Source organism: Ranitomeya variabilis, chromosome 3 (genome assembly GCF_051348905.1).
Source record: "Ranitomeya variabilis isolate aRanVar5 chromosome 3, aRanVar5.hap1, whole genome shotgun sequence".
Classification (NCBI taxonomy): domain Eukaryota; kingdom Metazoa; phylum Chordata; class Amphibia; order Anura; family Dendrobatidae; genus Ranitomeya; species Ranitomeya variabilis.
Window position 1 is genome coordinate 761,226,208 of NC_135234.1, and position 72,089 is coordinate 761,298,296.

Consider the following 72,089-nt stretch of genomic DNA (forward strand, 5'->3'; position numbering starts at 1 on the left):
TTTTCAAGATATATATAGAGAGAGAGATTATGGAGCCAAAAAGTCGCATTATGAGCTATTAAACTACAGCTTTTTTTACTTGAGATGATGTGCTGCTTACGATTTTTTTCAATATATATATATATATATAGAGAGAGAGAGATACTAGATGTAAACAGAAATAGATACAAATAGATATTTATAAATATGTGAGTGAGATATATAATCAGTGCTTTGTGTAGCTTACGCGACATGTTTTTTTTAGTAAACAAGTTCCTTTAGGGAAAAAAAAGACATGGGATGTGGGATCCGCATACATTTTATTAACCAGCAAAGGTAAAGCAGACAGCTAGGGGCAGATCTATGTAGCCTTGGAAGGGGGTAATACCCATGGAGTATCCCAGGCTATTAATATCACCTCATAGCTATATACTTATCCTTTTGGTTATTAAAATGGAGGGACCCCCCCAAAAAATTATGTAGGGTCCCTCTATAAGAAACAGCAAAGGCTAGGCAGACAGCAGCGGGCTGATATTAATAGCCTAGGAAGGGGCCATAGATATTGACCCCCTCCCAGAATAAAAACATCAGCTCTCAGCCACCCCAGAAATGGCGCATCCATAAGATGCACCAATTCTGGCACTTAGCCTTGCTCTTCCCACTTGCCTTGTAGCAGTAGCAAGTGGGGTGATGGTATTGGGGTTGATGTCTAACCCCATAGAAATATTGAATAAAAATACACACACTTAGAATAAAGTCCTTTATTTGAAAGAATCACATACATTTTTTTAATGGACCTAAATTAACCAAAAACACATATACTCAAGTTAACACCCCATTCACTGAAGCCAATGTCTCCTGTATGATAATTAAAATAATAAACAATGATATTCCTCACCTGTCTGATGATAAGATAATAATCCAATTGTCCCACGACACGTCTAGCTCTGTTCCATCTAGATGGCAGGCTGCATTGTTGCATGATGTGACTATACATCCTGCCATCCAGCAGAGACACTGAGCTGCATGCTTGTTTAGGAGCGCCGCTTGACTTTTTCAATGCAAAATTGGCTGGAATTGAGATCAGACGCCATGTCGCGTTTGGAAAGCCCCTGAAGTGCCTAAACAGTGGAAACCCCCACAAGTGACATCATTTTGGAAACTAGACCCCCTAAGGAACTTATCTAGATGTGTGGTGAGCACTTTGAACCCCCAAGTGCTTCACAGAAGTTTATAACGTAGAGCCGTGAAAATAAAAAATCTAATTTTTTCTCCAAAAATAATCTTTTCGCCCCCAATTTTTTATTTTCCCAAAGGTAACAGGAGAAATTGTACCTCAAAAGTTGTTCTGAAATTTGTCCTGAGTACGCTGATTCCCCATATGTGGGGGTAAACCACTGTTTGGGCGCATGGCAGAGCTCGGAAGGGAAGGAGCCCCTGATGTGCCTAAACAGTGGAAACACCCCAATTCTAACTCCAACCCTAACCCCAACAAACCCCTAACCCTAATCTCAATCCTAACCATAACCCTAACCACAAACCTAACTCTAACACATCCCTAACCCTAATACCAACCCTAACCCTAACCCTAATCCAAACCCTAGCCCCAACTCTAGCCCCAACCCTAACCCCATCCCTAACTGTAGCCCCAACCTTAACTAACTTTAGCCCCAACCCTAACCCTAACTCTAACCCCAATCCTAACGCTAACTTTAGCCCCCAACCCTAATGGGAAAATTGAGATAAATACATATTTTAATTTTATTATTTTTCCCTGACTAAGAGGGTAATAAAGGAGGGCTTGATTTACTATTTTATAGTGGGTTTTTTAGCAGATTTTTATGATTGGCAGCTGTCACACACTAAAAGATGCTTTTTATTGCTAAAAATAGTTCTTGCAACACCACATTTTGAGAGCTATAATTTTTCCATATTTTGGCCCACAAAATCATGTGAGATCTTGTTTTTTGCGGGAGGAGTTGACATTTTTACTGGTACCATTTTCGGGAACATGACATTTTTTGATTGCTTTTTATTCTGATTTTTGGGAGACAGAATGAGCAAAAACCAGCAATTAATGAATTTCTTTTGGGGGGCGTTTATACCGTTTTGCATGTGGTAAAATTGATAAGGCAGCTTTATTCTTCAGGTTAGTACGATTACAGCGATACTTCATTTACATAATTTTTTGTATGTTTTGGCGCTTTTATATAATAAAAACTATTTTATAGAAAAAATCATTGTTCTTGGATCACTTTATTCTGACAGCTATAACTTTTTAATTTTTTGCTGATGATGCTGTATGGTGGCTCTTTTTTGTGGGACAAGATGACGTTTTCAGCGGTACCATGTTTATTGATATCCGTCTTTTTGATCGCGTGTTATTATTTGTTCGGTGATATGATGATAAAGCGTTGTTTTTTGCCTTGTTTTTTAATGGGGTTCAGTAAATGGGTTAACTAGTAGGACAATTTTATAGATCGGGTAGTTACAGACAAGGTGATACCAAATATGTGTACTTTCATTGTTTAGAGATTTTTTTCATTCAAATATTTATTTAGTGATCAAATAAATATTGATTTTTTAATTATTTTTTTTAAATATTTTTACAATTATTACATTTTTTAATAGTAGCTGCTGCTCCTATTACACCAACCTGAGAGACTTCCTGGTCATCACATGACCTACTATCCCGTCCATGGGCATACGGGCCCAAGGCACATGGACGGGATAGTACGTCTAATGTCAGAAAGGGGTTAAGACAGAATTTTTAAAAAAATGAATTTATTTATACCAGCAAATAAAATAATTAAATGCATATTATACATGTGATCATGGTGCAGTGCAGGCACCACTGCCAGTGCCTGCCTGCTGAAGGTGATTTTTTTTCTCAATATATATAATATTCGATATGCAAAATAGGGGGCAGGTCAGCGAGGGATCAGTGACCTGTCAGAAGCCATACAGATGAATAGCTGATCAGAGCACCACATGAAGATGGTTAATGGTGTTGCAGCCTCTGTGGTCTTTCAGAAAAGGTAAAGTGTATATACTGACAGACATGTGACACACTCCCTGACAGAAGTTATGCCGCTTATCCGCGTTATGTAAATAAAAGCTTATAACCTGACGTTAAATTCATCCATTGGTTGTATAAAATATTCTTTTGAAAGCTGAAACCCTCCGAAATGTGGTTTAGGTTAAGAAAATAAATTGCCATCAATGCAGAAATATTGATCCGTTAATGGACACAGAATGGTCAGATTTTGGCAAGACAAAAGTTTTGTTGCCCACAGAAAGTAATGTGATATTCAAACAAATAATTAACTTAAAATACAAATATATGTTGCATAACATTGGTGGATGAAGTTGTGGCGCTATTAGAGTCATACTAAATATTTTGTGTGACTTCCATGAGCTTGAAGGACTGCATCCATACGGTTCAACAATGATTCATACAATTTATTAATGAAGTCATCAGGAATAGCACAGAATGCAGTCTTACATGTCTCCCAGAGTTCATCTAGATTCTTTGGTTTTGTCTTCCAAGCTTCCTCTTTCATCCTACCCCAAACATGCTCAATGATGGTCATGTCTGGTGACTGGGCTGGCCAGTCCTTGAGCACCTTGATCTTTTTTGCCTGGAGGAACTTTGTTGTAGAGATGGATGTATGAGATGGAGCACCATCCTGCTGCAGAATTTGACCCCTTTTATGATTTGGAATATAAGAGGTAGCTAATACTTCTTGATATTTTAGGCTATTGATATTGCCTTCCACCTTGCAAATGTTTCGCACACACCAATACTGAATGTAACCCCAGAACATGATCTTTCCACCACCAAATGTAACTGTTCCTGGGTGTATTTTGGATCCATACGGGCTCCAGTAGGTCTCCTGCAGTATTTGCGGTGGCTGTGGTATAATTCTACTGAAGATTCATCAGAGAAATCCACCTTCTGCCACTTTTCCAGCGTCCATCTGTTTAGCAGGCTGTGGGACTTTACAAATGCCACACGGTTTCTAATTTGCCTTTTGTTTAGTGCTGGCTTCTGGGCACTGATTTGACCATGGAGGCCATTTCGAGACCGAATCCTACAAACTGTTCTAGTTGACACCGGGACTTGAGGTGACCAGGCCTGTTGGAGCACTGATGCAGTGGAAGAGGGGCTTGCTTTGGATTTTCTAACCAACACACGGTCCTCCTGAGCAGTTGTCTTGTGGGGTCTGCTGGACCTGGGCTTGTCAAACACATCTCCAGTCTCTTCAAATCTTTTTTTAACTCTTTGTACTTGACACTGAGACACATTAAAGGTGCCAGCCACCTCTGCAGTGGATCTGGTCTCCAGCCTCTTGATAATCCAGGCTTTGGTCGCAGGGTGGATTTTTGGAATGTTGTCTGAGCTCAAGTTGCAGTTCAAGTGAAGGTCTGCAGTGCTGGGTTTCTTGTTATACACACACATTAACTGATCATTTACTGAGCACAGGTGAGGATGTAAACTAGGATTGGGTGCATTATATGACAAGCTGACAAAACTTTTGTCTTGCCAAAATCTGACCATTCTGTGTCCATTAACTGATCAATATTTCTGCATTGATGCCAATTTATTTTATTAACCTAAACCACATTTCGGAGGGTTTCAGCTTTCAAAATAATAATTTATGCAACCAATTGATGAATTTAACGTCAGGTTATAAACTTTTATTTACCTAACATGGATAAGCGACATAACTTCTGCCAGGGAGTGTAGATTAGATTGCACACATTCTGTCACTAAGCATGTTATTTATGAAGGGAATTGCTTGCAGGTTTGCTGTGGTACCATGTTCATTCCATTTGATGATAATGGATTTGATGGTGCTCTGGGGAATCATCAGAGACTGGGATATCTCCTTGGTCTTCATGGTGTTGTTTCGAGATCTCTTTGGTCTTCAGGGTGTTATTTGGAGACCTCCATGGTCTTCATTGTGTTGTTTGGAGATCTCCTTGGTTTTCGTGGTGTTGTTTCGAGACCTGTTTGGTTTTCATGGTGTTGTTTGGAGATCTCCTTGGTCTTCCTGGTGTCGTTTGGAGATCTCATTGGTCTTCATGATGTTGTTTGGAGATCTCTTTGGTCTTCCTGGTGTTGTTTGGAGATCTCCTTGGTCGTCTTGATGTTGTTTAGCGATCTCCTTGGTCTGCATGGTGTTGTTCGGAGATCTCCTTGGTCTTCATGGTATTTGGATAATGGTGCCTCTTGTTAATGGTGTTGCAGCCTTTGTGGCCTTTCAGAAAAGGTAAAGTGTATATACTGACAGACATATGACACTTAGATTGCACACAGGGGGACGTCCTGTCACTAAGCATGTGTCTTATGAAGGGAATTGCTTGCACCAGAAACTTTTAGGGGGTTCATAGCAAAATGGGTAAATACATATGCACATGACAATCTATATCTTATCCAATAAATGTAATTTTTGCTTATATTTCTCTCACTTCACCAACTTAGACTATTTAATGCTGATGCATCACATACAAACCTGATTTAAAAAATATTTAAACACAGGCTGCAATGTAATAAAATAGGTGAAAAGTCAAGGGGGTAAATAATTTTTAAAGCCTAGATAGATAGAAACATAGATAATAGAAAGATAGATAGATAGATTGATAGACAGAATTCAATGTGCAGCATTCTTACATGTTATTGATAAATAAGACTGCTGCTGTAGATATAAAATGTATGTACTATTTATGTACTATTTAGCATTGATATAAATTTAGAGATCCTTAAACAGCAGAGGGCAGCAGTGAGATATGCAGTCTATAGCTTGAGTTTTATAGGATCAAACCATAATGTTGGTCCAGGACGCATCATAGTTATAGTTAGACCAAATGTCAGTAACTCATTAAGTAGCAGAATAGTGAGTGCAGCTCTGTAGTATAATACAGGTAATAATACAGGTAATACAGGATGTAACTCAGGATCAGTACAAGATCAGTAATGTAATGTATGTACACAGTGACTGCACAGCAGGAAGAGGTGGAGCCTGCTTGCCGTGTGCTCTGTGTGCTGCCTAGAGAGCTCCTGGGAAGGGAGGTAAACTTTTTCATCCAGGACTTTTTGTCTGCCCCCTTCCCAGGAAAGAAGGCTCATTTTGGGACTGGCCTCCGGGGCTGGGCCCCCGGCTCCCACCTCCCGGTCCAAGCCGGCGGGGGGGGTGGGAGGACTCCAACTCCGGCTAGGGCTACAAGATCTGGCCAAGAATCAGGCAAGGGATCCAGCATGAAGACCCGTAGGACCCCTGAGGCCGCGGCGGCTCCTTCCCCCGGAGGTAGGCCGAGTACGAGCAGGGGTGCTGCAGCGGTGCCCCTTGGTTGGGGTACCAAGGCGGCTCGTGAATCCGCCGTGGTCTATGGTTCACGCATCCATGCGCACCTCTGCGAGTATGAGGACGCCTCAAGGAAGCTAAAATCCCTCTGGGGGGAGTTGAGGGTAGCTAAGGAGAGGTCTGACAGGGCCTCCGGCAATAAGAAGGCCGAGCTATCCGCCGCGGTCAAGAAGATCAAAAAATCCATACAAGACCTGGAAAGCCGGAGGTGTGAGATCCTGGATGGCAGCGGGCCCTTCCGTGAAAAGCTGGAGATCGACGACCGGTTCAGAGCCATGACCGGTGGGGCTCCGGAGGGGTCACGGAGCTCCGGCCAGGTGGTGGAGGAGGATGATGAGGAATGCGAGGAGGAGGTCGCGCCCTACCCACCGCCTGGTGGCCTGGTAAGAGATCTCCAGGCGTTGCATAGCGGGACAGCCCCCGAGCAGGTGGCTCTCCCGTCAGATTCTGGCCCTTCAGGGGACAGCGGGAGCGAGGGGGAGGATGAGGATGGTGGTAGTAGCAGTGAGGGGGGCTGCCTCGTCATGCAGCAGATCCGGCAGATCGAGTCCCCGGTCCGTTTTAACCAGCTGAAGTTCAGGGATGAGATCTGTGAGGACGAGGCAACCAGGAGGGGGATGAAGAGGAAGGTTAAGAAAAGTAAGAAGAAAACATCTACTGTGGAGAAGTATGTGTATGTCCCCCTCTCTGGGGCCCCCCGGTCCCGCTGTGCGGCACCCGCTGCCCACCCCGGCTCGGACTCTGTTGTGGGTCCGCAGCGAGGGAGCGGGGAGATTACAGGCCATGACACACAGGGCGCTGCCTCTGTTTGTGGTAACGGAGGGGGTAGTGATGTGTCTGATATGGAGCATGGTGTGGAAGGTGGCCCAGAGGTGGGCAAGAGAGTGGCAGCCGGGACCGCATCTCCGGCGGTGAGCGCTGGGGTGTCCGGGTCCCCCACTTACGGATCCGATAAAGCTGGATCGCTTCTGGGGGCCCGGGCACCTAGTAAAGTAAAGGGGGAGGGGCCTGCGGCTCCGGCAGAACCGGCTCATAAAAAGAAAATGGTGGGGGCTCCCCTGGCGGGGTCTGCGGTGAAGTCGGGGTCTCCTGCATTGGGGGCACCGCCGCTGGTGGATGCTGAGGGGGAGTGGCCTAGCCTGGGGCCGGCTGCTGGAGCTGCTGTGGCCAGGCTGTTTGTGGCCCAGGGTGTGGTGGTGGGGGGCGCTGTGCCTCAGGGGACTGGTACCGCCAGGGGGATTCCTGGGGGTGGATCCAGCTCTGGGTCGGCTCTGGGGGTCCCGCTGCGGCCGGTCTCAGGGGGCGTGGCCTCCTCGGCACCCGCTGCCCATGTAGGAGCAGCTTTGCATAGCTGTGCTGTGCGGCTGGAGGCTGGGGGCGTGGCTTCCCAAGGAAAAGAAAAAAAAATGGTCTTAGCTGTGGTCTGCAATGGAGCAGGGACTGCAGCAGATAGCAGCAAGGGCGCCTGCCTGGCGGGGTCCCCTGAGTCTGGGGGCTTACCTGCGGTGGGGGCTCCGGTGACAAGGCAGGATGGAGCTGGAGGCGGGTCTGCACCTGGCTTCCTACCTGCCAGTGAGGGAGGAGACTCTGTGCCTGCTGTGGTGGACAGTCAGGCTGTGCTGCTTAAGTCCCATGGCAGCAGGACTCTTAAAGGGACACAAGCGCTGTGTGTGCCAAACCCCCCAGCAGGGAAGATGCCACCAGTAGGTGGCGGTAGCAGTGAACCTGGTAATACCCAAAAGGTGAGGCAAAATAAAACTGACCCCAGTGTGCATGTGAGTGAGAGCGGGGTGACTGATGGAGTGGATGAGGAGGGTGCGGGTATGGAAGTGTCTATGGTTGAGGATGCGAGTGGCAGTGCGTCTAAGGTGGCAAGTGTGAGTACGGTGTCTGATGGTAGTGGGAGAAGGGGGGAGGGGGTCGGTCCATCTGCCCCCCCAGCCACAGGTTCTCGGAGTTATTCGGGGGTGGTGGCTGGAGCCCCGGGGTCTAGTCAGGGGGTTTCCTCGCCTCTGGACCTCAGGGATAGCGTTTTGCGGCGCCGCTTCCTGGAGGCCCTCAAAAAGGGAGAACGGACGATCGAAGTAGAGGGAAGAGTGGTGGACTTGGCCTTTTGGCTGGATAGACACGGCCAGGCTGTCTTCCAAGATAAAAGGGAAGGGGAAACGGTTTGGTCCCTCCCGACAGCCGGGCAGGGGGTGGCCAGGCGGAATGTGGTCCGTCTTCGGTGGAGGGGCAGTGAAGCGTGCCCGCCAAGGGCGAGGGTTGTGGAGCTCCTTCTGAAGATGGACTTCAGGGCGACGGACATCTTTGCCCTGATTCATCCGTTTGGCACCTCCTTCTTCGATGTCAGTTTTGTTCGGCCAGAGGGCTTGGAGCTTTTCTGGTCGAATTTCGAACTGGCAAAGGGGGAGCCCGGCTGGCGAGACTTTGCCGTGCAGGCGGTGTCTCGCCAAAATAGTGTAAAGAGGGTGACCGTTCTGACAAGTAACGAGTCACTCTCTGGGGTCGACATAATGACGTGGCTTTCCCGTTATGGGGAAGTCACCGAGGTCCCTAAAAAAAATAGGGACGAGTTTGGCATTTGGTCAGGGGGCTGGACCTTCATGGTAAAGTTGAAGGTTTCAGGAGGTACGGTCACCCACATCCCTTCCTCAGCATTTCTGGGGAGGGACAGAATCCAGATCTTCTACCAGGGGCAACCGAAGGTCTGCCACAGGTGCGGTGATCCCCGCCACTTCAGCGCAGGCTGCAAGGTACAGAAATGTGCCTTGTGTGGCGGGGTAGGCCATCTTGCCGCGGCCTGTGGTGACATTAGGTGTCACCTGTGTGGTGACCTAGGTCACCCGTATAGCCGCTGCCCCCATTCCTTTTCCAGCACCATCTCTGGCCTGGCAGGGGGGAGCCAAGGGGGGGTCCCCGGTGGTGCAACTTCTGCTGTGGCTGAGGGTGGAGGCATGAGGGGAGCTGAGGGGTCGGTGAGGAAAGGCGAGGCTGGTACATCTGCCCACCAGTGGCAACAGGTGAGGAGCCGTAAGGGCAGGGGGCAGGATAAGCCTCAGGCAACTGGGGTGATGACTGCCCCCACCCTGGAGACGGCAGCCGAAGCCTCTGAGGCCCTGGGGGAGAAGGCGGTGAGCGAGGAGATCCGGAGGATGGAGAGGGAGGAGTTGGCTGCTTCTGATAACTCTTCCCAGTATGAAAGTCTGGATGAAGAGGTGGTGGAGCAGCCTAAAAAAATGGGTGACAATCGTACCGGTAAGAGTCGGAAGAAGAGGAAGAACAAGGCTAAAAAATCTAAGCCCCCCCCCCTGGCCACTGGGGTGCCTACGGAAGGGCTCGCTGACTCCCCTCTGATCCCCCTCTCCAATCGGTTCCAAGCCCTCGATGACTCTGCTGTGTCGGAGGTCGGGGGTGAGGGGCCGGTCGCAACATCTGGGGTGCCTTCGGGGAGTGGTGAGGTCTGTCCTCCGGGGGATTCACACTCCTCTGGAGGGGGGACCACCTCGGGGTCCAGGGGCAAGGAATCTATTTCTGGGAAATCCAGTGCTATAAAGGAGGATATGGACACCTCGGTATCTTTAAAGAGGAGGGGTGAGTCGGGCTCCTCCTCAGAAGGGGAGAGGAAATCAGGGGGTACGGTTAAAAAACAGGCCATCTAACTCAATCACCCATGATGGCGGAACCTACCCCGTTGACTCTGGCGTCGATTAATGTCGCCAGCATAAAGTCAGATACGGCTAGATTTACGGCCTTTGATTTTTTCACCCGGGTTGAGGCTGATATTTTATTTTTGCAGGAGACCAGACTAACGGACCTGGGGTCCATCTACAAAGCAAAGAGGGAATGGAGGAGTGGGCCCTCATACTGGTCTCTTGCGGCCGAGCCGTATAGCGGGGTAGCGGTCCTTTTTAAGACCGTGGAGGTGGAATGCAGACGGGTGATCGAGGTAGAAATGGGGAGATGTTTGGTCCTTGACGTCTTCATGAGGGGACAGGAGCTTCGGCTCATCAATATCTATGGCCCACAATCCAAGTGGGACCGTAAATGTCTCTTCCTGAGGATCAAGCCCTATCTTTTTACGAGCCGGCAGGTGGTCTTCGGTGGGGATTTTAATACTGTAACCAGACTCCGTGATAGGGGAGGCCCCGGAGACCGGCTGGCTTATGATAGCGTAGCCTTGAATAGCATAGTAAGCGAAGCTCGCCTGGTGGATGTCCACATCCGGCACACCCCAGGTCACGGGGGTTTCACCTTTTTTAGGGGAAGCAGTAGGTCTAGGATAGATAGGTTTTTTTTTTAAAGGAGGAAGCCGTCTCTTCTGCAGTGTCCGCTGTTGAGGTGGAGTTCTCCGATCACTGTTTCATTTTCTTTACTTTGAATGTTACAGAGACCCCCCGGATGGGGAGAGGCCTATGGAAGCTGAATTCGTCCCTTCTGGAAGAGGCGGAAGTAAGACAGTCCTTTGAGGAATTTCTTCAGAGCCAGGTACCTCTCTTGGGTCTTTGTAGCAGTAAGTCTGAGTGGTGGGAGATCTTCAAAAGAAGGGTCGCAGGGTTCTTCCGTCAGCTCTCGAGTCTCAGAGGCCTGAACAGGTACCGCCTGTATCGGGAGCTGGGGAGGAAACTCGAGCAGCTCGTCTCGACTGGAGGGGACCGAGAGGAAATCTCCAGGGTGAAGACCTTGCTCAAGGGGTGCCAGTATGATAGGCACACATCCTTGGTTTTTGAGAGGGATTTCGGGAGGTACCGCTCGCCCGACCCTTACAGAAACTGCAGGTTGTCAGTGAATTGTAAGATGGTGAGAGGACTGATTGACAGTACGGGGTCCCTGAACAGATCCAAATCAGTGATCCTGGAGGTGGTCAGATCCTTCTACTTGCACCTCTTGGGGAGGAGGGATCCTGATCGGGATGAGATGTCGGCTTTCCTGACTGAAACCATTCCTGAGCCAGGGGATGACCCCTCTCTTCATGTTTTGGCAGAAGCAATCAGGGAAGAGGAAGTGAGACGGGCGATTGATGGGCTCCGGCCCAAAAAGTCGCCCGGTCCGGATGGCTTAACATCCGAGTTCTACAAGACTTTTAGGGACTCTTTGGTCCCCCTCTTGACTGAGGTTTTTAATGAGTGCCTCTCCTCGGACATTCTACCCAGTTCAATGAGGAAGTCAGCCCTGATTATCCTGTCAAAGGGTAAAGACTCGTCCCGTATTGAGAATTGGCGTCCCATAGCGCTTCTCAATACGGACCGAAAGGTTCTGGCAAAGGTGCTTTTTAATCGGTTGGTGCAGTTTGCGCCCCGGCTCCTTTCGGGGGCCCAGCACTGCTCTGTTCCAGGCCGCAGTACATTTAGTGCTGTGCTCGGTGTCCGGGAGGCAGTGGAGCAAGGCAGGGCAGGTCACTGGAAGGGGTACTTGCTGTCCTTAGACCAGGCGAAGGCCTTTGACTGGGTTAACCATGAGTACCTCTGGTCCGTCCTTCTGAGGTATGGTCTGCCTGGGAGGTTTGTTGATTGGTTGAGAGTTTTATACAATGGGGCAGAGACTTTTCCGCTCGTGAACGGTTGGGTCGGACACCCTTTTGAGGTGAGGTCTGGTGTCCGCCAGGGCTGTCCTCTGAGCCCGCTGTTATACGTGTTTGCGATCGACCCCCTTTTAAGGAGGGTGGAGCGTGGACCGTTGGTGGGAGTCAGGATGGACCAGGCGGAGCCAGAGGCCGCCTTGAGGGTAGTGGCGTACGCTGATGATGTTTCCCTTTTTGTATCCTCGAGAGAGGAGGCAGATTGGGTGATGTCTGAGGTTGAACGCTACTCGGTGGCATCCGGTTCCATGATCAACCGAGACAAGTGTGAGAGTCTCTGGCTGGGAGGGGGAGATCCAAGTTTTGATCTCCCGGACACCCTTCCAGGGCCTCAGGCCACAGCAAAAATATTAGGCATCAGTTTCGGCCCGGGGGACTATCCCCAGCAAAACTGGGAGGGCAGACTTAAGATTGCCGCCCAGAAGGTGGATCAGTGGAAGGGTTGGTCTTTGACCCTAAGGGAAAGGGTTAGTCTTGCCAAGGGCTATTTGCTTCCTTTGCTAATATATTTGGGCAGCGTCTGCATCTTGCCAGAGCCTCTTTGGACACGGGTCTACAGCCTGTTTTTCCAATTGTTATGGGGAAATAGGCTGAACCTAATCAAGAGGGAGGTCACGTACCGCACGAGGAGACTAGGAGGGTTGGGTATGGTCAACCCAGTGGTGTTTCTAGTAAACACCTTTCTTAAGGCAAACATCGCCAACCTCTGGTCAGAGAGGGCTCCTCTGTGGGTATTCTCCTGTAGGGGGTGGTTTCGGCCTTTCTTCCAGGAATGGGAGACAGGAGGGCAGGTAAAGGACCTTCGAACACCTCATGGGCATCTTCCGGCTTATGCTACCCCGGTTCTGAAGGTGATCCGTCGGTGGGGTCTGGGAGTGTGGGAGATCAGGACCATGTCGAGAAGGTTACTTGACAATAGGGTCCTGTTGACCCACTTTCAGAAGCCCCTGGCGCTCAGGGATTGCCCAAGCTGGGATCTGGAGGTGGGGCTCGGGTTATTGAACTCTAAGCGGATCCCCTTGAAGTTTTGGGACTTGGCTTGGCGCTGCTTCCATGGGAAGCTGTATGTGAGGGACAACCTGAAGTGCAGATGCTCTGATGACCGGGATTGTCCCCGCGAAGAGTGTGGCGGTATGCTTGAAAGCATGGAGCATTTCCTGCTTCGGTGTCCCTTTAATACAGAGGTCTACAGCAGGGTGGGTGCTTCCATTGGCTGGCCTAGGCTGGCAGGCCTTTCCTATGCGGAGTGGGCCTATGGGGCATTCAGGTCCCTTGGTGGCCGAGATCGGGGCACTGTTTTCTTAGTTAGTTTAGTAACTAGGTTCCACACGTGGAATGCACGGTGTCTAGTGTCTACTCAGCGGAAAGTCCTCCCCAGGGAAGAGGTGATTAGGAACATCCTGGGTGACCTGGCAAAAGTGCGCTTGCTGGAGTTTGAGAGGCTGGGTGCAGGGAGGGCCTCTCTTCTTTGGAGGGGTTTCTCCTTTAATGTCCCCTAGGGAGAGTTAGGTTCTGTGTGCCTGTGATAGGGTTGAGTTAGTCTTTTTTATCTTTTTATCTTTATTTTGTAGGGTCAGATAGATGTGTAGGGACAGGGAGGGACAGATAGGGACAGTCTTTAGGGACAGGTAGTTAAGGTACCGTCACATTAAGCGACGCTGCAGCGATAGCGACAGGGATGCCGATCGCTGCAGCGTCGCTGTTGGGTCGCTGGAGAGCTGTCACACAGACCGCTCTCCAGCGACCAACGATGCCGAGGTCCCCGGGTAACCAGGGTAAGCATCGGGTTGCTAAGCGCAGGGCCGCGCTTAGTAACCCGATGTTTACCCTGGTTACCAGCGTAAAAGTTAAAAAAACAAACAGTACATACTCACCAGCGCGTCCCCCAGCCTCTGCTTCCTGACACTGACTGAGCTCCGGCCCTAACAGCACAGCGGTGACGTCACCGCTGTGCTTTCACTTTCAGTTTAGGGCCGGCGCTCAGTCAGTGTCAGGAAGCAGAGGCTGGGGGACGCGCTGGTGAGTATGTGCTGTTTGTTTTTTTAACTTTTACGCTGGTAACCAGGGTAAACATCGGGTTACTAAGCGCGGCCCTGCGCTTAGTAACCCGATGTTTACCCTGGTTACCAGTGTAAAATATCGCTGGTATCCTTGCTTTTGCTGTCAAACACGGCGATACACGGCGACCTAGCGACCAAATAAAGTGCAGACCTTCTAGCAGCGACCAGCAATTTCACAGCGGGATCCAGATCGCTGCTGCGTGTCAAATACAGCGATATCGCTATCCAGGTCCCTGCAACGTCACGGATCGCTGGCGATATCGCCTAGTGTGACGGTACCTTTAGTATTAGGTTGGTAGTGAGGGTCAGTGAGGGACAGGTAGGGGCAGGTAGGGAGAGATTGGTAGGGCTATAGGGACAGGATTTTCTCTTTTGTGTTGTTAGGGAGGGTCAGGGTGATGTGCGGTAGATTAGGGTGAGAGCCTCTATGGTCTCCAGTTCCTGGTGGTGGGCTGTAACCCTCACTTATAGATTTTTGTTTTGTAATTGGTAACCCGGGTATAGGGCTTGCAAGCATTGAACTTGAGCCTGTTCTTTGGTCATGATTATGGTGTGTACTGGTTATTATTATGTTATTGATTATATGTTATTATAAGGTTGTATATATGTTACATGTGTACTATGATGCGTGTAGGGGGGATTTAGTTTAGGTGGGGTGGGGGGTTTCTTGGGGGGTGGGGGGATGGGTTTTGGAGAATGGACGTCCGGCGGGATGCCAAGAAGAGGAAAAAAGGGCCATAAACTTCTGTGGACCTTGTTGTATAGTGAAGGCCACAAACTTTCGTGGGACCTTGTGTGATAGGCCACAAACTCTCGTGGGACCTGGTGTGATAGGCCACAAACTTTCGTGGGACCTTTGGGGGAATGGTGGTGGTTTAGTTTAGGAGGTAAAAAAAAAATAAAAATATATATATATATATAAAAAATAAATATAAAAAATATATGATTAAGTTTTGGCCAGGTGGCCTATTTGCTTTCTTTAGGGCAGTTGGCCGACTTTTGTTTATTTTTCTAGGGATGAATGCATGGGTATGTGTGTATGAGGGAAAAAGGTACAAGGGGAGAGGAAAAAGGATATAGGTTGAGGTCTCTTCCCTTGCTGGGGGGCATTAATGAAATGGAGGACCATTTTGTTTGTATAAATATGCTGGACATTGGACTTTTGGGGACTGTGAATAATTTGTTTTGTTATTGAGTTTGTCTGTAAGCTTTGCCTGTAAGTTTTGTTTTGTACTTTTATAATAAAAAAGAGATACAGGATGTAACTCAGGATCAGTAATGTAATGTATGTACACAGGGACTGCACCAGCAGAATAGTGAGTGCAGCTCTGGGGTATAATACAGGATGTAACTCAGGATCAGTAATGTAATGTATGTACACAGGGACTGCACCAGCAGAATAGTGAGTGCAGCTCTGGGGTATAATACAGGATGTAACTCAGGATCAGTATTGTAATGTATGTATACCGTGACTGCACCAGCAGAATAGTGAGTGCAGCTCTGGAGTATAATACAGCATGTTACTCAGGATCAGTAATGTAATGTATGTACACAGTGACTGCACCAGCAGAATAGTGAGTGCAGCTCTGGGGTATAATACAGGATGTAACTCAGGATCAGTAATGTATGTACACAGTGACTGCACCAGCAGAATAGTGAGTGCAGCTCTGGGGTATAATACAGGATGTAACTCAGGATCAGTAATGTATGTACACAGTGACTGCACCAGCAGAATAGTGAGTGCAGCTCTGGGGTATAATAATTCAGGATGTAACTCGGGATCAGTAATGTTATGTATGTACACAGTGACTGCACCAGCAGAATAGTGAGTGCAGCTCTGGGGTATAATACAGGAGGTAACTCAGAGTCAGGATCAGTAATGTAATGTATGTACACAGTGACTGCACCAGCAGAATAGTGAGTACAGCTCTGGTGTATAATACAGGCTGTAACTCAGGAGCAGTACAGTATCAGTAATGTATGTACACAGTGACTGCACCAGCAGAATGGTGAGTTCAGCTCTGCTCAGCTGTTGCTCACTGTAGTAATTGGAAGTGTGGTCCCTACTAAGCCTGCTGTCTGCGCCAGAGCTCAGAGAACCATCACTTCTCCACCTGGTGACCTGCTCTCTCTCTCCTACTCAGGGAGGGAGTGGGTTTCCTGGCATGACCGATGGAGCCAAGTCCCAGGCTTCTGTCCCCCAAACCAGGCCTGCAGGGGCAGGAGAAACCAACAACCAGCCTGCACATCAGAGGACTTGGGGTGAGACGCTCAACTAGGAGTTGCAGCAATATGGCTCCTACTCCGTCCTGGTCTGCGGAGACTCAGAGAAGCCGCAAAGCTTCCAACATGGTGGTAAGCCTGCCAGCGTAATATTGATTCTTCTGGAGGAAAGCTGAGTGCTCACAGAGGTGAGGCCAACCTCACTGAGGAAGGTGGTAGACTGCAGAGTCTTTGACTACCTATGGCTCCCAGGTCATGAGCCACCTCCGTGAGTATGAAGAGGCGAGTAAGACCATCAGTATACTCTGGGAAGTGCTGCGTTGCACAAGCGCCAAAGCTGCAGGTGCCTCCAAACCAAGGAATACACAACTCCAGGCAGAGGTAAAGAAACTGAAAATTGAAATCAATGAGCTGCAAGTGTGGAAAGCATTTACTAGAAAGAAAAGTGGACCATTTAAAGAAAAACTAATGAATGAGGACAGTTTTAGAGAAATGGTTGATAACAGAGAACAATGGCAGATGGAGCTGCACCATGAGAGCCAGCTGGATGATGGAAGTGATGATGACCAGCAGAAGGCCCCACCTGGCAGCCGTCAAAGTTACCCGCAGGCCACATGCAGCGAGCGCCCTGCAGGACAGGTGATATTGACATCCGGTCGCAGTTCTGCCGTTTCTGGGGAGGACAGGGAGGAGCGCTAATGGCAGAGATAAAGCTCCTGGAGTCCCCAGTGTGCCTTCAGAACTTCCATCTTGTTCACCATTTACCAGAGGATGCACCTGGAGGCGAGAAGAAATCGACAAAGAAGACCACCAAGCCAAAGCTGCATGAAGCGGTAAGCTACGTGTATACACCCCTCCCTATACCCCTGAGTTGGCTGAAGCATCAGCTCACTGTATAAGACCCGTTGCCCAGTCCGGGTATTGCTATGGAACCAGTGCAAAGGCACGGGAAGATTACAAAGCGAGGTAGTGAGGTGCAGAGATCTGTCTCTGCTTGTAGTAGCGGGGACGTAGCAGGAGGTACATCAGCTGAGCGTCTGGATAATGAGGGCTTACGGTCAGGCCACAATACTGTGGTACACTCCTCAGTGGGAGGTGGAAGCGGCCCAGTGTCGGGGGCAACTCTGTTAGCCATGGCACTCTTGATGCTGATCACTTAGTTGAGAAGCAGAGGCAGTGTGAGGGGGCTGCCAAGGCTGGAAGTTCCTGTCTTCCCAAAGTCCTATTCTGTGTTGGTGCCTCTGGTCAGCAAGATCCTGATACTAAAGATCAGTGACACCTCACAGCAAAGGATCAGTGGCACCTATTGGTAACGGTGAAGCAACAGAAATTATCAACTGATGATGTGGAGGGCACACATAAGACCAGGGGTGAGTTCACCTCCAGTTTTGTGAGGGTGGCTAAGCCCCTTGTGCCTGATGATGTGGATGTCAAAATGTCACCCCCTCTTGCTATTGGTCCAGCAAGAGTGAAAGTGGTGGTGAGTGTGAATGAGGAAAATTTTTTCTCTAGTGGTGTGATTGCTGGTTTGGTGGAGGGTGAGGGGGTTATGGAGGAGGGTAATAGTAATACTGTTGGAGTTGATGTGTTCACTGGTCCGGTTGCACCCCGGTGGTGGCAGCGCCCATCAGGAGTTATGCCACTGTCGGTCTGGGGGAGCTAGGGCGTCCTCTACGTTTCTGGCTCTGGGGACGGCATGTCGCAGCGGCGTCTCCTGGGGGCTGTAAAGAAGAGGAAGAGATCACTAATGGTAGAGGGTTGAGAAGTTGATCTATCCTTCTGGATAGAGAGGCATGGCTTCAGTGCCTTCCGGGAGCAAATAGGGGGGCCTAGTGTGGTCCCTCTCAAAAGCTGGGTCGGGCAGTGTGAGTAGGAATGTGGTCCATCTTATCTGAAAGGGCAATGATGCATGTCCTCCAAGGTCTAAAGTTGTGGTGCTCCATCTGAGGTTGGGCTTCAAGGCGATTGACATCTACGCCTTGATACATCCCTATTCCATGCCTGAGTTTGATGTCAGCTTTGTTCGGCCAGAGGGGCATGAGCTTTTCTGTTCAAATTATGAGTAGGCAAAAAATTAGCCCGGCTGGCGAGACCTTGCTATTCAGGCGGTGTCTCGCCAAAACAAGTCAAGAAAGTGACCGTGATGACTTGTAACGATTTGCTTTCTTGTTATGACATCATGACATGCCTTGGCCAGTATGGAGAGGTGGTAGAGGTGCCAAAGAAAAACTGTGACAAGTTTGGTATCCGGCCAGGGGCCTGGATTTTTATGGTAAAACTTAAGCGTTCAGGTGGTACGGTTGACCACATTCCATCATCTGCCTTCCAGGGAAGGGATTATATCCTGGTCTTCTACCAAGGGCAACCGAAGCTGTCACAGCTGTGATGACCCCATACACTTCAGTGCAAACTGCACTGTGCAGAAGTGTGCATTGTGTGGGGATATTGGCCATATTGCTGCATCTTGTGTGGAGATTAGGTGCCACCTGTGTGGTGAGTTAGATCACCCAGCTGTTGTCCTCGCTCCTTTGCTAATACAGTCTTGACCCCAGTGGGAGAAAGCCAGTGAGGCAGAGGAAGGGACTAGCAGGGGTGAGGGAGTTGAGGAGCCAGGGGGGAAAAGCAATAAATAGACACCTGCCCATCTGAAACATCTAGACAAGCGCTAACAGGAGAGGGAGCTGGGCAGCCTCTGTCCTGGATGCCAGTCTTGCCACTGAGGCTACGAGGGATGATGAGTTGGATGAGGTCAGGTGGATCCACAGGGAGGAAAGCACCACTTCCTCAGAGTCCTCCCATTATGAAAGTATGGATGAGTATAATAAGTAGAGGCTAGAGGACAGTCATAAGCTCTGCAAAAATAGAAGAGAAAGAAGGGAGATAAAACATCTTCTCCTGCTCTGACCAAGGTACCTAAGGAAAGAAAAACTAACTCCCGTCTGGTAGGTTTTTCTAGCCAGTTCCAAGGCCTTAAAGGGAACCTGTCACCCCGTTTTTTCCGTATGAGATAAAAATACGGTTAAATAGGGCCTGAGCTGTGCATTACAATAGTGTATTTTGTGGACCCCGATTCCCCACCTATGCTGCCGAAATACGTTACCAAAGTAGTCGTTTTCGCCTGTCAATCAGGCTGGTCTGGTCAGATGGGCGTGGTGTCTTCCCCCAGATCTTGCTTAGTTTTCCGTTGGTGGCGTAGTGGTGTGCGCATGCCCAAGGTCCCAAATCCACTGCACAGGGGAGTGAAAAGAGCGCGATGTGCGCGATTTCCCTGGTGATCGGTGGGGGAGGCCATCTTCCTTTGGCCGCGCGTGCACAGAAGCGGCGCTCTGCTGGCCGCGGCTTCAGGAAAATGGCCGCGGGATGCCGCGCGTGCGCAGATGGAGATCGCGGCGGCCATTTTCCTGAAGCAGAGTTCGCATCTCGGTGGATTCGGGACCTTGGGCATGCACACAACACTACGCCACCAACGGAAAACTAAGCAAGATCTGGGGGAAGACACCACGCCCATCTGACCAGACCAGCCTGATTGACAGGCGAAAACGACTACTTTGGTAAAGTATTTCGGCAGCATAGGTGGGGAATCGGGGTGCACAAAATACACTATTGCAATGCACAGCTCAGGCCCTATTTAACAGTATTTTTATCTCATACGGAAAAAACGGGGTGACAGGTTCCCTTTAAGAACATCTGTTCCGCTAGAGAGGTAGCTGAGGGTGAGGTTCCTGCTTTGGCGGGGCTTACAGGGGGTGCCGAGTCTTGTTCTTCTTGGGATGTAAGGTCTTAGAGTGAGGGACTGACCCAGAGTCTAGAGATGAGGATGATAAAAAGAAAAAAATGTGGCAATGAACACCAATGTGTTATTAAAGAGAGGGAAGGATTCCTCCTCTGAGACAGAGGATGAGGGAAGTGGGAGGAAGAAAGCCATCTAACTCAGTCACCAGTGATGGCGGTACCCACTCCATTTACGCTGGCATCCATTAATGTCACCAACATAAAGTCAAATACAGCCAGATTTGCGGCCTTGATTTTTTGTCAGCCGGGTTGAAGCTGACATTTTCTTTTTGCAAGAGACCATGCTGCCAAATATGGCAGATGTGTTTAAGGCTAAAGGTAGTGGAAACTCAGGAACTCCTGTTGGTCTTTTGCAGCCCAGCCATATAGCGGAGTGGTGGTCCTTTTTACTGCACCGGTTGAATGCTGAAGGGTTATTTAGTTAGAAATGGGAAGGTGCTTGATGTTGGATGTCCTCATGAAGGGACAAGATCTTTGGCTTATTAACATATATGGTCCACATTCTAAGTGGGACTGGAAGTGTCTCTTTATGAGGATCAAGCCCTACCTTTTCACAAGTTGGCCAGTTGTCTTTGGAGAGGACTTCAACACTGTCATGAAGCCTCAAGAAGAGGAGGTTCCAGAGACAAGCTGACTTATGATAGCGTCTCCCTTAATAGTATAGCTAGTTAGGCTCACCTGGTGGATATCCACATTTGGCACACCTCAGGCCACGAGAGGATTTTCTTCAGAGCCAGGTACCCTTACTGGATCTTTGTAGTAGTAAGTCAGAGTGGTGGGACATGTTTAAGGAAAGGGTGGCGAGATTCTTCCGCCAGCTCCTGAGCCTCAGGAGTCTGAGCAGGTATTGCATGTGATGCGCCCACCAGGGCTGTGGGGTACTTGGTACCGGGTCCGGTACTTAAAGGGATGTGTCGCGGCAGCAACCCGGTCCGTGGCCCTGGGCGCCCATGTTAAAGGGACGTCTTTAAAGAGTTTTTTTGAAATAAAGGAATGTTCGTGACGCCACCTGTGGTATTCGGTCAGGGGTGTCCGACGCTGCTTAAAGGGGTCCTCTGGGGTGATGTTATGGCAGCCAAATGGTATAACTTCCCACAGGTGAAGTAGGTCCCCAGGGCTCCCGTGTGTAGATGGAGATGGTGTAATAAGAAACAGAGGACACAAGGTTGCAGTCTCTTTACCTCTTAAGCAATTCAGGCAGCCACAGTCCAGGGTACCGGATCACAGGCTCTGGTGGTGGTCCGGCTGGCTTGGAAGCAAGTTGGGATTTCCGCCTTACCAGGTGGAGTTAGAAGCCTTCCCTTTAGCGCTGTGGTATAGTTCCTTGCTGCCTATAGCTGTCCAACAAGGTCCTAACGAGTTTTTGTCCTTTGTGTAAGTGGGACACTAACCTATATGACAGGTGGCTCGAGCCCTTTCACAGGGTCTCTATCACGACCCGGGCCCTATTCGCCACTGTGTCTTCGGGTGTTAGGGCGGGCAAGTGACCTGTAGTTCAGTTGTCCTGCCAGTTTCTGCTGTGAGTCTTAGAGTCCCTCACAACCTCGGTTTTCCGGCCACCGGTGTCTGTACTCTGTCAAGAGGTAGCTAATTTGCATCTGTTCTCCTCTGATCTTAACTTCACATTTGCCTCTTTTCCTTTTCAGTCTCTTTATCAGTTGCTCTGTTCTGTCTTTCCTTCCCAGGAGCTGCACGGCTCCAGCTTTCCTTCCTCACACGTCACTCTCCTCTCACCAACTACTAACTCTTCCTAACTGCCTAGCAACGGCCAGAGCGAGCAGCTCCCCCGAAGTTGGGTGTAGAGCTCCCTCTTCTGGCCTGAAGTCAGAATGGTGTTGTATGTGCTGATTACCTGTTAAATGGATCCTTCCCTGCTTCCAAGCGTGACATCACTCTCCCAGTGAGGAAAGCAATGCCACTGTAACAACAGGTTACCTGGGGTGTTACACCTGTATCAGGGACTGAGGAGGAAACTCGAGTATCTTGTCTCACCTGGAGGTAGACGCGAGGAGATCTCCAGAGTGAAATCTTTGCTTATGAGGTGTCAGTAGACACGCATCTTTGGTTTTTGAGAGGGATTATGGGAAGTACCATAAGTAGTTCACAGTGCTAGCGGAGATGTCACCGAGGTCACGGCAGTTTAGCCCGGCTGGGAACGGAGCCTCAGTGACCGTAGGTAACCTCGATGATGTCACCTCCAGTCACCGAGGCTGCGCTCACAGCAGTTCAGTCACCAGTGGTTCTCAGCCTGGACGGTCGCATCTTGGCACCATCCAGGTTGAAAACTGTTTTCAATACAGACATGGATTATGGCTTGGGACAGAACGACAGACAGATATGGTATATTGTTGTTTTTTTATTTTAGTTTTACTACAGGAGATTGAGGGCTTCGGAGGAATTAGGTGAGGTCGTAAGTATTGTTTAATTGAGATTATTAAAGGAGTCTGTCATTTTATCAATTAAAGGACTTTATTCTTGGTGTATGTTTAATACAGTTTGGCTATGGGGTTAGTAATGGGGGTGTCTTAATGATGCCTCTCCATTACTAACCTTGGGGCTTGATGTCACCGGACAATACAAAGGTGACATCAACCACCCAACTATCACCTCATTTGCCACTGCTACAGGGCAAGTGGGAAGAGCAAAGCGCCAGAATTGGTGAATCTATTGTGCCTTTTCTGGGTGGCTGCGGGCTGTTATCTTTAGGCTGGGGGGGCCAATATCCATGGCCCCTTACCAGCCTGAGAATACAAACCCCAGCTGTCTGCTTTAGCAAGGCTGGTTGTCAAAAATGGGGGAGACTCTACTATTTATTTACAGTGCAGGAGCGGCAGATGAATACCCCATCTGCCACTCCTGCTCTCGCTGTTATTGGGGCAGCAGGTGTCGGATGATGGCAGCAGTTGTCCCATCAACTAACACCAATGACCGGAGGTAAACTTTATACCCCTGATCACAGCTGAGAGCTCCCACTGTCTTTTGACAGCGTGGGAACCGTGGCTCTCTGACCGGCGGGGATGGCTTCACCGCCAATCAGAAGCGGTGTTCGCCGTGCTGTCATGCACATTATGGCACGGCAAACACTGGATGTTCAGGCCCCCATTCAAGTGAATGGGGTTCGAGTTCAGGTTCAGGTCCAGGTAATGCTCTGGTACCCGAACCCAAATTTTTTGTAACTGTATGGCCGCACATGCCGTCCCGAACATCCAGGTGTCCACCCATCTCTATTAAAGATTTGTCTGAGAGCCAGATGCGGCCATCAAAAGAGCCACATCTGGCTCGCGAGCCATAGGTTCCCGACCCCTGATACAGGATGTAACTCAGGATTAGTAATGTAATGTATGTACACAGTGACTGCACCAGCAGAATAGTGAGTGCAGCTCTGGGGTATAATACAGGATGTAACTCAGGATCAGTAATGTAATGTATGTACACAGTGACTGCACCAGCAGAATAGTGAGTGCAGCTCTGGGGTATAATACAGGATGTAACTCAGGATCAGTAATGTAATGTATGTACACAGTGACTGCACCAGCAGAATAGTGAGTGCAGCTCTGGAGTATAATACAGGATGTAACTCAGGATCAGTAATGTAATGTATGTACACAGTGACTGCACCAGCAGAATAGTGAGTGCAGCTCTGGAGTATAATACAGGATGTAACTCAGGATCAGTAATGTAATGTATGTACACAGTGACTGCACCAGCAGAATAGTGAGTGCAGCTCTGGGGTATAATACAGGATGTAACTCAGGATCAGTAATGTAATGTATGTACACAGTGACTGCACCAGCAGAATAGTGAGTGCAGCTCTGGGGTATAATACAGGAGGTAACTCAGGATCAGTAATGTAATGTATGTACACAGTGACTGCACCAGCAGAATAGTGAGTGCAGCTCTGGGGTATAATACAGGATGTAACTCAGGATCAGTAATGTAATGTATGTACACAGTGACTGCACCAGCAGAATAGTGAGTGCAGCTCTGGGGTATAATACAGGAGGTAACTCAGGATCAGTAATGTAATGTATGTACACAGTGACTGCACCAGCAGAATAGTGAGTTCAGCTCTGGCATATATGGGGTATAATAGAGGATGTAGCTCAGCATCAGTGCAGGATAATACAGTAATACATATGCAATACTTCTGTGTTCCTGAATTCATTTCTTTGGACAGCCCCCTGACAGAAGGATATGAACTATAATACTGATATAACAGATGAGATAGTCGCTCTCGCTATCACTTTTATGATAACACTACCAGCACTAAGACCTGATTCCGCCGTTCGCTGCTCAGTCCCATATAAGGATCGCAGGATATTTCCCTGAAAATGTCTTTAGTTCATGTTCAGTTTTGCAAAGTTTCCAGAGACGCTTCCACATAGGAACAGCAAGGCACAGGGATGAATGACTTCAAGGAACTGGCAAAAGCCTTTTTTCTTAGAAAGCCGAGGAATCCAATCATCTCTCACTTCATATAAGGTAACAGAAGCAATATGGGAGAAAAAAAGAGAAATGTACAGAGCTGATTTTGTCACACTGTTCTGACAGTTTTGTTGCACTACAAGTAAACTACTAGTAAGTTCTCAGGGTGCAGAAAACTCACCAGGTCAGCTCTGCTGCATCTGTGCCATAGACTCTGCTGTCTTCAGTGGGTGTAATATCTTATTATCACAGCTCGTCCTCGTCATTTGGGTTGATTATTATTTTACCATTAGTATGAACCATGATTATTCACAATCGCCTTCACTTAATTACTGAGATGTCCCGAGACTTTACAAATGTTTCTAAGGTTTCTGTTAGTAACTACAGATACAGATGTAGCAGAGCCGAATGTGTCCTGTATGGTCTATACAAGAGGAAAAGTGATAGAATAGTGCGAGCAAACTGAGCTCTGCTGCATCTCCTGTGCATGCTGACAACTCTGAGATAGATAGATAGATAATAGATAGATAATAGATGATAGATAATAGATAGATAATAGATAGATAATAGATAGATAGATAGATAGATAGATAGATAGATAGATAGATGATAGATAGATAGATAGATAGATAATAATAGATACATAGATAATAGATAGATATAGATAGATAATAGATAGATAATAGATAGATAATGGATAGATAGATAAGAGATAGATAATACATGATAGATAGATAGATAAGAGATAGATAATAGATAGATGATAGATGATAGATAGATAGATAGATGATATATAGATAGATATATAATAGATAGATATGAATTAATCTAGTTATACAAGTTCTGTAATATCTTCCATTCCATCACACAGTGTATCTTGCTGCTACTTGTAGTTCTTCTGTAGCAGTGGCCTTGCTGGTGGCTCTGGTAGTCGTTGTCCTGTAGCAGTAACGATGTGTCAGTGTCAGCTGAGATACCAATCCCCAGCAGGACACATGTAGCAGTGTACAGTGCAGAGAAGGATCAGAGAGCTATCAGGTTACAGCAGCCATCACTGCCCCGTGTCACCCAGGGTATATACTGTATACAGCCAGCACTCAGGGTATATACTGTATACAGCCAGCACCCAGGGTATATACTGTATACAGCCAGCACCCAGGGTATATACTGTATACAGCCAGCACCCAGGGTATATACTGTATACAGCCAGCACCCAGGGTATATACTGTATACAGCCAGCCTCGGGTCCAGCAGGACAGGACATCGTGGAGCTTCTCTCCAGCTGCTGCCTGTGACCCTGATGTGACCGCTCCGCACACATTGGCCATTTATTGGTAGATTTCTCCAATTTAGTTGATCGTCTGTAAATGTAACATCAGCAGAAATATCAGATCCCAGCACAGATGAGGGAAAGGCAGAAAAGGAGGAAGACAGATGTGCTGGGGCCGAGACCACCACCACCACCAGCAGCAGCAGCAGCAGCAGCTCTCCTCCTCCTCCTCCTCCTCCTCCTCTCTGACTGTCAATGCATCAACTTTACACAGCATTATGTAACATTTGGAAAATTGGAGCCAAACCCCAAGACACCCAACAAATTACCATGTATCCAGCCTGCGGAGCCCTAGTGAGGATATACAGAGGAATCACCAAGTGTCAATGCAGCTGAACTATTACAAATGTCTTGAAAAAGCCTCTAATAAATAATTATCTACCTATCTATTATTTATTATTTATCTATTATCTATCTATTATCTATCTATCTATCTATCTATCTATCTATCTATCTATCTATCTATCTATCTATCTATTATCTATCTATGTATCTATCTATTATCTATCTATCTATTATCTATTGTGTAATATATGCTGAATATGAGATCTGTGTGTCTCTCCCAGTAATATAGTCTGGATGTGAGGTCTGTGTGTCCCTCCCAGTAATATAGGCTGGATGTGAAGTCTGCTGTCTCTCCCAGTAATATAGGCTGGATGTGAGGTCTGTGTGTCTCTCCCAGTAATATAGGTTGGATGTGAGGTCTGTGTGTCTCTCCCAGTAATATAGGCTGGATGTGAGCTCTGTGTGTCTCTCCCAGTAATATAGTCTGGATGTGAGGTCTGTGTGTCTCTCCCAGTAATATAGGTTGGATGTGAGGTCTGTGTGTCTCTCCCAGTAATATAGACTGGATGTCAGGTCTGTGTTTCTCCCAGTAATATAGGCTGGATGTGAGGTCTGTGTGTTTCTCCCAGTAATATAGGCTGGATGTGAGTGAGGTCTGTGTGTTCCTCCCAGTAATATAGGCTGAATGTGAGCTCTGTGTGTCTCTCCCAGTAATATAGGCTGGATGTGAGGTCTGTGTGTCTCTCCCAGTAATATAGGCTGGATGTGAGGTCTGTGTGTCTCTCCCAGTAATATAGGATGGATGTGAGCTCTGTGTGTCTCTCCCAGTAATATAGGCTGGATGTGAGCTCTGTGTGTCTCTCCCAGTAATATAGGCTGGATGTGAGCTCTGTGTGTCTCTCCCAATAATATAGGCTGGATGTGAGGTCTGTGTGTCTCTCCCAGTACTATAGGCTGGATGTGAGGTCTGTGTGTCCCTCCCAGTAATGTAGGCTGGATGTGAGGTCTGTGGGTCTCTCCCAGTAATATAGGCTGGATGTGAGGTCTGTGTCTCTCCCAGTCATATAGGCTGGATGTGAGGTCTGCTGTCTCTCCCAGTAATATAGGCTGGATGTGAGGTCTGTGTCTCTCCCAGTAATATAGGCTGGATGTGAGGTCTGTGTCTCTCCCAGTAATATAGGCTGGATGTGAGGTCTGTGTGTCTCTCCCAGTAATATAGGCTGGATGTGAGCTCTGTGTGTCCCTCCCAGTAATATGGGATGGATGTGAGGTCTGTGGGTCTCTCCCAGTAATATAGGCTGGATGTGAGGTCTGTGTGTCCCTCCCAGTAATATAGGCTGGATGTGAAGTCTGCTGTCTCTCCCAGTAATATAGTCTGGATGTGAGGTCTGTGTGTCTCTCCCAGTAATATAGGCTGGATGTGAGGTCTGTGTGTCCCTCCCAGTAATATTGGCTGGATGTGAGGTCTGTGTGTCCCTCCCAGTAATATAGGCTGGATGTGAGGTCTGTGTGTCTCCCAGTAATATAGGCTGGATGTGAGGTCTGTGTGTCTCCCAGTAATATAGGCTGGATGTGAGCTCTGTGTGTCTCTCCCAGTAATATAGGCTAGATGTGAGATGTGTGGGTCTCTCCCAGTAATATAGGCTGGATGTGAGCTCTGTGTGTCCCTCCCAGTAATATAGGCTGGATGGGAGATATGTGTGTTTCTCCCAGTAATATGGGCTGGATGTGAGGTCTGTATGTCTCTCCCAGTAATATAGGCTGGATGTGAGGTCTGTGTGTCCCTCCCAGTAATATAGGCTGGATGTGAGCTCTGTGTGTTTCTTCCAGTAATATAGGCTGGATGTGAGGTCTTTGTGTCTCTCCCAGTAATATAAGCTGGATGTGAGCTCTGTGTGTCTCTCCCAGTAATATAGGCTGGATGTGAGGTCTGTGTGTCTCTCCCATTAATATAGGCTGGATGTGAGCTCTGTGTGTCTCTCCCAGTAATATAGGCTGGATGTGAGGTCTGTGTGTCTCTCCCAGTAATATAGGCTGGATGTGAGGTCTGTGTTCTCCCCAGTAATATAGGCTGGATGTGAGCTCTGTGTGTCTCCCAGTAATATAGGCTGGATGTGAGGTCTGTGTTCCCCCCAGTAATATAGGCTGGATGTGAGCTCTGTGTGTCCCTTCCAGTAATATAGGCTGGATGTGAGGTCTGTGTCTCTCCCAGTAATATAGGCTGGATGTGAGCTCTGTGTGTCTCCCAGTAATATAGGCTGGATGTGAGGTCTGTGTTCCCCCCAGTAATATAGGCTGGATGTGAGCTCTGTGTGTCTCTCCCAGTAATATAGGCTGGATGTCAGTTCAGTTTTTATCTAGAGTACTGTTATTTTCACTGCTCAAATATCAGCACAGCTCTAAGGCTATGTGCACACGTTGCAGATTTCTGCGGATTTTTCCGCTCAGTTTTTTATAAATCTGCAGGTAAAACGCACTGTATTTTACCTGCGAATTACCCGCAGATTTACCGTGGATTTCCTGCGGTTTTTATGCGGATTTCACCTGCGTTTTACCACCTGCGTATTCCTATAAAGGAAGGGTAAAACAAGGGTAAAACGCTGCGGAATCTGCACAAAGAATGAACATGCTGCGGATAGTACAACGCAGGGTTTCCGTGCAGTTTTCCGCACCATGTGCACTGCGGATTTGATTTTCCATAGGTTTACATGGTACTGTAAACCTGATGGAAAACTGCTGCGAATTCGCAACGTATGCACATAGCGTAATACTCTGCTTAATTCCTTTGTATCTGCTTTCTCCTTATCTACAGCCTGATTTTTCTGCCCTCTCTGATACTGTAGATACTTTTCCCTCTTCCCACTTTATGAAGATCTGTGTACAAAAGCCGTATCTCCATGATCTATTGCCACTAAACAGGGTTTGTGCAAAACAGAGATCCCTACCTGCAGACCACTATGGCTGAAATCATCAAACATTTTTTTATCAGTGATGATTTCAATGAAAGCCGCCTTTCTTTACATAATGTAGGGATAGTTAGGGATTCAGCTCTATTCCCTGACTATAGCTCTCGGGGATTTTACTGAAAATTATTGATCTTTCCATGTCTGGGGAAAGGAACTAAAATCCATCACATCTTTACCTATCCGTCCTCTCTATAGGGATGTGGACTCTTTGTCCACCACCTTTGAGTGTTTGATGAAAACTTGACCCCAAACCTGAATGTTTTTCTCAAAAAGCCTAAAAGACATTGTACAAAGTTTTCTTCTAATGTAGAAGATACTCACAGCTCAGATTTTTGAATGTTGTTCTGGATCTGCTGGAGGACACCACCCTCCATGTTTCTATTAGAATAAGATGGGAATGATCACACGCCATGTATTGGGAGATGTTGGGACACAGTTTAGCACCCCCTCCTCTCTTCCCATCGACGTGGTCACTTTTGTGACTCCTGAGCTGATAGAGTGTCTTCCCATGTTGATCCTCACCTGTTGGAATTGAGAGCGGTTACAAAGAGCATCTCTCATTTTGGAGGACAAGAACAAGGACATCAGATTCTTATAAATTGACGATGTGTAATACTTCATTTCTCCTTTGGGGGCACTGCAGGGAAATTGAACACTTACTGGGATCCTTCTTGTAATTAGTGATTCTGGAGAAATGTCCTGTAGAACACAACTTAGGGTCAATCTAAAACTTATTGGATACATTTGTCTGCGTCGTATCTTAGGGATAAAAAAAGATGTAACATACTAAGAAGATGAGGATGGAAAACACCTTGAAAAAAAAGGCTTCAGAGAAGGGAAAGAGTGAATTGAAACCGATAACGAAGGTTCAGCAGAACTGTGCTGAGATATTTCCCGTAAATGTAGCAAGAGGCGAACGCGCGTCGGTGTGTAATTCTATAATTACACCATAGGAGGCTGCAGATAACATAACAGCTTCGGCCTGATGTTACTTGGTGCTAATTAAATGAGATTACAGCTTCACATGGGACACAGAAAACACCTAATTCATTCAGGCGTTATGACTCCATTTAAAGGGAAATCCCAGCAATGTAGGTCGAAGTGTCAGATTGTATCTGGTTCTGCTGTGGAATATTATAGGGACCAGAACTCAGAGAGATGAAAGCCAGGGGTCAGAGAGATGAATACCAGAGGTCAAAGATAAGTAGTTCCAGATGTCAAAGAAGTCATAGTGAGCAAACGTTTTAGGCGGGAGTGAATAAGCCGTAAGAATGCTTTAAAAAAATAAGTCTCAATAGTCGATTTTCATCAACTAATAAAATGCAAAAGGAATAAAAGAGAAATCTAAATCCCATCAGTTTTTGCTGTAAGCGCACTTTTCCTTCATCAATTCTTCGTGGTACGATTCACTTACACAAAGTCAGGGATTTTGTAGGATTATTGTCAGCAACAGATTTTTCCAATCAAGTGATAATGATCATCATTTTCATGTGTAACTGAAACAGAAAGAGCCCTCTAGTAGGCTTAAAACTGGGTGAGGAACAGCCTAGCTCTGCTACAATGGTGAGGCTGTGGAAGACAGTTTCGTGTCACAAGTCATGCACCATGGTAAGACTGAGCGCACAAGGTAGTTATACTTAATCAGCAAGGTCTCTCCCAGGCAAATATTTCACAGACTGGGGTTCCAAGATGATCAAGGTCTTCTGAAGAAGCACCAATAATCGGGCAACATTGAGGACTTTAGTGTTTAGACAAGAAAACTTAATGCAGCAGATGACAGTCACATCATCTTTTTACTTCCCTTCGAAGTCGGAAGATGTCCAGCAGTGCCAGCAGTTCAGAACTGGCACCAACTTCTGGGACCCAGTTATACCCATCTACCGCTCAGAAGTCTGGCCAGAAGTGGTAGAATTGGGGTCAAAAGCCCTTATCTTCAACATGGAAACAAGGCCAAGGGACTCAACTAAGCGCAAAAATATAGCAAATGGGGTGTCAAAACAATCACAGCGGGTGCTTTGGACTGACGACTGAAATATTCTGCTGTAAGAGAAGGCAGTTTTTCATGAAGGGCTGGAGAGAGGCACAATAATGGGGTCTGCAGGAGCAGGGTGGAGGGTGGAGGGTCCTCCAGATTTGGGATTTCAATTCAGCAAATGGAGATGGGGTTTTGCCAGGATTAATGGTCTTTGGCCGGCCTTCTCCCTTCCGGCAGGTCTGCATCTGATTCCAGCTGTTGTCTCTGCCTTGTTCCTTCAGATAAGTGTTCATCACGTTATGGGAAACCTTTCCGTCCTCCAGTGCCAGGGGAGGCCTCCACCTACAGCTATTAGAGGGGCTCCTCCATCTGAGAACAACACCTGTCCTTCTGTACCCTGGGAGCAGCCCGAGTACAAACCCTAACCCATAAAACCAGCAATAACCTCCTCGCTTGTGCGACACAATATGTGGAGAAGCCTCATCGTCTCCGTCTCTGCAGGTAGAGGCGAGGACGTGAGAAGAAACATGGCTGCAATAACAAGGTGACGCTGCGAAACACTGATGTCATTGTCACAAATCATCATCAGTAGAGAAATGCTGTAATATGGAGACTATTCCCATCTTCAGATTTCCGGAAAAACAAGTTTCTTTATTTCCCGACTGTTGGCAATTTCTCGTTTTCATCAAGATGTTTATTTTTTTAAGGAGTGATTGTGGTGTCCTGCGTTCCTCATGGATGTCAACTGCTGTAAATCGGTTACAGGTGTCTGGTCATGTTCCTCCCCCAAAAAAACATGCACAATGCATATTAGTGGGGTATTTACCTTGGGAAAGGATTCGCTTCTGTCACCTGATCTTGGGAAATTAGAGCACAAAGGGTTGGAATATTGCCCTGAGAGGGAGGAACATGGCCTACAACTATGATCTAGAGCAGAGAGTGTCTCTGTCTGGAGGACTAATCAATCCTTGATTTCAATGGATATCATGTAATGCTTCATTTCTCCTGTGGGGGCACTGCAGGGAAGGAAATCACCTGCAGCTTACAGTTGATCACTGGGGATCCCAGCGGAACACTCTATGCTTTGCTCATTTTAAAGAAATCTCATCAAAAAGAAGTTATCATGAAAGGACAAGATCGATACACACTTACGAAATTGGCAGCTTTGGACAACTTTTCTCTAAATTGTATCGGGACCCTAAAACACGTCAATCACTCTGCTACGAATACTCCCAGTGCCGTCCTCCATCAATCAAAATCCTGCAGATGCAAAGCTCAGTCCCCACTGACAAACTGGCCACGAGAAGTCCTACTGTTTGCTATGTGGCCCAATTTTCTTTAGCCCCTGTAAGTATTTTCTACACTTCTCACATCTGAGACAATGTCCACGCCGGGATCTCTTCTTGGTGAGGAAGCGGAGATGCATACTTGTGGCTGACTTTTTTTCAGTCTATAGAAGTTGTTGCTTTGGAGATTCAACATGTACCATAAATTTTAGTGCGGACCGTGGCCCCCGGATACAAAATTTAAACCTGGGCCCTCATATGTATGTTGGACAGATGTATTGGCCTTTGTATCGTTCTAGATCCTATAAAGACATACATGTTCGTCTCATATAGAAACGTCCCCCATCCTGGCCCCATCCTATAATAATGTCCCCATCCTGTAAAATTGTCCCCATCCTGGCCCCATCCTATAATAATGTTCCCCATCCTGTAATAATGTCCCTCATCCTCTAATAATGTTGCCAATCCTGTAATAATGCATCCCATCATGGACTTCTTCCTGATATATTGTTGCCCATCCTGACCCCATCTTATAATAATGTCCCCATCCTGTAAAAATGTCCCCATACTGTAATTATGTCATCCATCCTGTAATAATGTCCCCTATCATTTGGCTCCTTCCTGGTGTATTGTTCCCCTTCCTGTAATAATGTCCCCCATCATGGGCTCCTTCTTGGTGTAATGTTCCCCATCTTGGCCTTATCCTAAAATAATGTCCCTCATGCAGTAAAAATGTCCCCATCCTGGCCCCTTCCTGTACTAATGTCCCCCACAATTGGCCCTTTCCTGGTATAATGTCCCTCATCCTGAGCCCCTATAGAAGGGGTCAGATTGGGTTTCAGAAGTGGTACGAGGATGCCCGGTGCTTTATATTCTTCAGAACTAGCTGTAAGTCCCGCAGTAGATGTGAACGGTCCCTGTTGTTTTCTGCACAACGTGCAGTCACCATATAAAGAATATAATAATAATAATAATATGACACTATAATAAATGTATATAATGCATGCAATCTTCGGAGCTATGAATACAGGACATGAGTCACTTGTGACTTTCCTGGTGACTTGGTAACAAATACCGTGACTTTATAATTAACCTGACATTTAATGTCACCTGGAAATCACCTGAAATGTTCGGGAAGTCATCTGCGAAATATGATCGTGTCACACGGGAACGGTGAGAGGGCACATGGGCATCATAGAGGGAACAATAGCGTGCCTCGTGAGCAGCGGAGGGAGCACCAGGGGTGCAGAAGATACATCTGTGCCGGGGCCCCTGTATCCTGGGGGCGCACTGGTCCGATGCCAAATAAAACAACAGCATCAAAGAAACAATGACTTATTATTATTATTATTCCCCAGGCTGCAAGTTACAGTCATTTTAGGAAATTCACATGTATTTATATTGGGGGGTATAAAAATCCTTTTATCTGGAAATAGAATCCAATTTTCACATATTCTGGATTATTAGATGATCAAAGAAAAGAATGTGGCGTTGAATGTTGTCATTGTATCTGTCGGATTCCGGTCTCGGAAAATGACTTATATTACAATGTAGAGATGATCAGAAATCTCCCTGCGGATTATTCGACAGGAGGGCAGAGAAAACGCTCTTTACAAGATTACATTTGTTATGCAGTGGATGTAAAAAAAAGTCTACACGCCCCTGTTAAAATGCCAAAAAATCATCCCAAGAAGATTCATTTCAGAATTGTTTTCCACCTTTAATGTCACCTATATAAATCTTTTTGAGCTGTAAAAGAAAAATACAGAACTAATATAATGAGGTTGTAAAACTCTGCACACCTTTAAACTAATACTTTGTTTGAGTCACCTTTGAATTCATGGCAGAATTCAGCGTTTTTGGGTCGGAGTCTATCCCCATCCCGTACAAAGTAAAATGCCTCCATTGTGACCTCTAGATGGTGAAATTGCCCCCTAGAAAATATTAGTGACCAGAAAACAATGCCCACATATTGCTCTGTGTGCACCTTTGACTGTCACAATGCCCTGAGTGCCCCTGGAACAATAATGCTTATGTGCCCACTTACCATAAAATAATGTCCCGAGTCCCCCACATACAGCAACAGTGTCCCCCGAGTCCCCCACGTACAGTAATAATGCCCCCTGATTCCCCCCACGTACAGTAATAATGTCCCCTTAGTCCCCCATGTACAGTAATAGTGTCCCCTGAGTCCCCCCACATACAGTAATAATGTCCCCTGAGACCCCCACATACAGTAATAATGTCCCCTGAGACCCTCCACATACAGCAACAGTGTCCCAAGTCCCCCCACATACAGTAATAATGTCCCCTGAGACCCCCACATACAGTAATAATGTCCCCCGAGACCCCCACATACAGTAATAATGTCCCCTGAGTCTCCCCACATACAGTAATAATGTCCCCTGCTACCCCCACATACAGTAATAATGTCCCCTGAGACCCCCACATACAGTAATAGTGTCCCCTGAGTCCCCCACATACAGTAATAGTGTCCCCTGAGTCCCCCCACATACAGTAATAATGTCCCCTTAGTCCCCCACATACAGTAATAGTGTCCCCTGAGTCCCCCACATACAGTAATAGTGTCCCCTGAGTCCCCCCACATACAGTAATAATGTCCCCTTAGTCCCCCACATACACTAATAATGTCTCCTGAGTCCCCCCACATACAGTAATAATGTCCCCTGAGTCTCCACACTTAAAGTAATAATGTCTTCTGAGTCCCCCCACATACAGCAATAGTGTCCCCTGAGTCTCCCCACATACAGTAATAATGTCCCCTTAGTCCCCCATGTACAGTAATTTTGTCATCTGAGTTCCCAAATGTACAGTTCCACTATACACAGTGTGAGGCCCCCATAACTCCCCTATACACAGTATAATGCCTCTCACAATGTATCATGGCCCCATAGTAAGCTCCACACTGTATGATGCCCCCCCACAGTCATACTTGCACTGTATTATGGCCCCCACAGTAGATGTCACTCTATATGATGACCCCCATAGTAGTCCCCACATAGAATGATGTCCCCACAGTCACCCTTACCATGTTGTATGGCCCCCACAGTAGTCTTCACTCTGTATGATGACCCCCGCAGTAGTCCCCACACTGTATGATGTCCCCACAGTCATACTTTCACTGTATTATGGCCCCCACAGTAGACGACACTATATAATAACCCCCACAGTAGTCCCCACGCAGTATGATGTCCCCACAGTCAGCCTTACAATGTGATATGGCCTCCACAGTAGACGTCACTCTGTATGATGACCCCCGTAGTAGTCCCCATGCTGTATGATGTCCCCACAGTCATACTTGCACTGTATTATGGCCCCCACAGTAGATGTCACTCTATATGATGACCCCCATAGTAGTCCCCACATAGTATGATGTCCCCACAGTCACCCTTACTATGTCGTATGGCCTCCACAGTTGTCTTCACTCTGTATGATGACCCCTGCAGTAGTCCCCACACTGTATGATGTCCCCACAGTAATACTTACACTGTATTATGGCCCCCACAGAAGATGACATTCTATATAATAACCCCCACAGTAGTCCCCACGCAGTATGATGTCCCCACAATCAGCCTTACTATGTGATATGGCCCCCACAGTAGACGTCACTCTGTATGATGACCCCCACAGTAGTCCTCACATTGTATGATGTCCCCACAGTCACCCTTACCATGTCGTATGGCCCCCACAGTAGTCTTGACTCTGTATGATGACCCCCGCAGTAGTCCCCTCAGTCATCCTTTCACTGAATTTTAGCCCTGACAGTAGTCCCCACACTGTATTATGGCCCCCACAATAGTACCCAGTCTAGATTATGGTCCTCACAGTAGTCAACAATGGTGTGATGACCCACACAGTAGTTCCCACATTGCATTATGGCCCCCACATTAGTCCCCACTGCATGATGCCCTCACAGTTTCCCCTACAAATCCATTAAAATAAGAAAAACTTCATATACTCACCTAATCCTGGTTTCTGGATAGTCCAACGTCAGGCAGCGGCAAGTCACAAACAAACCAAAAAGGTGGGGTCATTGCGCTGTGGTACGCATAAGGCTTCCAAGTCATGTACAGTGATATTATCACATCACTCCGCCACTGCCCAGGACTCACAACATTTTGTTAACCACAGGCTTAAAGCCATCTGCACCCTACAGAATGGAGAGAGGTAGTACAGCGAGGCCATTTCTCCCTCCTGTACTGCAGAGTTTAACTGATAAGAATGGTGTTCTCTACAGGTGGGCCCCAATGAGTGAGAGCCCTGGGATGATCGCCCCCTCTGACCCTCTGGTAGCTACACTGCTAGGCCATTCTAAAACTTTGATCTTTTTCTGAGGCAGTCGTTCTCTTGTTGACTTGGAATTATGCTTGGGGTTGTTTCTATACTGAAAGGTGAACTTTTTCTTCTTTTATTTTTTATTTTTATTGCAGAATTAACTAATATATGGAACTGTTTTTAAGTAAAGCCCAGTTTCCAGCTGCCAAAAAACAGCCTTAAAACACAAAGTTGTCTCCACCAAGCTTCACTGTGGGTATGGTGTTCTTTTGGTGTCGCACAGCATTGGGTTTACGCCAAACAGATTTTTTTGGAATTATGGTCACAAACAGTATTTTTCTTTGTAAGAAAAGTCTTTCATCTTGCCAGCCTACCCCAAAGGCCAGATATATGAACAATATGGTAGACTGTTTTCACATGCAGTATAAAATCAGTTCTTGCCAAAAATTCTTGCATCTCCTTCAATGTTTCTGTAGGCCTTTTGGCATCTCCTCTTACCAATTTTCTTTTTGTCTTTTCATCGATTTTTGAGGGACGTCCAGTTCTAGGTAATTTCAACATTATGCCAAATTTATGCCACTTCTCCATGGCAAATCTATTGCCTTTGAATTTTTTTTCTGCCTGTCTCTTGATTGATAACTTTCCACAATGAGTTCCCTTTGCTGTGTTGTCAACTGTTTACAAACCATGGCTTTTGCTTAAAATGCATGTACTGACTACTATGTAGCATGAGCGTAAATGTTATTGGAGTGCTCTGAACACAACCACATCTCCAGTTCTAAGAGAATGTTCAGACTCATGCAACCACATTATTTTAGTTTTAGTTTTATTTGCACCTGAAAATGATTTGTTTCTTTCTCAGTGCATATGTACAGACTATGCATGATATTAAAGGTGGAAAAATATCTGAAATTATTCCTCTTAGTGTGATTTTTTTTTACATGAGAAAACTTGACAATTTAGCAGGGGTGTGTAGACTTTTTATTCACTGTAGTTCTTTTGTTATTGATAGCTGTAGCTGAAGAAAGCATCATTAAGCTTCCTTCCAAAACTTTAGCACCATGACTACAGGATATAGTATGCAGGATAGATATATAAATGTCTGGTCTATGGAATATTGTGGTCATAGGAGAACATATAGGGCGGATCCTGTTAACTAGGTGCAATCTCCAGTTCTATTTAGATGTCACATGCTGTAAATTAACTCATTTCATCTCAGGGGTCAGCAGAGACCCCATTGCGGTACCCTGTATCCAGTGCATAAAGAAATGATAGGACGTGCCCTGTTATGAAAAGCAAATTCAAGATGTAGCTTTATTAAAGATTTGTAAGATTTGGAGAGTGATAAACTATGAATTTCCCTTTTTTTTCTTTTTGACTGAGCAAAAGAAACTAAGAACAATTTCAAAACAGGAAACTTCCTTGGTTTAGCTGAATAAGAAAGCAAACATCCAGAATGTCTTTTGTTGGAATGTTTGAGGAAATTACTGTCCTTTTTGGCTTAGTTGGTGTGAATCGTCCATAAACACATTTCACTACTAGTCCAGGGGTTTCTTGACTCTGCTCTCTGGAAGATCGGAAGGGCGGGCATGTTCATAGGACATATAATGAAAACCGCTAGGTAGATATATAGATAGATAATAGATAGATAATAAATGATAGATAGATAATAGATAGATATATAGATTACATATAGATAATAGATAGATAGATAGATAATAGATAGATAGATAATAAAAAGATAATAGATAAATAATAGATAATAGAGAGATAATAGATAGTCTCAGTAGTGCATACAGATGGTTGCTGTATGTTCTCTCCATGTTTCACTGTGGAATTTACTGCCGCATTCTAAGCAAAAAACAAACAATGAAACTTCCTTCTCACAGGACGTCTGTATAAAAGATTCCGGAGGATAAACGCTTCCTGACTTACTCCTAGGGACGGCATACATGCTTCTATGTCAATGATTTGTGGCTGAGGAACTATAACTCCCAGAATCTCCAACCTTAATGTTTTCTCTCTTTTTAACAGAGCCATGCTCCTATATCTTCCACTACTACTGATAATGCTGAAAGAAGGGAGTTCCACCTACCGCGCCGATGAGAAGCCGCCTTGTGTGATATCGGTATGAGCTGAGATTGTTGGTACATAAATTTTGTGTATAAAATCATTCCAGTGTTTTTTCAGATCTCTTCTTGTAGTCACTGAACGGGAATTGTTTTCTTGCTGATGTGATGCTCACAAGGTGTACTGTGATCACGGCAAGGACAGGTGTGTGTCCCAGGGAAGTTTCCATTCACTGACTATAAGCAGACTTCTTGATATCACATATTGAATGAAATTTGTTCAAATTGTAAGAGCCCTTTAAGTTGTTAATCTGAACATATTTGTCTTGTACTATTGGTGCATATACAGCATTGCTCAAAAGTTTACATAGAATTTTTGCTTTCTTGGCCTTTTTTCAGAGAATGTGAATGATAGCACCAAACCTTTTTCTCCACTCGTGGTTAGTGGTTGGGTGAAGCCATTTATTGTCAGACTACTGTGTTTTCTCATTTTAAATCATAATGACAACCCAAAGCATCCAAATGACCCTGATCCAAAGTTCCCATACCCTATTTCTTAATACCGTGTATTGCCCCCTCTAACATCAATGACAGGTTGAAGTCTTTTGTGGTAGTTGTGGATGAGGTTCTTTATTTTCTCAGATGGTAAAGCTGCCCACTCTTCTTGGCAAAAAGGCTCCAGTTCCTGTAAATTCCTGGCCCGTCTAGCATGAACTGCGCACTTGAGATCTCCCCATAGTGGCTCAACGATATTGAGGTCAGGAGACTGAGATGGCCACTCCAGATCCTTCACTTTGTTCTGCTGCAGTCAATGACAGGTCGACTCGGCCTTGTGTTTTGTATCATTGTCATGTTGAAACGTCCAAGTATGTCCCATACGCAGTTTCTGGGCTGATGATTGCAAATTTGTTTCCAGTATTTGCTGATAACGTGCTGCATTCATTTTTCCTTCAACTTTGACCAAGTTTCCTGTGCCTTTGTAGCTCATACATCCCCAAAACATCAGCGATCCACCTCCATGCTTTACCGTAGGAGTGGTGTTTCTTTCATCATATGCCTTGTTGACCTCTCTCCAAACGTTTATGGTTGTGGCCAAAAAGTTCAATTTTGGTCTCATTCATGTCTGTGCTCTTTTGCACATTGTAGGTGAGATACTTTGTGCCATGTGCGCAGTAATGGTTTTCTTCTGGTGACTTGACCATGCAGACCATTTTTCTTCAAGTGCCTCCTTATTGTGCTTCGTGAAATATCCACACTGCTAGTTTTCAGAGAGTCCAGTATTTCAGCTGATGTTATTTGTGGGTTTTTCTTTGCATCCCGAACAGTTTTCCTGCCAGTTGTGGATGACATTTTTGTTGATCTACCTGACCGTGGTTTTGTTTTTACAGAGCCCCTGATTTTCCATTTGTTAATCACAGTGTGAATGCTGCTGACTGGCATTATCAATTCCTTGGATATCTTTTTGTATCCCCTTCTTGTTTTATACAGTTCAACTACCTTTTTCCCGTAGATCCGTTGACAATTCTTTTGCTTTCCCCATGACTCACAATCCAGAAACGTCAGTGGCTGGATGAAAGATGCAAGAGTCTGTCTGGATCCCAGAAACTCACTCAGCTTTTATGCACACACTGATTACAAGCAAACAGGTCACAGGTGAGGATGTTACCTTTAGTAGCCATTCACACCCATTTGTGTCAACTTCTGCGCCTGTTATCAGGCCAAAATCACCAGGGTGTGTGAACTTTTGATCAGGGTCATTTGGATGTTTTGGGTTGTCATTATGATGTAAAAAGAGAAAACACAGTAGTCTGGCAATAAATGGCTTCACCCAACCACTAACCATGAGTGGAGAAAAAGTTTTGGTGTTATCATTCATATTCTCTGAAAAAAGGCCAAGAAAGCAAAAATTCTGCCGGGGTATGTAAAATTTTGAGCACAATTGCACATACAGATCCATGCCAGAAGAAGCAGAAAAGTCACTGGCTAATATAGTGGAGAGATCAGGGGCGCACATATCATTGGCCTTCTGTATGCAGCTGCAGAGTGGCCCAAGCCATAAAGGGGCCCTTTTTAATTTTCAAATCAGCAAGCAGGTCCTGTCACAAAATGGGCCCACGTACCGTTCTGTCTGTGACCGCCCCTGTCAGAGATGATGCCCTTCTGACCATAGGGAGGAAAATTGTGACATTAGGAATTCCTCCATGATCATGTAATGACTGGGTCGAGAGAATATTTATCTCCCTCATTACTATCGATACTTACTATCCATTCTTTCTTTCTTTCTTTCTTTCTTTCTTTCTTGTATTGTTCTTTAATAAGATGTACTTACAAAAAAATGAAGGTACTTAGCACATAAATTGGCCAATCCTGTGTGCCCATCAACCACGGCAAGGCGACACTTCTCCGATGGGTCCGATCCTACTGCACATGCCTCTCTCATGCTAAAATAGCATAGGATAAGACCATCAGATAAGTGTCACCTTGCCGTGGTTGATGGGCACACAGGATTGGCCAATTTATGTGCTAAGAACCTTCATTTTTTTGTAAGTACATCTTACTGAATAATAGCACAGCTTAGATTTAATGCTTCCAGGGTTTCAGGCATCTTGGCTCTTACAGACTGCTGTACTTTCTTTTTATCTGTTTATCTATCTATTATCTATCAATCTATCTATTATCTATCTATCTACTATCTATCTATTATCTATCTATTATCTATCATTTTTCAGATGTCAGTATAAACAAAGTCAAAGATCACAATGGAAGGAAATACCTGCATTGTGGAGCTGGAGTCACAGTGCGGCCTCCATTGACTATAGGTGACAAGCACAGCTCCCCTCCTCCTCTCCTCCCTCTCACGTCACTTTTCCATAGAAGTCAAAAACTATCTTTCTGAGTTGCTGCTAAACAATTTTGCATTTCAGAAGTTCTCTCCCGCTTTCTTGTGCCTATACAGCCTGCCCTGTGCTGTGGTCAGTGATGGACTCCTGCCTGTCTAGTCTCCAGCAGACACCAGTGTCATTCAGATGTAACCACTTTCAAATAGTTTTCAATCTCCTGATCATTGCCTGTGATGGCGCCCTCTAATGTTCATTATGAGAACAGCAATATATATATATATATATATATATATATATATATATATATATATATATATATATATATATGTTTATTTATTTATTTTTTTATTTATTTTTTTTTTCCAAGAAAACAGGACAAAAATTATTTTAAAAACATATTGAAACTATTAACATTCACACAAAATGACTGTGGATGATGGTCTTCTGAGAGAGGCGGGGGTCGGATTGATCTTTTTGGAAAGATTTTAGTGTATGTCCTATAAAAGAATGCATGACGAGAAATGAAACACGAAACGATGCCACCTAGCGTAAAAATATTAGTAGAAAGAGAATTTACAGATAGTTTTTCAGATAATATCTGAATACTTGAGTCTTATCTCATGGAAGTAAATATTTCCCAGCATACTGAATGCATTATTAACTCCATTTACAACAACACAGTTCTTCTAAGACCACAAGGGAACACATTAACCCTCCGCACACACCGGGCATTGTGCGCTTCGGTTCCTCTCTACAGTGCTACGTTGTATTTTCTATATCACCGGAGGAAATATTTTTCAGTGGAAACTGATTAATAAGTGATCCATGACAACAGGATTATGCAAACCGTAAAAATGAATTAAGGCCAAACACCGAACGTCCTATAAGAAGAAGAACGAAGCAGATTCATAAATTACTATGAAAAATTCTACATAAACAACATCTGTTGCTGATTTTATGCGCTGCTGCGAGTTATGGGCCGACCATTACCAAACATTGCTCAATAGTTTACTGTGCAAATCTACATGGAAAATAAATCCTGTACTGACCTCAAGTTACATTCTCACCTCTCACATGATAATCACAACTATCAAACGCCCCGAGCGCAACCCTGAATCCTAAACAGCATTGTCACCTTCTATACTCACTATAACCTCAGCTGAAAAGTCTTACTGCAACAGCGTTAACCTTCACTAATAAAACCACCTATATATAGGAAGGTGTACTAAATTACTGCTACGTGCAAAAATATACCATATACCATGTTAGATCAGCCTATATACAGCAATGTAACTACAATAATACTGCCCCTATGTACAAGAATATAACTACTATAATACTGCTCCTATGTACAAGAATATAACTACTATAATACTGCCCCCTATGTACAAGAATATAACTACTATAATACTGCTCCTATGTACAAGAATATAACTACTATAATACTGCCCCTATGTACAAGAATATAACTACTATAATACTGCTCCTATGTACAAGAATATAACTACTATAATACTGCCCCTATGTACAGGAATATAACTACTATAATACTGCGCCTATGTACAAGAATATAACTACTATAATACTGCCCCTATGTACAAGAATATAACTACTGTAACACTGCTCCTATGTACAAGAATATAACTACTATAATACTGCCCCCTATGTACAGGAATATAACTACTATAATACTGCTCCTATGTACAAGAATATAACTACTATAATACTGCTCCTATGTACAAGAATATAACTACTATAATACTGCTCCTATGTACAAGAATATAACTACTATAATACTGCCCCCTATGCACAAGAATATAACTACTATAATACTGCTCCTATGTACAAGAATATAACTACTATAATACTGCTCCTATGTACAAGAATATAACTATTATAATACTGCCCCCTATGTACAAGAATATAACTACTATAATACTGCTCCTATGTACAAGAATATAACTACTATAATACTGCTCCTATGTACAAGAATATAACTACTATAATACTGCCTCTATGTACAAGAATATAACTACTATAATACTGCTCCTATGTACAAGAATATAACTACTATAATACTGCTCCTATGTACAAGAATATAACTACTATAATACTGCTCCTATGTACAAGAGTATAACTACTATAATACTGCCCCTATGTACAAGAATATAACTACTATATTACTGCCCCCTATGTACAAGAATATAACTACTATAATACTGCTCCTATGTACAAGAATATAACTACTATAATACTGCTCCTATACAAGAATAAAACTAATATAATACCGCTCCTATATACAAGAATATAGCTACTATAATACTGCCCCTATGTACAAGAATACAACTACTATAATACTGCCCCTATGTACAAGAATATAACTACTATAATACTGCTCCTATATACAAGAATATAGCTACTATAATACTGCCCCTATGTACAATAATATAACTACTATAATAATGCTCCTATGTACAAGAAAATAACTACTATAATACTGCTCCTATATACAAGAATATAACTACTATAACACTACTCCTATGTACAAGAATATAACTACTATATTACTGCCCCCTATGTACAAGAATATAACTACTATAATACTGCTCCTATGTACAAGAATATAACTACTATAATACTGCCTCTATGTACAAGAATATAACTACTATAATACTGCTCCTATGTACAAGAATATAACTACTATAATACTGCCCCTATGTACAAGAATATAACTACTATATTACTGCCCCCTATGTACAAGAATATAACTACTATAATACTGCTCCTATGTACAAGAATATAACTACTATAATACTGCTCCTATGTACAAGAATATAACTACTATAATACTGCTCCTATGTACAAGAGTATAACTACTATAATACTGCCCCTATGTACAAGAATATAACTACTATATTACTGCCCCCTATGTACAAGAATATAACTACTATAATACTGCCCCTATGTACAAGAATATAACTACTATAATACTGCCCCTATGTACAGGAATATAACTACTATAATACTGCTCCTATGTACAAGAATATAACTACTATAATACTGCCCCTATGTACAAGAATATAACTACTACAATACTGCCCCTATGTACAAGAATATAACTACTATAATACTGCTCCTATGTACAAGAATATAACTACTATAATACTGCCCCTATGTACAGGAATATAACTACTATAATACTGCGCCTATGTACAAGAATATAACTACTATAATACTGCCCCTATGTACAAGAATATAACTACTGTAATACTGCTCCTATGTACAAGAATATAACTACTATAATACTGCCCCCTATGTACAGGAATATAACTACTATAATACTGCTCCTATGTACAAGAATATAACTACTATAATACTGCTCCTATGTACAAGAATATAACTACTATAATACTGCTCCTATGTACAAGAATATAACTACTATAATACTGCCCCCTATGCACAAGAATATAACTACTATAATACTGCTCCTATGTACAAGAATATAACTACTATAATACTGCTCCTATGTACAAGAATATAACTATTATAATACTGCCCCCTATGTACAAGAATATAACTACTATAATACTGCTCCTATGTACAAGAATATAACTACTATAATACTGCTCCTATGTACAAGAATATAACTACTATAATACTGCTCCTATGTACAAGAATATAACTACTATAATACTGCTCCTATGTACAAGAATATAACTACTATAATACTGCTCCTATGTACAAGAATATAACTACTATAATACTGCCCCCTATGCACAAGAATATAACTACTATAATACTGCTCCTATGTACAAGAATATAACTACTATAATACTGCTCCTATGTACAAGAATATAACTATTATAATACTGCCCCCTATGTACAAGAATATAACTACTATAATACTGCTCCTATGTACAAGAATATAACTACTATAATACTGCTCCTATGTACAAGAATATAACTACTATAATACTGCCTCTATGTACAAGAATATAACTACTATAATACTGCTCCTATGTACAAGAATATAACTACTATAATACTGCTCCTATGTACAAGAATATAACTACTATAATACTGCTCCTATGTACAAGAGTATAACTACTATAATACTGCCCCTATGTACAAGAATATAACTACTATATTACTGCCCCCTATGTACAAGAATATAACTACTATAATACTGCTCCTATGTACAAGAATATAACTACTATAATACCGCTCCTATATACAAGAATATAGCTACTATAATACTGCCCCTATGTACAAGAATACAACTACTATAATACTGCCCCTATGTACAAGAATATAACTACTATAATACTGCTCCTATATACAAGAATATAGCTACTATAATACTGCCCCTATGTACAATAATATAACTACTATAATAATGCTCCTATGTACAAGAAAATAACTACTATAATACTGCTCCTATATACAAGAATATAACTACTATAACACTACTCCTATGTACAAGAATATAACTACTATATTACTGCCCCCTATGTACAAGAATATAACTACTATAATACTGCTCCTATGTACAAGAATATAACTACTATAATACTGCCTCTATGTACAAGAATATAACTACTATAATACTGCTCCTATGTACAAGAATATAACTACTATAATACTGCCCCTATGTACAAGAATATAACTACTATATTACTGCCCCCTATGTACAAGAATATAACTACTATAATACTGCTCCTATGTACAAGAATATAACTACTATAATACTGCTCCTATGTACAAGAATATAACTACTATAATACTGCTCCTATGTACAAGAGTATAACTACTATAATACTGCCCCTATGTACAAGAATATAACTACTATATTACTGCCCCCTATGTACAAGAATATAACTACTATAATACTGCCCCTATGTACAAGAATATAACTACTATAATACTGCCCCATGTACAAGAATATAACTACTATAATACTGCTCTTATGTACAAGAATATAACTACTATAATACTGCTCCTATGTACAAGAATATAACTACTATAATACTGCTCCTATGTACAAGAATATAATTACTATAATACTGCTGCTATGTACAAGAATATAACTACTATAATACTGCCCCCTATGTACAAGAATATAACTACTATAATACTGCCCCTATGTACAAGAATATAACTACTATAATACTGCCCCTATGTACAAGAATATAACTACTATAATACTGCCCCTATGTACAAGAATATAACTACTATAATACTGCTCCTATGTACAAGAATATAACTACTATAATACTGTCCCCTATGTACAAAAATATAACTACTATAATACTGCCCTATGTACAAGAATATAACCACTATAATACTGCTCCTATGTACATAAATATAACTACTATGATCCTTGCACTTTTATGTGGGACTGGAAATTCTTTGTACAGTTCTCTGTGTACAGCCTCCTCTGCTCTTATGTTGGCACTGTATATACGGTATATACTTGAGCGCTTGTGTCATTTTCCGTGCTCTGCTATTCTGGAGATATAACAATATACAGATCTGAGCCAAATTCCTGTAAGAAAAGGAATCTGTATAGAAGAGATGGGAGTATTTCCTCTGGGAAGCTTTCGTTCCCTCTTTGCTTCTGCAGATTTCTGGGCCGTTCGTAGTGAGGAAATGTCCAGCGGGACCTGAGATGCATTCAGCCAGATTTTCAGAAAAAAGAAATAATCTCCAAGAATCTGTCATGTTTCCACCGCCTGAAATTGTGCAGAATGGAGCCGACATCCTGAGTTCTAGGAAATCTCCGCAGCTGAAGAGATACAATGTCACGTGAAAAGAACCAAGTTGTTACATTGTTGCCATCGTTTGCAGTGATGTGGTCACTGATGTGCGGTACTATGTGCTATGTAACACCAGGGAGCTATATAGGGTAAACTGCCCCTTTAAATGTTTCCAGATTCACAAGAGAGAATAGTCCTATATTTCGGCATTACACTTGGCACTACATGGCGGTATTTCGTGCGCTTACCATAGGCGTAATGTGAACTTCCTGCGTAATGTGTGACAAGCTCCCTGGTGCCATCTGCATTTTATAATAATGGTGACATCTTTTGCAGTAGTGGGTCAGAGAACTCGACTACCCACCTGACCCCCTATTAGTCCAAATTATTATGCCAGTCCATGCAGAATTTGGGGAATTTGCAGACTATTGGGCCATTATAGGGATAGAAAAATATTGTTACTTTCTTTCAAGAACAGTGCCACACCTGACCACAGGTTATTTTTCATATTAGAACTTTCATAGAAATGATGCAATACCACATACAACCTGTGCATCGGCGTGGCGCTGTTTTTGGAAGAGAGCAGCCATGTTAAGCTACTTTAACTCCAAAATGCCCCTTTGGAAGTGTGCACAGTCATGTACAGTAAAACTAGTGGTGTGATCTTTTGCCCATTGGGTCCAGTATGACATAACTGCTACATCTTGGCCAAGAAATCTTACATTCCCAGTGACATGAGGCAGCGGTGGTCTCTGGAGAGTACTTAGGAAGTGTTGCTCTTGGAAAGTAAACTCCATCTTCAATGGAAATATTTACCATTCTTTAACTGCCGGCATCTGTTCTCGGACTATAACCTCCACCGGAGAACATCAAAGTGTCCTCTACGCAAACATCAGCTGCAAGAATGTGCTTCATGTCCTGCTGGAGGATTGTAGAGCTGGTGAAATCCAGAAAATAGCAATTAATATATCGCATGAGCCATAAATCCACCTACCCCATGAATGTGTCCATTATGTTCCAATACTATTTCCTGGGAGGACCATGCATTGTAATGCCTCTTATGTCCTGCGGAGGTGCTGCAGGAAAACGTCTCTCACAGATCACAGTGGATCACAGGGTTCCCAACAGCGAACAAACTATGATTACTTTATTTTCTGGAGATTAGTGAAAAAAATAGGCTGTGACATCATACATCAGATCAGAGCCGCCGATATTTCCAGTGCTGTCATGCCCAAAGTTCAGGGGGCCGAACCCAAACAGTGACACAGACTTCCTGGAGGAGTCAGTATTCGGGATCTGTGCCCGAATGTCAAATTTCAACTTCAGGTTGGTAAAGGGACCCACCCCCAGGATTGTCCTTCATGCTGTGACTTCCCCTTTAAATCTCATAGCCATCCATGCCATAGTCACCAGCATGTATACATGATGAGAACATCGCCCAGTGAGAGGCGCACCATTGTGTTGTACAGCCCCATCTGGCTCCGCGGCGCGAGGTTTGCAGGACTCATGTGAAGCAGATGTCTTTGCACAGCTACAGCAATTAGCTCAGACTCCCACGGCTCCGGTCACGGGGATATTTCTTCCATCCTTTGGTGGATTTGCCAAATGGACGATGTATTGAAAAGGGGGCTGTGATAGATTAACCGAGCCGAGCTCAGTATCTGGAGAATGAGACGCTCCGGGGGCAACATTGTTAATAAACACATTTAGAGAAAACATGAAGCAGAAGTATAATGAAGAGCAGCGCTCGTTACACTAAACTCCTGTAAACTGTGGATAAGGGTGAAGGTTTTGGCTGCGCCGTCCGTTTAAAGGTGCAAAAAATTAGGCTAAAGCCAATTAACCATAAAGGCGGTTTCTATGGGGTCCTTAGAGAGTGGCCCCCACTCCATTGATGGAGGTTCCAGCTTTGGCACCCCAATACTAACATACTAGGGTTGAGGGAACCCACCTAGGGGTCAGTGCACCCTACCTTCATCGCAATTTTGGAAAAGACAGTGGAAGAACTTCATTTGGTCATGGACTTAAAGGGGGGGCAATCACGAGGTTCTTCTTAATATGGTCGTGCGCGACCACACTATGTTCACTTCCATGGGTCTATGTGAATGGTAAAGCGCATGTGTGTCCATAGCCAGTGAATGGAGTGGTGGTCCTAACGTTTAGTTAAAACAGAGGATACGGGACCCCATGACCAATTGCCGTCTGATGATACATTTAGCTTCTATCCTGATGATATGTTGTTTGTGGGGTAACCCCTTTAAAGAGATTGTGTCATCTATGCACCCCCTGTGCACACACCCTGTTACTATTTGTGGATGTCATATTTGTAGGGTCCCAGCTTAGGGAAGGGAGAAAAGCCCCCATTTGTAGATTGTGAGCCCTCGCGGGCAGGGTCCTCTCTCCTCCTGTACCAGTTATGACTTGTATTGTTCAAGATTATTGTACTTGTTTTTATTATGTATACGCCTCCTCACATTTAAAGCGCCATTGAATAAATGGCGCTATTACAGTAAATAATAATAATAATGACCTTTATTAACCAGATATAGAGCCTATCATCAGGGAAAATGTACAATAACAAATTCCATATTACAATAGATTCACATTCTTTCGTGAAAAAAAATTCAATTTTTTGCTTGTAACTCCTCCTTTTCTCCATGGAGAAGCATTCAAGTAGTAAAATATTAATAAACACTTTTTGCAAACTTATTTCATTAACAAAGACTTGCACCTTACAGGATCTTTGTTTCCCTGCACAATGTCGGCTGCGGAATATTAACTTGAGTTGACTGAGCTCGTTCTGATGGAGAGTTTATAACTCTTCTGTCTTTTTTCTGAACTCCTCTGTACTGATTTATGACCACAGACCACATCAAAGTTGATCGGAAATTTGATGTGGTCATAAAACAGCAGAAGAGAGCTCAGATAAAAAAAGAACTCTGAACTCAATTTTAGACCAAGCTCACTAACGGATTCTCAACTTGCAATATGCAGGAAAACAAAGAGACTGTAAAAGCCAAAAGGAGAAACATTTTTAATGAAACCCAAATGCAGAAGTAATTTATAGTCCAAAATACATGGATTTAATTAAGAAAAATAACTGCTCCTCAAAGGTGTCAAAATCCTTTTGAGCTTCAGAGCGTTGACCTTCAACATAAAGTCAAAAAGCCTAAATTCTGTTGAAATGAGTTCAATAAAACTCGTTGCTCCTATTAATATTTTTCTGTTTTCTTTTCTCCGACAGATAAACATGGTGGCACATTGTCAGAACAAATCTTTTCAAGAGATTCCACTAGGACTTCCCAGGAACATTAACATTCTCTATATGTCTAAGAATGACCTCCGCAACCTCACCAAGACCCCACTGGCTCTGTATTCCTTTATAGAGACCCTTGATCTAAGCAGCAACAAGATACAATATATCCAGCCCGGTACCTTTGAGGACATGGTCAATTTGAAGGAAATCAATCTTTCTGATAACTATCTGGACAGATTTGCGAGCTATGGGTTACCAAGCATAGGTCAATTACCCAACGTCCAAAAGTTGGACTTGTCTAGAAATAGCTTGTACACAGATATGATCGAATACTTTTTAGAATATGCTCCTCTCCTTCGATACCTTTCTCTTTCAGAAAACAGCATCACAATTATTTCTCCAGAAATGTTTTCGGGAGCGCCGTCTCTAGAAGAACTCGACCTTCATAACAATATCATCATGGACATCGAAGAAGGTTCTTTTGAGCACCTTGTTCATCTAAAAAAAATTAACCTTGCCATGAACTCCATCACCTGCATCTCCCAATTTAACCTCCGACAGCTCGAAAGTCTAAATCTCAGCAAAAACAGTCTACAATCATTTTACACCTTCGAGTCCAACGAAGAATATCAGTTGAGATACGTTGACCTCAGCGACAACAAATTAGTACGTTTTCCGGTTTTCCCAAATGTCAACCATATCATTTTCTTAAACCTATCCATGAACTTCATCCGGTTCCGAGAAGAGACATCTCAGAAGGAATACAGCTGGTTGGATGAGGATGGTGGAAGGAATGCAAGTATGGTTCATTTACTAAAGCTTACTCATCTAGACTTGAGTTACAATAACATCCAGTCCATCACCGAAGACATCTTTACCACCATGCCAATGCTGAAATTTGTCAACCTCAGCCGAAATTGCCTTCAGTCTTTTCAATTTGGAGACCTAGTTAGACTGAATTCTTTACAAGAACTGGACCTGAGTGAAAATTCGATACAGAACATGTCCCTGGGTACAGGCTCGTTACCATCTTTGCAAGTCCTTTACTTACAAAATAACCAACTTCAGGTGGTGGAGTCTAGAACCTTCCAACATCTTCCCAGCATTGCCACCATTGACCTTCAAAACAATAATGTTGACTTGTGTGGTATCATGTACTTGGAATCTGGAAGACAAAAACCATGGACCTACACTTGTTTATACTTTTATAACATTCCGACTTTACAATATTTAAACCTCCAGCAGAATATGCTGAAAACTCTACCGCAATATGCGTTTTTCGGCACACCATTGACTTTTCTTGACATCTCAATGAACCTTGGTCTTACCATCAAACCAAATGCCTTGGAGGGATTGGAAAGTTCTCTTGAGGTTCTACACATCGAAGATAATTCTCTCGTACAGTTGAATGTTGACTTGCCTCTTTTAGTCCAACTTAGGTATCTAAACCTCTCCGGGAACCAATTGACATGGCTTCCATCTTGGAACAAGAATTGTCATTTGGAGACGCTAGACTTGAGTAATAACAGCTTCAGCAATCTGAAGGAAAGTAATATCCCTGTTTTAGAAAATACTTTAAAAACTCTTTCTTTATATGGAAACCCTCTTAGCTGCTGTGCAAATTCTTGGATCACCCATATGGTGAGAAGGAACATGGCGGACATCATAGGTCTAGATGCCACCATGTGTCAGAACCCTGATGGGGCACGAGTAGAGATACTTCTAGGTCAGAACGATTCCGACGACTGTGAAGAAGAGGAGATGAAAGACACCAATATAGTAATTATTATAACTATAGCCTTGGTTTTACTAGTCGCTGCCATAGGTGCAGGATTTTTGGGGTTTTACTGCAAACAAAAAGTGACCCAGCAATTTAAAGCTTAATCTAGTTGAAGGACCTGTTGAGAACTTGTCAAAGGTTCTTTACGACCACAAGTTGACCTTGAAACATGACATAATTTGAAACCAAAAGACTTGATTTGACCAAAACGCTAAGGAACTTTGAATGTTTTTATTTGTCACCACGGTAGGTGATCGTCTCTGGACTATGAACTATTTTGCATTTCTGCAGAAGAACATATTTTTGTAGAAAATCCTTTATTTTGTACTTCCTATGGCAGGTTTCAATATAAAGGAAAACATTTATAAAATACAGGTGGTGGTTCTGTTTGTTTATACATTATACAGAGTGAAAAATGACATAGGATAAATTGAGATTTGGTTTGGAGAACCCTGGATGGAGTGGAGGCCATGGGGCCAAAACAGAAAAATAAGCTAATCATGGTAATAAATAATGGCGCCCATTGAGGTTCTCTACATAGTAAGGGCACATTTTCCAATATGGCTATTGTGGTCTGTAGAATAGAGAGTTAGTGCCCAGGGTGGGTATGTTCTCTCCTTTCTCACGATTGTTTAGGGGTTTCTCACCAGATGGACTTTGTGCCCAAGCCAAGTGGGGTGGTCATGCTATATGCCAGGATGGTAGCCGAGATGGTTGCCAATCCACCATAACCACCATAGTGTTTGCTCCAACTGCTTCCTTTTCTTTGGTGCCACCATTTTGCCGCTGATTCTTGGCATCGCACCACCCTACTGTAGGACACGTATATGTGGACCTCGTGAAGGACCAGCAGGGTCGAACTGCCAGCTCTTGCCATCCAACATTAAGTTACCCTGGGTTCGATGAAAGACCCTCACCCTTGCTTTGAGCCTTTAGGTTCTTGTCCTGTTGGCCTGCATCTCCTGACCATGTCTACCCATCTGCTGCTCGTCCTTGACCCCAGTCGGTCTTACCATGAATCGCCGACTAACAAACCAGAGTCTTTGGTAAATCTCAATTTCTGAAAAGAATCCCACAGATATTTAAAAGGATTCCCTGGCTCCCCTCGCTTCGGCATTGGATGGTGTGCAGGACCTACAGATATCTGTGGGCAGGTATCATACACCTGTCCTCTCCTAGTGAACCCTAATGAGTAGGACAGGTGCACAATACAGTAAAGTCACCTCCCAATATTAAAGTGAACGGAGCCAGATCACCCCGTTGAAGGAGTTGCCCAGGATTAGCGCTGATCAATCTTATCACAAACACCCTGTGGAGAGGCATGGCGCTGTTTTAGGATGAAAGCAGCTATACTTATACTTATATATTTATATCAGGTTTTGTGTTAAATACATTTTTTTAAAAATTGGGATTTTTTTTCCAAATCACAATTTAAATAAAAATTTGAATTTTGCAATTCTCACTCTAGCCACTGAGGCATGTATAGACAACTTGCTGCTGTTTTAGGAAATTATATGCATTAGCAGCAATGAAAAGACTCTGACCCTATCTTATGTATGGAAGCATCTAATGAGCGTGTGCAAAGATCATTGTGAAGGAAGGAAGACCAAGTGAGCTGTGACATCACCTATTGTGCATGGTAGATCCTGTGTTATCTACTGTATATAGAGGTGTTATCAGTCATTGTACAGGAGGAGGAGGTGAGCTGTGACATCACCTATTGTGCATGGTAGATCCTGTGTTATCTACTGTATATAGAGGTGTTATCAGTCATTGTACAGGAGGAGGTGAGCTGTGACATCACCTATTGTGAATGGTGGATCCTGTGTTATCTACTGGATATATAGGTGTTATCAGTCATTGTACAGGAGGAGGAGGTGAGCTGTGACATCACCTATTGTGCATGGTAGATCCTGTGTTATCTACTGTATATAGAGGTGTTATCAGTCATTGTACAGGAGGAGGAGGTGAGCTGTGACATCACCTATTGCGCATGGTAGATCCTGTGCTATATACTGTATATAGAGGTGTTATCAGTGATTGTATAGGAGGAGGAGGTGAGCTGTGACATCACCTATTGTGAATGGTGGATCCTGTGTTATCTACTGTATATAGAGGTGTTATCAGTCATTGTACAGGAGGAGGAGGTGAGCTGTGACATCACCTATTGTAAATGGTGGATCCTGTGTTATCTACTGTATATAGAGGTGTTATCAGTCATTGTACAGGAGGAGGTAAGCTGTGACATCACCTATTGTGAGTGGTGGATCCTGTGTTATCTACTGTATATAGAGGTGTTATCAGTCATTGTACAGGAGGAGGAGGTGAGCTGTGATATCACCTATTGTGAATGGTGGATCCTGTGCTATCTACTGTATATAGAGGTGTTATCAGTCATTGTACAGGAGGAGGTGAGCTGTGACATCACCTATTGTGAATGGTGGATCCTGTGTTATCTGCTGTATATAGAGGTGTTATCAGTCATTGTACAGGAGGAGGTGAGCTGTGACATCACCTATTGTGAATGGTGGATCCTGTGTTATCTACTGTATATAGAGGTGTTATCAGTCATTGTACAGGAGGAGGAGGTGAGCTGTGACATCACCTATTGTGAGCGGTGGATCCTGTGTTATCTACTGTATATAGAGGTGTTATCAGTCATTGTACAGGAGGAGGAGGTGAGCTGTGACATCACCTATTGTGAATGGTGGATTCTGTGTTATCTACTGTATATAGAGGTGTTATCAGTCATTGTACAGGAGGAGAAGGTGAGCTGTGATATCACCTATTGTGAATGGTGGATCCTGTGTTATCTACTGTATATAGAGGTGTTATCAGTCATTGTACAGGAGGAGGTGAGCTGTGACATCACCTATTGTGAATGGTGGATTCTGTGTTATTAGTTGAATATAGAGGTGTCATCAATCATTGTAATCCTGCCTCTGATGATAAGGCGCCTGCCGAAAATTCTTTCCTGTAAAGACAGGAAGTACAAGTCTAAAAAGCATTGGCCAGTGTAAAAATTACTAGATTACTAATTGCATTTCTTTCTATAAAAATTGTGATATGAAAAACAAAACATTACCAATGTTTTTTCTTAAGTAAGGCAAAAGATAGAATTAAATAGCATCATTCTCTGATGAGAGCTTTGCTTTAATGAATAACAGATCCAGTTTTTACAGTAATTATATATTCCAAAAACTTTCCATGACGCCATGATCACGTCGCCCCCATGGACCATCCCAGTCCTTATCTCCGATAATTCCAGTGTGGCATCCCTTGTGCATTTCACTATCCAGATGTATATGAGCAATAAAGACAAAATCCAAGGAAAAGTCTGAGGTTTCTGAGAAGTTCTAAGCACAAGACGAAAGTTCTCTGCAATAAACCAGGGTGGTGGCCTCCTCCTAATGTATACATGGCTGACAGCAACATGCGGAGCAGTGAGATTTCTGGATTCAGGCCAGTTCGCTTCTCTGAGTATATATACAACCGCGCTCTCAGATTCCATCAAATTAATCTCGTTGCATATAAAAAACTTTGTCTCATTTTTTTGTCATAGACCCTTAGTAAATTCTGGACTCTTCAACTATGGCTTCCGGTACCTCTGCTACCTGTCTGCATTCTCCAGGATGTCCCCTGTATGTCTGCGGCTTCCAGTACCTCAGCTACCTGCTTCCCATTTCTTTTCTGCCTACAGGTTCCAATAGGTCTGCTAGCTGTCTGCGTTCTCCAAGACGTCTCCTGTATGTCCACGGCTGCCAGTACCTCAGCTACCTGCTTCCTATTTCTTGTCTGCATACAGGTTCCAGTAGCTCTGCTATCTGGCTGCGGTCTCCAGGATGTCTACTTTCTGCCTGTGGCTTCCAGTACCTCTGGTACTTGCTTCACCATTTGCTGTCTCCCAACAGTTTACAAAAGCTCTGATAGCTGTCTGTGGTCTCCAGTACATCTACTTTTTTCCTGCGGCTTCCAGTACCTCTCCAGTACAATCTAATTTCTTCCTGCGGCTTCCAGTACCTCTGCTACCTGTCTGCGGTCTCCAGGATGTCTCCTGTATGTCCATGGCTTCCAGTACCTCTGCTACTCGCTTCCCCATTTCTTGTCTGCATACAGCTTCCAATAGCTCTGCTAGCTGTCTGCAGTCTCCAGGATGTCTACTTTCTGCCTGTGGCTTCCAGAACCTCTTCTACTTGCTTCCCCATTTCTTGTCTGCATACAGCTTCCAATAGCTCTGCTAGCTGTCTGCAGTCTCCAGGATGTCTACTTTCTGCCTGTGGCTTCCAGAACCTCTTCTACTTGCTTCCCCATTTCTTGTCTGCATACAGCTTCCAATAGCTCTGCTAGCTGTCTGCAGTCTCCAGGATGTCTACTTTCTGCCTGTGGCTTCCAGTACCTCTGCTACTCGCTTCCCCATTTCTTGTCTGCATACAGCTTCCAATAGCTCTGCTAGCTGTCTGCAGTCTCCAGGATGTCTACTTTCTGCCTGTGGCTTCCAGAACCTCTTCTACTTGCTTCCCCACTTTCTGTCTGCCAACAGTTTCCAAAAGCTCTGATAGCTGTCTGCGGTCTCCAGTACATCTACTTTCTTCCTGCGGCTTCCAGTACCTCTACTACCTGTCTGCCTCCTGTCTCCAAGATGTCTCCTGTTTGCCCAGGGCTTTCAGTTCTTATGCTACCTGCTTCCCCATCTCCTGTCTGCCTATGGCTTCCAGTACATCTGCTACCTGTTTCCTCGTTTTCTGCCTGCCTGCAGCTTCAAGTATCTCTGCTACCTGTCTGCTGTCTCTAGGCCCTCTGGCAACTGTTTCCGGACTCCTGTTTGTCTGTGGTCTCCTGCACCTCTGCTACCTGTTTCCCGGGTGTCTCAACTACCCGCTGCACAGATGCCCTTGGCTCACTTACCCAATCAGACCTTGAGCTTTGAGGATCCACCTCACCTATTGAGCCTAACAGTACGGTTTCTGTTGCTGGTGGCTCCTTTAAGCTTGAGTAATGCAGATGGTCCAGTTTGGAGACCGATTAATAATAATAATGCTGAAAAATGGGAAAGTGTTTTACTCTTATAATTTTGGTTGTTTAGTGGGACGTGTAATTTTTTATTCACTTTTGTATTGTTTTTGTGACAATTCTTTAGTTATTTTGATATTTTTTGTTACATTGGGCTACTCTTGTTTGCGGTGAACAGTCTAAATCCTGCAATACCAAACCGACCGGTAAACTATTTCACCTATCACACCTCCAAATTTGTTCTTCAGAGTTTGGCTGGACGACCACCTCCTTGGAGCAATATTTGCATGAGTATATCATAAAGTTTTCGTAAAAACAGATAAAACAAAGTAACAGAGGTGGACAAGTGGGTAAACGAGAACCCAAAACTTCCCTGTAACTATTTGTAAAACTTTTTGTAACTTTTAGCTGCAGGATAAAAATGAGTAGAGGAATGAATACGTTGTAGACTTTGTGAGCAGCTCTAGGACTTTTGATTAAAAAACGTGTTTGTTTTGGTAGCGACCCCCAGACAAACATGAAATCTCCAATGACGGTGACGCCACAACGAGAGAAGAAAAAGTCACAACAAACGATCCGTGATTCATGGGAAACGACGCCGGCTAAATATAGCGAAGTGGAAATAAAATTGGAGAAGATAATTCTGCGGATTCGTAATAAAGCAGGACAGTTTCATTATGCAAAAAAAAAAATGGACAACAGATGTCCCGAATCCTCCGCATGAAACCGAGACACGAAGGGAAAGACATGTTTTTATACAACATTTTTCCCAGGAGATCTTTGGTTTGGGAGTCTGCGGACGATGAAGGGGTCACTGCTGATCTCTGCTACTAATTCCAAATGACCGGTTGTCAAATGTGGCGGAATGAGTTCTATAAAATTGGTCGTCCTTTCCATATATCTTTATATCTGTGACGCTGCTGCTATGCAGGGAGATGCAAGCTCCACTAGATGGCAATAGAGTGGCGGGAGGACTGCACACGGCCAGTGTAGACCTGCGGCGCAGCAGCGAGGCTACCACCAGGTGGCAGCAGGATAGTCAAACAAGCCGGGTCGATATTAGTCAGTAGTGCAGTACCAAAGGAATAAACAAACACAGAGTCAAAGACAAGCCAAAAAGGTCAATACTGGTCAGGAGCGGAAATACCAAAGACAAAAGACAAAAGCAGGTCAGGGTCCAAGCTGAGTCAGGTACCAGGGAGTCCACACACGAAGGGGAAACACAGTTTGGGGGCAGGTAGAGGGGAATAAACAGACACAGACACAGTCAGCAAAGGCAGCAGGACAAATCAGGGTTTAAGCAGGGTCAGCTACTCACACCGTAGGCAGAAACAATAACTGACACCACCTGCAGGGTGCAGTGGAGATAAAAAGCAAACCTGAACCCAGAATGAGGCAGAGCAAAGTTAACCCCTGACATGACCAGACCGGGAAAGGGGTAGACAGGCCTCAAAACCCAGTCTGGATCATGACAATACCCCTCTGAGTAGAGATAAATGAGGACAATTTTTTTTTATTTTGTAACTAAACTTTTTCTTTATTTTAAAGCCATCTGTCAGTTAGATAAGCCCTCCTAAACCATCTATATGATCATCTTGATATCTGCGATCAGATGTTTAATTCCAGAGAAATCCAAATGTTTCTTAATATGTAAATGAGCTGTTAAGATCTATGGGCGGGGCATAGATCTCTGAGATTCTTCCTAAAGAGATTAGGCAGGCTTTACCAGTGTGAGACACGTACAGACTGATAGTCTGCTCTCCTGATCTACTAGTCTCACACTGCTAACTCCCCCTTTCAATTACAATAAGCTCTGGAGGCAGATTCTTGGGAAGATCTATGTCCAGCCCATAGATCTTAACAGCTCATTTACATATTAAGAAAAACTTGAATTTCTCAGGAATAAGACATCGGATCACAGATAACAAGGTATCATTTTATTCAGCTTTCTACAACCTACATGTCCATATAGACGGCTTAGATGGGTTGATCCTACTGACAGACTCCCTTTAATTGACGAGTTTTTGCAGTAATTTAATTTTTGTATTATATTCACTTTCCTTATTTTGTTTCATTCTCTCTCCAACTCCGCTCTGATAGTGCTGTTTTATTTGCCTTCTTCGTGCATCTACAGTAGCTGTTTTAATTGGAGGTGTAGTACATATCTATTTTCTTGTAAGATCTTCTCTGGTCCCACAGAATATGGATTTTTGCTACTCCTGAAATTCAAAGCACCTACTTCATATACAAGAGCAAGGCAGATAAATCAACACTATCAGCGTGGCCATTCCAAAGACTGATGTATAATTAAAGCATAAACCCAAGTTTAGATATTTTTTAAATGCAGATATTTGAGCTGTGACATCAGCTATTGTGAATGGTGGATCCTGTGTTATCTACTGTATATAGAGGTGTTATCAGTGATTGTACAGGAGGAGGAGGTGAGCTGTGACATCCTCTATTGTGAATGGTGGATCCTGTGCAATCTTCTGTATATAGAGGTGTTATCAGTCACTGTACAGGAGGAGGTGGTGAGCTGTGACATCACCTATTGTGAATGGTGGATCCTGTGTTATCTACTGTATATAGAGGTGTCATCAGTCATTATACAGGAGGAGGAGGTGAGCTGTGACATCACCTATTGTGAATGGTGAATCCTGTGTTATCTACTGTATATAGAGGTGTTATCAGTCATTGTACAGGAGGAGGTGAGCTGTGACATCACCTATTTTGAATGGTGGATCCTGTGTTATCTACTGTATATAGAGATGTTATCAGTCATTGTACAGGAGGAGGAGGTGAGCTGTGATATCACCTATTGTGAATGGTGGATCCTGTGTTATCTACTGTATATAGAGGTGTTATCAGTCATTGTACAGGAGGAGGAGGTGAGCTGTGACATCACCTATTGTGAGAGGTGGATCCTGTGTTATCTACTGTATATAGAGGTGTTATCAGTCATTGTACAGGAGGAGGAGGTGAGCTGTGACATCACCTATTGTGAATGGTGGATCCTGTGTTATCTACTGTATATAGGGGTGTTATCAGTCATTGTACAGGAGGAGGAGGTGAGCTGTGACATCACCTATTGTGAATGGTGGATCCTGTGCTATCTACTGTATATAGAGGTGTTATCAGTCATTGTACAGGAGGAGGAGGAGGTGAGCTGTGACATCACCTATTGTGAATGGTGGATCCTGTGTTATCTACTGTATATAGAGGTGTTATCAGTCATTGTACAGGAGGAGGTGAGCTGTGACATCACCTATTGTGAATGGTGGATCCTGTGTTATCTACTGTGTATAGAGGTGATATAAGTCATTGTACAGGAGGAGGAGGTGAGCTGTTACATCACCTATTGTGAATGGTGGATCCTGTGCATAGCTCCCAACCGTCCCTCATTCTGCGGGACTGTCCCGATTTTCAGGCTTTGCCACACGGTCCTGCACGGGACTCTGCTTCTCCCGCAGACAGCAGGAGAAGCAGCCGACATGCCCCTTCCCCTGCAGTCTGTTTTTCTTCCAGTGTGCGCGGTACAGCTCTGAGGGAGAGAGAGGGGACATTTTTGAGGTACGTGTCACGGAGGGGGTGTGTGCAGGGGCGTAATTCCGGGTCAGGGGCCCGGAAGGTCCAAGGCACTTGACACCATGTTGCAGTGCAGGATATTTCTCCCTCACGGCAACAGTCAGAGGTGTATCTAGGGGGAGGGGGCAGCCAGGGCATGTGAGAGATAGGAAGCAGCTCCAGTCAGCACAGTGATACAGCTTCTCCTGCTCTGCAGCCCCGGACAGAAGGCTAGAGCAGGGGAGGTGCGGGACAGCACAGAGCTGCTGTAGTCAGGAGAAGCTGAGGAGCTGCACGTTTATATCAGCCTCCCCTGTACCAGAGAGGAGAGTGTGAGATGTGTGTATGAGCTGGTATCGTGAGTGTGTGTGATCTGTAGTGTGTGTGATCTGTAGTGTGTGTGTGTGTGTGATCTGTAGTATGTGTGTGTGTGTGTGTGTGTGTGTGTGTGTGTGTGTGAGGCAGGGGCGTAACTACCACGGTCGCAGTGGTCGCCGCTGCGACTGGGCCTGGCAGGTCAGGGGCCCGGCAGGTCAAAGGCACCCGACTCTCCCTGCCGCTGCCGCATTGAACTATACTGGCGTCTATGACGCTGGTACAGTTCAAAGCAATAATGGAGGAGAGAGCGTCAGCTGATGCTCCCTCTCCCATCATTCCCCTCTGCCTCTGACACTGCGGGTGTGTGATGACATCACTTCATCTCGCACCCGCTGTCTGCAGGACCTAGGCAGTGCAGTATCTGTACAGGTGATGGCGGCCGCCATATTGGCAGAGCCTGTGGTGGCTTCTGGGTCCGAGGAACATTCGGCTCCATATCGGGTGGGGGGCACGTGGACCGATCCGCCTAGGAGGGGCATGCCGCAGTCGCTCAGCCATGTGGAGGATCCAGGGATGAACATGGAGGTGTAAGGGACCGGCGGCAGTGAGGTGAGTCTGCTGCCGGTGAGTCGCCGTCTTCGGCCCCCTGTGACACCAGCCCCGTTTCCTCCCTGCTCTCCCGTGCCCCATGTCCTCGTAGGTCCCCAGGTTCAGGTCATTGTGCTCCTCCAGGCCCCCTTATGCGCCTTGTCACTCCTCCCCTGGTCCCCCAATGCTCCCCACCTCCCATACCGAGTCCTCCTGCTCCCCCCATGCATTCCCAGCCCCTTGTCCCCATGTGACCCATCTGCCCTGCTCTCAAGTCTCCCCTGTCCCCTTTCTCACTGTGTGTTCCCCATTGCAACTCCGTCTACTTGCGTCCCTATCTACTCTGCCCTCGGAGTCCCCTTGTGTCCTCTTGTGCCTGTCTCCCTTGCCCTCTAGTCCCTGTGTGTCCCCTTGTGCTCTTCTCCTCTTCTTCCTGGTCCCCATGAGTCCCCTTGTGCTTGTGTCCCTTGTTGCTGTGTGTAGCCTTGTGTCAGTCTCCCTTGCCCACTAGTCCCTGTGTGTCCCCTTGTGCCTGTCTCCTTTGTCCCCTTGTGCTTGTGTCCCTTGTCCCCTTGTGTCAGTCTCCCTTGCCCACTAGTCCCCTTGTGCCCTTCTCAATTGCCTCCTAGCCCGCATGTGTCCCCTTGTGCCTGTCTTCCTTGCTCCCTAGCCCCCCTGTGTCACCGTTGTGCCTGTCTCCCCTAGCTCCCTTGTGTCCTTCTCCCCTGCCCCATAGTCACCATTTGCCCGTGTCTTTTTCACTGCACCTGTATGGAGGGGCTGAATTATACTATGAGGGGGGCTGCGTTATATCCTATGGGGGTTACATTATATTGTATGGTGGGGCTGCATTATACTTTTGTGGGGTGGCTGCATTATACTCTGTGGGGTGGCTGCATTATAATATATGTGGGCTGCGTTATACTGTATCGAGGACTATGGGGAATATATTATACTATATGAAGAATTTTGGGGTGCATTATACTATGAGAAGTGAATTGTACGACATGGATGATGATGGCAGTGCATTATACTATATGGAGCACTATGAGGAGTGTATTATATTATATGGAGGACTGAGCAGTGTATTTTAATATATGGAGGACTAGGAGGAGTGTATAATACTATATGGAGGACTGAGGAGTGTATTATACTATATGGAGGACTATGAGGAGTGCATTATACTATATGGAGCACTATGAGCAGGGTATTATACTATATGGAGGACTGAGGAGTGTAGTATACTATATGGAGGACTGAGCAGTGTATTACACTATATGGAGCACTATAAGGAGTGTATTTTAATATATGGAGGACTATGAGGAGTGTAATATACTATATGGAGGACCAAGGAGTGTATTATACTATATGGAGGACTATGAGCAGTGTATTATACTATATGGAGGACTGAGGAGTGTAGTATACTATATGGAGGACTGAGCAGTGTATTACACTATATGGAGCACTATAAGGAGTGTATTTTAATATATGGAGGACTATGAGGAGTGTAATATACTATATGGAGGACCAAGGAGTGTATAATACTATATGGAGGACTATGGGGAGTTTATTATACTATTGTACTATATGGAGGACTATGGAGAGTGTATTATACTGTATGGATACCTATGGAGAGTGTATTATACTATATGGATGACTATGGAGAGTGTATTATACTATATGGATGACTATGGAGAGTGTATTATACTATATGGATGACTATGAACTGTGCAGTATATTATATAGAGGACTTTGGGGGTGCATTATATTATAAGGAGTACTATGGGGGTGCATTATACTTCTTATATGGATCCCCATGACTTCTATGTAAGCCCCTGATGAGTATAATGGTTTATTTTCTTTTATAAATTACATAACAATGGCAGTACGGGGGACAGATATATACCAGGATGGGGCACCGGATAGTTTCGCCACTGCAATCACACTATACAACTTTGCAATAAAGCTATAGTGTGCGAAATGAATAGGCAAAATCTGAATTTGGGTGGAAAATATTTTTGCATGGTTGGGGGGGGGGGCCCCATTTGAAAGTTTGCATCGGGGCCCATAACTTTTTAGTTATGCCACTGGGTGTGTGTAGGTGCTGAAATCTTTGCCTACATTGTAAGCAGAGCTGCTGGGAGTGGGATAAATCTACAGCCGGGAGCCCCGACTGTACACTGGCATCTAACACCAGGGCTCTTACCTGCCGGACACAGCCTGGGCGTCAATGTTAGCAGCAGTGGCGCTAATGCCTGGCTTATCATGCCTGGAATGAATGGGGCTGAGCATGGTGGGATGGACACTGACAGCCTCCTCTGTTACTGGCCTCTGCTGCTGTGATTGCAGATTGATGTATCAGGTATGGAGAAGTCTGTGCAGTACTAAGATGTGAGCGGAGCCGTGTGTGTATGACGTGTACGGAGCCGTGTGTGCGTAGCGTAGCCGCGTGTGTATGAGGTGTACGGATCGGAGCCGCATGTGTACGAGGTGTGTGGAGCCGCGTGTGTGCGAGGTGTATGGAGCAGAGCCGCGTGCGTACGAGGTGTACGGATCGGAGCCGCGTGTACGAGGTGTACGGATCGGAGCCGCCTATGTACGAGGTGTACTAAGTGGAGCCGCATGTTCTACGAGGTGTACCGAGCGGAGCCGCGTGTGTACGAGGTGTACCAAGCGGAGCTGCATGTGTACTAGGTGTATGGAGCATCATGCGGGGCCATTATACTGTACGCAGCATCATGTGGGACCATTATACTTTATGGAGCATCATGTGGGCCATTATACAGTATGAAGCATTGTCTGGCCATTATATAGTATGGAGCATCATGTGTGGCCATTATACAGCATCATGTGTGGCCATTATACAGTATGTAACATCATGTGTGGTCATTATACAGTATGGAGCATCATGTGGGGCCATTATACAGTATGGAGCATTGTGGGGCCATTATACAGTATTGAGCATCATGTGTGGCCATTATACAGTATGGAGCACTGTGTGGCCATATTTTTTTGTTTATAATTATTCTTTATGAAACAGTGTGATCAGCAGTGCTAAATGGGTGTGGTTGGGACATGGATATGGGTGTGACTAGTTATGAATGGGTGTGGTCAGAGGCATGGCCTAAAATTGTCCCTCTTTCCCATCTTCAAAAGTTGGGAGGTATGCCTGTGTTATCTACTGTATATAGAGGTGATATCAGTCATTGTACAGGAGGAGGTGAGCTGTGATATCACCTATTGTGAATGGTGGATCCTGTGTTATCTACTGTACACAGAGGAGTTATCAGTCATTGTACAGGAGGAGGTGAGCTGTGATATCACCTATTGTGAATGGTGGATCCTGCTTTATCTACTATACAATTTTGGCAAAAACTTTTGAGACTGACCGAGTTTTGTTTTTCATATTTTGCTGCTTCAGTGTTTTCTCTTCTTTCAGTCGGATTTTTCTATTTTTAATGAAGTTTAATTGTAAACCTTTTATAAGTTTTTACTGTCAGGACTCTGAACATTTTTTACCTTTTGTGCATTACTGCCCTTTTCCAAGATGGCGTCTTTGGTCTCATGTGCACTGTGTCTTCCTGCTATAAAACTCCACCCCAGCCTTCAGTCTGTGCTAGAGTATTCTGCCTTGCATCCAGCTCCTGACCTCTGATTACTCCCTGGCTATACACCTGCTCCTGTGAACCTGTGTGGTGATCCTGCTACTCTGCTCTGAGTTCCTGCTGCACACACAAGTTTCCAGTAATCCTCCTTCATCTGCTGCTCGTGTTTACTTCCACCTGCATTTGCTGGACATGTAAGCTGCTGCTGCTTTGCATTACCCTGAGACTATTAACCAGGCCTCCCTGGTTGAGCTAAGATACGATTTGATATGATTAGACTTTCTGCTTGATTGCATTTTGCTCTGAAGTTTCCTATAGACTGCTAAGCTGCGTTTATTATTTGCACCAAGTGTTGTGGACTTGAGTTTCTCTCTGCACCTGTTTGAATCACCGTGTGATAATATAGACTTTACCCCTTATAAAACTGTGTCCTGTAGTTGTCTTGTTCCATGCAAAGAGTCTCCTGAGGTATCCCCTATAATTATTACAGGATACTCTAGCCTAAAAAAAAAAGGAGACTGCTGGAACAATGACTGCAGAAAGCAGATTAGTGCAGGTATTTTCCATAATTAGATCACTGCAGAAAGATGTGGAAGGTCTGCAAAAGAAGTTCGGAAGCTTCAAACTCAATCAACAAGTGTTTGGATAGACTTTGCAGGACTTGAGCAACCGCATGGCAGCCCAGGAAAACAAACTTGCTGGCATAGAGTCCCAGTATGGATGGGCTTTTCAGGACATAAGCACGCAAATAGCTGCACAAGTGACTTTACCCTCTGGGCAACCGCCACCAGCTAGCCCACCTAAGTTGCCCCCATTCAGATTTAATGGTGATCGCGAAAAATTTCGTGGCTTTGCGAATCAATGTATGCTATATTTTGAAGTGCATGCTGACCATTTTCCTACTGATAGATCCAAAGAATTGTGTGTAATAATGCTACTGACCTCACGAGCGCTCGCCTGGGCGAATCCGATGATTGAGTCTTGTGACCCAAGGTTAAATGACTTGGATGATTTCTTGGCCGCTATGGCATTAATGTTTGATGGCCCTAATCGCCGTGCAACCGCTGAATCTGCTTTGTTGTCTTTACGCCAGGCTAAACGTTCTGTTATTGAGTATGCCACTGAATTCAAGAGATTGGCGGTAGATACCAATTGGGACAGTTATGCACAATTGCCTATTTTTAAAAAGGGTCTGTCTAGTATTGTAAAAGATGAACTAGCTCGCTCTGAGTCACCACAAGAGCTAGAGACATTTATACAGCATTGTGTGCGCATTGACATTCGCCTTACTGAGCATAGGCAGGAGAAATTTGCTGCATATAACCGTGTTTCTAACTTTTCCCTTCCTTCCAAAGAGCCTGCAGGTAAAACCTCTCGGGAGGTGGAGGAGGTGCCCATGCAAATTGATTCGGTTCAGAGGCGCGAGATCAATGAGCGCCGGGAGCATCGCCTTCGTGAAAGTCTATGTTTCTACTGCGGCCAGTCTGACCACTTCTTGATCAATTGTCCTAAGTGTCCTAGACGGCCTAACAAGGTGCTAGCAGCAATAGGGGAGTATGACAACTGTGATGATGAATCTGACATCTCTGAATCTAGCCTGCCTTTAAGCGCTGTATTCCATTCACTTTCTATGACTTCACCCCCCAAGGAGCTGACGGAAAAGAACTCTCACTGTTCTCTCCCTATTAAGATCCTGTGTTCAGGACAGTGGATTTCCAGTTCAGCTATGATTGACTCTGGTGCAGGTGGCAATTTCATGGATATCGCATTTGCCAAGGAACATGGTATTAAAATTCAGCAAAGAGCCTCTCCAATTACCATGGAAACAGTGGATGGGTCACCTTTAATCTCTGGGCCTGTGGATCAGGAGACCGTACCCCTTGAAATTTTGTTGGAGCCTAATCATCAGGAGCAACTTTCTTTCTTGCTAATTTCTTCTCCTCATTTTCCTGTGATTTTAGGCATTCCTTGGTTGTGTTCTCAGAACCCAATTATCAACTGGGAGACCAAGGAGATTATCTTCCCAACAAGGAGCAACTCAGCGTTAACAGAAGCTGTCCCTGAGTCCACGACTACGGAACCACATGTACAGGAATTTTCTTTACCTCCAGCTTATAAAGAGTTCTCTGACATCTGTGACAAGAAGAATGCAGATCAGCTTCCTCCACACAGGCATTATGACTGTCCCATTGAGCTGCTTCCCGGGGCAGCCATTCCTTTTGGTAACGTATACCCTTTGGTGGCACCTGAGCTTCAAGCCTTAAAAGAGTATATTGATGAAAATCTGGCCAAAGGCTTCATATGTACTTCTTCCTCACCAGCAGGAGCACCTATCTTTTTTGTAAACAAGAAGGATGGGACCCTGAGACCCTGTGTTGACTATCGAGAACTCATTAAGGTAACCGTCCGAAACCGTTACCCTTTGCCTCTGATTCCCGAATTACTGGAAAGAGTCCGCCATGCTAAGGTGTTCTCTAAACTGGATCTTCGTGGGGCTTATAATTTGGTGCGTATTCGTCCAGGGGATGAGTGGAAGACAGCATTCAGATGCCGGTATGGACACTTTGAATCTCTTGTGATGCCCTTCGGACTTTGTAACGCCCCTGCAACATTTCAACACCTTGCTAATGACATTTTCAGAGATTTGTTGGACCAGTTTGTAGTGATCTATTTGGACGATATGCTAATCTTTTCTGACTCTCTACAGGAACATGAAGAACATGTCAAAACTGTTTTAAGATGTCTGAAAGAGAACCATCTGTATATTAAGCCGGAGAAATGCGAGTTCCATCGTTCTGAGATACAGTTCTTAGGTTATATCATCTCTCCCCAGGGGCTGAACATGGAATCTGGTAAGATTCAGGCTATCCTTGACTGGCCGGTACCCAAGAACGTTAAGGAGGTCCAACATTTTATTGGTTTTGCAAATTTCTACAGACGCTTTATTCAAAATGTTTCTAATATATATTGTCCGTCCCGTTACTTTCTTGACAAAGAAGGAAAAGCCCTTTAAGTGGTCATCACAGGCTCAAGAAGCTTTTGATCGGCTTAAGATCTGTTTCACCTCAGCACCGCTGTTGATACACCCAGATCCAACACTTCCTTTAATTGTGGAGGTGGACGCTTCTGATAATGCTTTGGGGGCTATTCTCTCCCAAAGAACTGGAGAGAAGGGTCTGCTACATCCTTGTGCTTTCTTTTCCCGTAGACTAACCTCAGCAGAGAAGAATTACGACGTGGGAGACAAGGAATTGCTGGCTATTATTGCGGCTTTCAAAGAATGGAGGCATCATCTGCAAGGAGCTGCACAACAGATCATAGTGCTAACTGACCATCGCAATCTAGAGTTCCTTAGATCCGCTAGATGTCTTTCTCCTTGTCAGGCTCGTTGGAACTTATTTTTAAATCAATTTAACTTTGTTATCTCGTACCGTCCAGGTTCTCGTAATGGGAAGGCTGATGCTTTATCCCGAATCCATGCTGCGGATTCCGTACCTGGAGCCCCGTCCAAGACCATTCTATCTGATGCCAATTTCATCGGAGTTATCCACGATCAGGACTTGTGGAAGGAGTGCAGGGAGGCCTATGAAGGTGATGTATTTCTGGCCAACCCACCTGTGGATATTAATCTTGTCTTTAAGGGTGGCATGTGGTTCAGAGATCGACGTATCTACGTCCCGGAGGTCGTCCGTCTGCAGATCCTAAAGTTGGTACATGACTCCAAGTTGGCTGGTCACAGGGGGGTACAGAAGACACAAGAGTTCCTGAGCCGATTCTTCTGGTGGCCAACTTGCCTGAAGGATACCAAGGACTATGTTCTCTCTTGCGAGGTATGTGCTTGTTACAAGACTCCTCATGTGGCACCTACGGGTCTTCTACAACCATTACCTGTTCCGTCCCGCCCTTGGGGGTCTATATCAATGGACTTTATTGTAGAGCTGCCTACATCAGGGGGCATGAATACAATCATGGTGGTAGTTGATCGCCTGACTAAAGCTGCTCATTTTGTTCCATGCACCGGCCTCCCCTCAGCTAAAGATACAGTGAACTTGGTTATACAGAATGTCTTTCGGTTGCACGGGGTTCCGGATGAGATCATCTCTGACCGTGGAGTACAGTTCACTTCAAGATTCTGGAAGGGGTTTTGCTCTGCACTCAATATTAATGTCTGTCTCTCTTCTGCTTACCATCCCCAGACAAATGGTCAGACTGAGCGTACCAACCAGACGCTGGAACAATATCTAAGATGCTATGTCAGCCATCTCCAGGATGATTGGTTGGAGTTGTTGCCGTTAGCCGAATTTTCATATAATAATTCTCAGAGCGCCTCCACTAAATTTACACCTTACTTTGCCAATCTGGGTTATCATCCGTGTATCTTACCTAGGTCTCCAATTAATTCTCCGGTTCCGGCAGTGGAGGAAAGGCTGACTGCGATGAGACAAAATCTGGAGGTTCTGAAGGAATCCCTGACCACAGCTCAAGAACGTTATAAGAGATCGGCTGATAGATTCCGTAAACCTGCACCCATGTTCAAGGTAGGAGATTCCGTGTGGTTAGCAACTAAGAATCTGAAGTTAAACGTTCCTTCACAAAAACTTGGACAGAAATTAATTGGCCCTTTCAAGATCAACGGTATTGTGAGCTCTCTGGCCTGCCGGCTGAAGCTGCCTAGGACTATGAAGTTACACCCAGTTTTTCATGTATCTTTACTAAAGCCTGTATCTCCTAATACCTTCCAGGGACGTGTTGTGCCACCTCCGCAGCCTGTGGTGATTGATGGGCAAGAACAATTTGTGGTGGAGGAAATTATTCATTCCAGGATTCGCAGGAATCAGCTCCAATATCTGATAAGATGGCAGGGATATCCCCCTGAGGAAGACTCTTGGGAACCTGTGGAAAACATCAATGCCCAACAGAAGATTTCTCATTTTCATCAGAGATTCCCTGAGAAACCAGGTCCAGGATCGTCCTGAGGCCGCTTCTAAGGAGGGAGTAATGTCAGGACTCTGAACATTTTTTACCTTTTGTGCATTACTGCTCTTTTCCAAGATGGCGTCTTTGGTCTCATGTGCACTGTGTCTTCCTGCTATAAAACTCCACCCCAGCCTTCAGTCTGTGCTAGAGTATTCTGCCTTGCATCCAGCTCCTGAGCTCTGGTGACTTCCTGGCTATATACCTGCTCCTGTGAACCTGTGGGGTTATCCTGCTACTCTGCTCTGATTGCCTGCTGCATACACAAGTTTCCAGTAATCCTCCTTCATCTGCTGCTCGTGTTTACTTCCACCTGCATTTGCTGGACATGTAAGCTGTTGCTGCTTTGCATTAACCGGAGACTATTAACCAGGCCTCCCTGGTTGAGCTAAGATATGATTTGAACTGCATTATAAGCATATCTATCTGTGTCTGGACTAAGACAAGGATTAATTCGTGTCAAGTTTCCTCAAGAATAACTGTGCTTCATAGACTTTCTGCATGATTGCATTTTGCTCTGAAGTTTCCTATAGACTGCTAAGCTGCGTTTATTATTTGCACCAAGTGTTGTGGACTTGAGTTTCTCTCTGCACCTGTTTGAATCACCGTGTGATAATATAGACTTTACCACTTATAAAACTGTGTCCTGTAGTTGTCTTGTTCCACGCAAAGAGTCTCCTGAGTTATCCCCTATAATTATTACATTTACACTTACACAGGGAGTTTTCTGGTCATGGACTTAAAATGTCAATTTTTTGCTTACTGAGCCACTTAGTTGTCACTTTTGCCTTGTGATTTCCATCATGAAAAGGATCATCATCACATTCTCCTGGATGATGGGAGAAGTTGTTCTTAGAGGATGATTAGCTCTCATTCTTTAGTCATGGCCGTGTTAGTAGGTAAAATTGGGAGTGACCCTTCCATGGATGAGACGCCCCCACAGATGGGTGATCTCTGGATGCCTTATTGTTGGCACAGGACTCATGGTAGCATGGTACGATGGCTTAATATGTTCTCTGCAGACACTGAACAAGTAAGAGGCGCTGGGAGCTCAGAGCCGTCAGTTTAGATGTGGTTTAAGTATAATAAATCCAGATCAGCCGGGATTACACACTGCCCTGCATTAGTGAACTCGCCTTGTTCTTGGGAAGACTATGTCTATTAGATGAATCAATAAGGAATCTTTCATCTCGGGAGCAGAGTCTTCGAGCGGCGACATGAGGCGAATGCTGCAGGGAAAAGTAGGAAATGCTGCAATGAGAAACAGTTTTTTCCTTTTACAAAATGTGCATTTTTTTTTTCATTTAAGGAACCGTGTCTGGCGCCCTCCGCTCTGTGCCCATGAAAACAATGGTAACAGGATGGGGTGGGAGTCTCCGGCACCTTCCTTACTTTTTGGATAATGCTGACCTGTGGATGAACTTCAAGCTTAATGGATTATTAGGACCTGACATATACATGGGAGCCACCACTATTCTCAGGACCGCCCATGACCTGGACATGCGGACAACTATATAACATGCAACGTTTGGGCAAAACCCGGGTTCAGACTGGCCACTATCATGTCCCACCCGGAGAGGTGGATTGTTGAAGGCCTCGATCCAGATGAGCATCAATAACGGATGACATTGCTCCAGTGAGATGGACGGAAGGTTATGGAGACTGTAATGGCCGGACGGACATCGGGGAGTAGATTAGTAGACCACAGCGAAGCCTGAAGACCAACAAATGTAGAATAATGTAGCACAGTCCCTTTGTAGTGATGT

The 72,089-nt window shown here is 44.7% G+C and overlaps 1 protein-coding gene across 1 annotated transcript; it reads left to right on the top strand.

Annotated features, from left to right (window-relative positions):
- The first annotated feature begins 24,361 nt into the window (after positions 1 to 24,361).
- LRRC32 (leucine rich repeat containing 32) lies at positions 24,362 to 52,630 on the top strand. Its single transcript, XM_077298725.1, has 3 exons — positions 24,362 to 24,482; positions 38,598 to 38,691; positions 50,473 to 52,630. Exons 2-3 carry the CDS (start codon positions 38,602 to 38,604, stop codon positions 52,366 to 52,368), a joined length of 1,986 nt encoding a protein of 661 aa, XP_077154840.1. The 5' UTR covers positions 24,362 to 24,482; positions 38,598 to 38,601; the 3' UTR covers positions 52,369 to 52,630.
- The last annotated feature ends 19,459 nt before the right edge of the window (positions 52,631 to 72,089 follow it).

Bases quoted from the DNA above. Each gene is read 5' to 3' on its own strand.
- LRRC32 (XM_077298725.1), top strand. From the start codon at position 38,602: ATGCTCCTATATCTTCCACTACTACTGATAATGCTGAAAGAAGGGAGT. The intron at 38,692-50,472 runs GTATGAGCTGAG...TTTCTCCGACAG, and splicing joins AGCCGCCTTGTGTGATATCG to ATAAACATGGTGGCACATTG.